Below are 72,089 nucleotides of genomic sequence, written 5' to 3'. Positions count from 1 at the left end.
TCTTTATGTGGCAAATCAAAAACAATGTTTACTAGTCAAGTTATATAATCATACATTTCTATGTCAGGAAACATACAAGTTGACCAACAGAGTGTACCGTAGGCTGCTCAAAAAAAGCTTTCATGCAAAGGGTCTCAATACCCAACGCGTTTTGCGCTCTTGCTTCCTTGGGGGATATTGAGACTTAAATTGGTGATGTAAAGTGTTGATGTATCTCAGTGGTAAAATAAAATGTTGTGCTGAAACCAGATGAAATTTCCAACAGTTGAAATGTTTGAACAGTTACCAAATATGGAATGGGTAAGAAAATAAACTTTGATTATAACCTTTGATTGCTCACAAAAATAATTTTCATTCTGATTTCTGGATACTCTCAGTTACCAAGCTGAAGTTTTCCTCAGCATAGGTTAATAATTGTTTAACCCATTACTGCTACTGAGAAAGTTGCATTGGGGGGCGTTAAAAGGCAAATGCTAAAAAAAAAAAAAAAAAAAAAAAAAAAAAAAAAAAAAAAAAAAGGAGTGGTGACACTCCCCCAGTAGAATCCTTGGCATCTTCCTCCTCCTGCATTACCTAAGGCAGTACATTATAGTGTAGAATAAGTAAATCACTAGAAATCCACTTGTAGGAGGGAACAGCAAAAAAAAAAAAAAAAACACCTGGCATAGCCGTCATCACTGAAGTCGTAAAATGACATAAGAAGCTTCCACATGATTCATCAGTGTTGTCCAAACAAAACAAAAATATTGTTTTTAGTGATATTAAACTTTAAATATTGACCAGTATAATATATAAATAAACCTATGAGATCTCAAATAGTTGTTTAAAACTTATGGTTTGTATAATACCTTTTGATCAAAGTAAATTTTTTTATTTTTACCAATTTAGTACACAAAATGTATTGTACACTTTCATTAAATTACTCATTATACCAAACAACTGCAATGTGTATAAACAGCATAGAGCAGCCACTGACATGAAAGATGAAATAAGAAATACCACAAATTTGTAGGAGCCAATTATCAAGAAACTTACAGATATTGATTTGGATATAAAGCTTCAGTCTACTTTCTTATAAAGCTACTCCCAAGAATAATAGTCAGGTGGAAGCAAACTATTTCTTTTTACCTTTTAGCAGCACAATTGTTTGCTAAACTAATGCCATCATTGGCCCACTACCACTAAGTGTTGGGGAAATTAAGGGGTGTGCTAACTAAAGTGCATTCTTCACACATACAAAAAAACTGCTAGGTCATATAAATACTATCTAATCTTTATGGAATCTCTAATGTTAACATTAACCCAACTTTACATATTTTTCACACTGGATTCAATTAAAAAACATGTGAATCAACTTTTACTATGTTTTTTTACACTTTTCTAATTGAATTCGATATGAAAACAGTAAACAACTAAGTATAAATATATTCTTAAAGTGTACCTAAACCTCAATGAAACTCTCCTAGGTTTTCCTTTTTGGTCTTTTTAATATAGTAAATGTTTTGGTATGTGTGTTGGATAATTGCAGAATCCCAGCAATCTTAACTTAGAAATCACAGAAGTATTTAGTCCTGCCCAATTCTATGTGACCCCACAAGTTATGAAGATGAGGAGAGGAATGTGAGTTCAGTATTGTTAGCACAGTATGCAAGCTTGATAATGCTGCTCCTCTCAAAATACTGTATAGTGAGTACATGTTGCCCCCCTATTAGTGTTACTGACATAATGAGGTGGAAAATAAAAGGAAACAAAAAGCAAATAAGAAGCATGTTGAAAAATATAAACTTTTATTTGTATGAATAATATTTACATTACTATATTAGATTTCTTCCCTTTGACTAACTAAAGACACTTCTTCATCTCTTCTTACCAGACCTAAACCCCCATAAAGTTTTTTTTGTCACCCCTAGGAAGATTCCCCTTCATTCCTTGTCCTGTGGATTTCTATATAATCATCGGTGTAAATTAAAATATATGCTGTGTAACATTTATTGTTGGTAAAATCGTCTATTCCAATTCCTGTATCACAAGAACTAGAGCCAATTCAAAGGAACTGATGGTATTTCTGGATTCAGCAGACCTGAAATACACTAAAACTATTAAAAAATCCTTGGCAAGTAAAAACATTTTTTTTGTTGAGCTGTGTTATACATAGGAGAAAACATATTCAGGAAGCAAATGTTAGATAAATATATAATTGTGTACCAGTCATGTTTGCTGTGCAGAGACATCTATATCATCAGTTTGCATTTCTCATGTGTTTAGTAAAAGATAAAAAGCATATCCCACTGCTGTCCAGCTGTTTCTTGTAAAATGCAAGGAAAACACAAAATATAAAATTTTTCAGCATGCAATTTTTATATGTATCATCAGGACATGATCAAATTGTGTCTTTTAGGTGCATTCAAGATCTCAGCCAAAGAAGGACATGGAATGTAAAGAATTGTATTACATAGAAGGAAGAAGTAGTGATGCTGAATGCTTTACCATTAATGTGTAGGTGCTAAAACTGGCTGGCACTTGCAAGACTGAATCATACTTATGTTTTGTAATCCCAAACATTAGCCAGGGGAAAGGCTCTGCACTGTTAAAAGGCACACATCTTAAGCCAGGTCACCTCCCGTTATTACAAAGGTTGATCAGTTGAATATAAATAAGGAGAAGAAATAGCTTTTACTAAAACATGGTAGGCTATTGGGAGGTTTGGCCTATATTTAACTTACTGTCACGTGTCGAAATGATTCTCGGCCCATATGAGCTGTCTGGCTCCTCTCGGATGAAAATCTGACATGAGGTCCCCCGATGTCGTTCATGGATCTGTCCTGGAAGATGGACGATCACAATGGAAGAAAAGAGAGGAGAGTGCAGTGTTCTCCCCTCTCCTTTTTCATACAACAGAACAGCGCTGTATGTACAGCATCAAGTGTTTAAATATAGGTATATTTTAGGCTGTCATAACCTATTGAAAAAAAGAACTCACAACAACTATACTTTATGTCCTATAGCAGCTTGTGCAACAGACAGATTTTATTTTGTTTGGACTGTTTCTAATATTAAAGACATACATACTTCATAAGGATTGAATATGGTGGGTTTCAATACCAAAATTCCCTTTCAATATTTATTTCAAAGTAAAAAAATACAGTCATGAAAAAATCCACCTTCTTTCATGTTAAAGTTTTACTTTTACTATCAGGACAATAAAAAAATCTTCTGTTCCTTAGTGGGTTCTAAAATTAGGTAGATACAATCTCAGATGAACAACACATATATTACATTGTGTCATTATTTATCATAGACTAAGTCCAAATTAAGTACATGAACCACTTCCATACGAACCGAGAGGGTATCAAACTCCCACGATTAACTAATAATCAGCAAGCATGACCAACTCTAAATAAGAAGTTGACATATTGCTGGTTTGGAGCATTCGGGTGTGATAACAAAATGCAAAAAAAAAATAACAACACTAGCAATGGTTTTAGCAATTGATCAAATATTTGTTGCTGCTCATCAATGTAGGAAAGGTTTATTTCTAAACAATTAAAGTTCATCGTTCTACAAGAATGATTTGAATGGAAGGGTTATCAAGAAAAAAAAAAAGTGTCTTCTGTCTAGAAAGACAATGACAGTATGACTTAAGCTACATACACACTTCTAATGGTTCTCGCCCGATAATCAGCTCAGGGCCGATATCGGACGAGAATCTGAAGTGTGTACAGCGTGCGTCATTCATCATCTGAACGACCGTCCTGGCGGATCCACGGACGATGAACGATGAACAATCGTAATGCAAGTGAAGGGGGGGAGCGCATAGCAGGGTGCCACTCTGTCGCTCCCCCCTCCCCTCTGCATAGAGCAGAACGGTGCTGTATGTAGAGCATCGTTCATGCATTATGGAGTCCTTACTTGTTGGAAAGGATCGTGAAAGATCTTGTCCAATGCTTATATTTGCAAGTGTGTATGCGGCTTATGGTTTGTAGAATTGAAACTGAACAAGCCTCAAGGCTTCTCCAAAAATGTAAACCAAGAAATCAAAGTGGCGATGTCTGGCTAAAATGCACTTTGGTGAAAACCAAACACAGAATGTCAGCACAAACACTCAGAGCAATTGTCAAGCTGTGAGGAAGGGGTGAAGATTTGGGTTTGTTTTGCAGCACAGGACCCGGTCTCCTTGCAGTCATCGGGTAAACCATAAACTCCTCTGTATACCAAAAGTATGCTAGAATAAAAAAAAGGCTATTTGTGCAACAGATGAAGCTAGGCAGAGTCATGAAACAGCACAATGATCCCAACGACACCAGCAAATCTACAAGGGAATAGCTGAAAAAGAATCAAGGGACTGCAATAGTGAAATGCTGTGGCTGGACCTTGAGAAAGCTGTAAATAAATGAATGCCTGTTTTGAACTGTGATGATGTAAAGAAAAGTGAACCAAAATTTAACCGCAACAATGTGAGAGACTGATACCTCATGCACAAACAATCTCTATAGGTTATTGCTGCCAAAATTTGTTCTGTAAGCCACTGAATCATGGGGTGTACTTATTTTTTCACATGTGGCATCTTCATTTTGGCTTTGTTTTTTAAATAAACAAAGATACTGTATAGTCTGTTGTGTGTTATTTTACAATTTGCTAATCACCAGATTATTTTTTTTATTAAGATTTATTTAATATTATTATGAGATATGTCCCATTATGTAAAACCTTAGAATTGAAAGTGGGTATGTTTTGTTTTTCTTGTAACTGTATTTCTTATAGGGGCTTATCTTTTATGATTGTTTTCAATTTTGTTATCAAAACAATTTTCAGTGTGAAAAAATGGCATTTTAATTATTTTACAAGGTCTTTTGTGTGACAGCGCTTCCCTATATTTCTGAATGAAGTAAACAGTACTTCCAGGACAAGAGCGGATTGGCTAGTTTTACTTATGTGCACAATGACAGGTTGTTGAAAATTTTGACCATATACATTCTTTATGTATCGTAAGAATAATTGTTTAATATCAATCACTTCAGATTGCCATTTTAAGTAGAAAGATCAGAGTATAGCAGAGTTTAAACAACACCCTACGTGGTGTGGTGGGTCTTACTACATTGAGAAGAGGATGAGAAAAGAAGGGAAGGATGGTTGTTGTTATTAGTATATTGGGCTCATACATTTAAAATTCCACCTTCTTTATTTGATTTATTAAACTAATTTTACAATTACAAAATCACTTTTCCTATATTTATGCCTAGAAAGTGCAAAGTAAGATATCAAATGAAACTGATCATCAACATTTTTCTAATATAGCATGTGGATATGGTATGTGAGATATAGGTCAAACAAAAAGTTTCTTTGCCAGTATGACTGACATGATCAAGATGTTTTGACTCCATGTTTAGGTACCCTAAGCACTCAAATCAGTGTGCAACGTCAAGTTTATACATAGTAGTTAGTATTGATTCTGTGCCAATCTATACCTCAACCTGATAAAAAGGTAAAATAGACAGCCACAGTTTGAACCATATTCCCTGTAACAGAAAATTGCTAATGTTAGAAAGGTAATCAATAACTTGCAGAAAAAAAGTGAAAAGTTTTTATGTCAATCAAAGATAATTGACATCAAGATAAACAACCACATCCTCCACCCATGCTGGTCATAGTACTCTTTAAGGGTTTAAATGATCTTGAAACACTCCTAAACTAACAAGTATATATCAGTTTACATGGCAGTGGAAGAGGATAGGTTAGCTTTGCAGTAATGACAACCTTCAAGAAAGTCCAAAATTTGCATAACCAGCTACTCTCCTTTGGGGAAGGGGAGGTCATCATGAGGGGATGGAGACTTGCAAACAGATGAAAGGAATGTTAGCTAAGGTGTAAGGTTGCAGAACAAACTGACTGTAGTGTGGCTCTTCTCTACCTTGACATTGAAGGATATTCCTTGACCATGAAGGGATTTCATATAAAACTTCTAGGTACCTTGGTAAGAAAACTTTTTTAATTTATTTACCTATTTGGCCATCTTACTTCTTCATAGAGCCTTGAATTACACTGTTCAGCAAATATATTTTTCAGATTTACCAGTTATCAGCATATATTTGCAGTTAGTTGTCAAGAAGCCAGGTCAAATGGCATTCAGGAGTAACTTAAAAAATCCTTGTAGATGGCAATACATATTGTTAGCTTTAGCAACAATTTTTTTTGTGTGTTTTGATTTAAAAGGTGTTTTTTTGTATTGATCAGACTAAAAAAGCTCAACTATAGCTGCAAAAAACACTCCTATTTATGTAGTGCACTATTTGTTTTCTTGGACAGCAGGGAACACAGGTGACCAAACATTTCAAGTGTAGCATAAGACATCTTTTCTTCTTAAGGAAAGGGGTCTCTCTGACCCAAATCGTAAACCCTTTCAAGCGTACCTTATTAAAAAAAGAAGAATCTTTTCTCAGACCAACAACATTCTTAACTACAGTGGTATTCTTTCTACAGGGTTGTACTTTTATCATGACTAAGATAAAGTCAAAAGCACAAGTATTTTTAGTTTTACTAGACGATTACAGTTTTAGTCTTGTAAAATGCAAAGTATTTTTTACTACACTGACAGGATTGCTAAATTTTAATTGCCCATTTGCAAAAAACAGGTCAGTGATTCAAACTTTTACTTTTTTCTGGAAGCTAAAGTGAACAAAAGACTCTTACACTTGACAAAGAGAGGATTTTTTTTTAGACAATAAGATTGGATCTAGTTGCATTTCTAGAATATTTATTGAAGGTGTTCCTAAAAATTAAGGTTGATAAAAGTTCCACATTTATAGTTGGGTTTGTAAATCTTCCATCTTGCTGTAACTGTTGCTTTTGCAGCTCTGTTATGTGTATGTTCATTAATTAACAGCAATACTATTCTTCTAAGTAGAAGGATAAAAAACTTTGATTCACAAATGTAAGATCAGTGGCTTCTGGTTGGAACATTGTTCATTACCTTGCTGTAAAGATATACAGATAAGTCATATTGGTAAATTTGAAGTATTTTTTCTCGGATTGTGACATCCAAAAATGAATGCCTATGAATAAACCCTATCATAAACCTGATTTAACCGTTTTACAAATTGAACAGAAAGTGAACTGACACTGATTTAACATGTAAATATTTCTGGATTTTCAAATACTGCTTGTGGATACGCACCGTTCATTTATATAGCACTGTGTCTTCCAGAATACTGTAAACAGCAGACATGTATTGAAAACCAGTGTATTAGAACATTTATTGTTACCTTTTAAGCGGTTTTACAAAAGGAATTTGTTTATTTAAGCAAGATAAATTTTTATTGGCAATGGGTTTATGTTCATTGTGCATTTGTGCCACTGATCTCTTTGTACTTTTAAAAGGGATGAATCATCACATTTTGTAAACTCATTAGTGACAAGTAATGCAGCAAGTATGTATCGCACAAGTTCAAAAGCAAAATGCTATGGAATGTTTCTCTGTCAAACAACTGATTCACTGTAATTTAGAATGTATTCCTGGAGTTCTGAATTCAGTAGGGAAGATTAGAACCTTTGTCAGGTATGTACTGGTCTCTTGGCTTCCTTTGAGGAGATAAAACACCTTTAATGCAGCCGATAAACTGTGAATAGTGACATACTGCCGCAACATACAGCCATAATTTTAATCTACACAATAATGTGGAAGCTAGCTGCATATTAAAATCAATTATATAGATAAACATGAAAGTTTCACAGCATCTACTGGCCCAAAAGTTTATGTAATTAAAGTGAACGTGAACTCTATGTTTTGTAGTAAAGTAAAGCAAATCATAATATCAGATACCACATAATACCTTGTTACCAAGAAAAAACTTTCTGTGACCCTAATTTAGTTGGACTTTGCTACGGGGTCTGGCTTTCTGTGACTTTAGGGTTAAGTTCTGCTAAGTTTCCATTTCAGTCTTCAATGTGACACCCTCATAAGAGCCATTAAGCCCCAATAACAAAAAGAAACGAATTAGGAGAGGCAAATACTTTACTTTTCTGACTAAAAGGCATATTAGGGCATCTGCCCTTCAGCAGGTTCCCCTTACAAAATTATAAATTGAACATGGATCACTTTAACCAAACATACAAAGTGTTTACACTCCATTTGGCTGAAGTTACCTAGAAAGCAGTATTGGCCCATACTGACTCTGCAACCCTCATTGCAATCAATAGGAACCTGCCATCACAATTATGATCTATAGCAGGGCTGTCCAACTCCAGGTCTTAAGTGCCAGGATCTGCACACACTTCTAGTGTGTATTAATTCCTTTACAAATCTGTATCAGACAGCTTGCTTGTATCTGTACCAGTCACAAAAGCAGGACATACTGACAACTATATAATTTAGTTTTATTTGTACAAGCTAAATACCTGTTTCATAATATTTTAAAATGAGTTTGTTGACTATATAAAACACAGTATAATGCAATTATCAATGGGAATGCACATTTAAAACATCTCACACTACAGGTAGTGAGGGGGATTACTACAAAACCTTGCCATTTATATCAATAATACATAAACAATGAGATCATTAGATAAATGTTTCTCATCTTTATTCTTTATGGTTATGATGTGGTACACATTCCCCACTTTTATCCCAGGTAAGAGAATCAGTATTTATTGCAGCATATTCTCACGAACTAAAGCAGGCCAAGCACAGTAATATACCGATGATGGGTGGGAAGAATAATTCCTGAAACATTTACTATCTTTGCACAGAGAAATAGTGTCAGAGACCAATAGTGAGTTGACATGCTCAGACAAATGCTTATGCATCTAATTATCTGTTCTTTTCTAAACTGAAGGCGACCATAGAGCCAAGGTATTTCAGAGCATTTGCTACCGATGCAAAGGCATTCACTTGTCACTTGGTATTCACTTGTAATAATTCAAGTATTGAACAAATAAAAACATTTTCCCAGATTTGATGCAAAACTTGCAATATTCCTAAAAAAAAGGGGAAGGTTGCTCCCTATTTTAAAAGTAAAAATTTCTTCTTCATTAATCTAGGAAAGCTGTAAAAAGAACATATGTGTTTCTTAGATTTGCTCTGAAAACAGAAATTCAACCTCTACTCAGCTGGCCAATTAACATGCGAAAACAATGAAATATTTATAGTAACTGTGCAGTACACAGGCTTTGCAATGGTCTTCTCTTGTATGCATAGTCAGGTTTGACATGGTGCTAGCGTTTGCAGGCAAAAGAAAATACACTTCTGGAGAATGTAGGAGTTGGTATAAATGTTTTATTATGAAAACTAACTTTCCCGCATATGCAATATAGCAGTGAAATCACATTACTCTAATGTTCATAAGACTTCAGTAACCAATTAATGTCTGAGGGGTACGCTGGGAAATTTCTCATAGAGTACCAATCTCATAGAGTCATAGCATAATTCAATGAATAAAGCTATTTACAGACATAGGATGGCAGTCACCTAACTCATTTTTTTGTAGTCCATTTGGGCAACTTTTAACATATAGAAAAGACTGTTACAGCCAACCACCTGCTGTCCACATGAATTATGGCTGTGGCAGGATGTAAAAAGCTATCATGGTGCAATTTAGCCTCCTTTAAATAGGTAGTGCTAATAAAACCTACATATTTTACCTACATTTTATTATGGCTGGGTGATCAGCAACTTTCTAATCGGTAGGAACTAAGGTGATGTTTACATGGCATTACTCAGCTTGGGTTTCCTTATGGAAACAAGTTTGAAAGGAATAGACAGTTCCCTTGTAATGTATGATAAAATGCTACTTCATTTCAAACCCGTGTGTCAGGGTGACAACACAGGAGCAAAACTGTAAGACAGGGACCAAAAGTTTTCCCATCATACTGATACTGGATCACCAGGTATTTTATTAAAGGTATGCAGGTAATGGAGAATAATGAAAATTAAATTTGAAATGTTATTTTCTTTTGAATCTTTCATCTGATGTCTGATGCCAATAACCCATAAGACATATGAGTAAATGATTAGCACCAACAGTCAATATAAACTGTGATCTACTTTGCCTCACAGAACATTTGAGGAATTTCCTCCTTATAATGAAAATTGTGTTTTAATATGCACATCTTGTTTGTGATTATTTCCTTCGGCATCACTGAGGGAATGAGCGAGAGTACACATGTGATTGAAAAGTTCACAAGTACTAGAAAATATGATCTAATAACCCAAACGTGCCCTCAAGACTAAAACATGCAACACCATCAAGAAATTGGATCTACTCAAAGCATACAACCCGACCCCTTCATTACTACTGACTGAATTACATAATACAGAAACTGGACAGAAAACTGGGCAATAGGGTCGAAGCTGAACCCTGCTTGATAAAACCATGCCCTTGTTTCTATATTTTGCGGGAAATGCTTGATACCAACGTCTCAAAGAGGCATGAAATGAACCCCTGGAGACGGACATTGGGCATTTCATAAGGTGTTTTCTTGCTCAGACGTGCTCAGAGATGACGAGAACAGCTAAGTTTTCACCCCCGGCTTTTTTCGCTGAGTTGTTTGTTCATGTTATGCTGGGCCCAGAACACAGCCCAAGGCTTATTTAAAGATCTATTCAAGGTCATTTTCAGACTACAGTTTCCAAACGAACTGTGCTTTTTTGGAGAGTTTTAACTCTTTTCACAATTTATTTATTAGTCAGTCCACCTGAAACATACATTTGTGTTTGTTCTGCTTAAGTTTAAGGTTCTGTCTGCCACAGTCATTATCCACACAAGCCAATTTTTATAAATACAAAAGCAACAGAAAAATATATTTTAATACCTGTTGGTGAAATGGTGTGGAGCTCACAAATTAGAAAGTGGCAAACTGTGATGGTAGATACCAATGCTTCAGTATAACTGCATTCTAGAATGTCCCTTAAGTCTCATAAAAAAAAGAATATATAATATGCTAACACTAGCTCCAATCCAGCCACCCAGAAAGTGCTGGAAAGCGCTGGAGTATACTTGCTGTATGCTAGAAAACAGGCAGGTCTACGATAAGGTTAATATACACTTTACCCTCACAGTAGGAATATTTTTTAAGGTATTAGCCAACAGAAGTGGGGATTGATCTCTCCCAGCAAGAACTGACAATACAATATATATAGAAGGGTAATCAGATACGAAGGTGCATTTTTAAAAAAATAATTTGTATTATGGGATTTTAAATAGGGGAAGGAAAATACAATAATATTACATAAATGAAATTATCAAACATATTGAACATTTCTATTCTGTAAGGTTAACATATAAAGAATGACAACAGGTCTGAAGGTTTAGAAAAAAAATAGAGTCCATTGTCGTCTGCAGGTCCATTTGTTATTTTATTTATTTTTCCAAAATTGAGGGGAGGGGGGTAGTTTTTGGTATGAAAACATCAAAATACAAAAACGAAAAATGAGTAAACTCCAAGGTGCATTTTAAGTGAATGGAGAAGGTGACCCCAAGCTGCTGGTGAGCACAATCAAGATAAGGTCAACATTTCGTCCTGTTTAATCTTCTCCCATGTACCCAAGGCCAGTGACATCAGGGACATGGGAAAAATTAAGAAGTGTAAGGTCAGTAGGACTGTAGCCAAACTCTCTGGAGAATGTGCAAAAAGTATAGTGTGAATGGCAGACAAAAATCCAAGGAAACACAAGCTCAATGTCCTTATATGCCTGAGCACAACAACACTCAACTAGAAAAAGAGCCAGAGGAATTTCACTGCTGAAAGAAAAATAAACGGAATTTGAAAAATGCATATGACCAGCCACAATTCTCCAGAGGTAATGTCCTTTGGACTGATAAAACAAACCAGAAGCTTCCTGGTATCATTAGCTCTACATACAAAAATATAAAAAAATTAAGCTTTCAAAAAAATAACTCTATACCTCTATATGGAGAAACATGGAGGACATGTGGTTGTGTTTTGCAAATGTGGGGCTGATTTGCAAACAGAATAAAGACTTTTAGACACACAACTGGTTTGTGATGTAGATACCATGTGCCCTATTCCAACCACTACGTGTCTGGCAACATTTTGAGGGCTAATAAAAAAAATAAATAAAAAAGGTGGTTACAGGCATTTCGTGCACTGCAATTGTCTTGAGTCTAAGACTTGTCTAAGAATAGAAGCAGTGACATTTCTTTGTACTTCTTCCTCACAAAATCTGAAAACACAGTAATCATTAGCTTAAAAATTGTAGGTGTTTGAAAATAATTTCCATTCAACTCTATTGAAGCAGCTGACAAACAGACCAACCAAAAGATGCTACACAGAGTCTTTGCAATTAAATAACCACAGTTATTTCCCTTTCTACAATTCTACAAAATATGAATAAACAAAAAAAAAATTCAAGCACTTTAAATGCAAAAATGAAAGAAATTTATAGACAAATAGAGATCAGTGGTATAGTCACAGAATTTTTGAATTTCTTGTCTTGTCCCCATTTCTTCCTACGTTTGCCCGTTAAGTCTTTAAACGCCTTTTGATAATGCCTATGAAGCTCCACTTCTAAACTTTCCAGTAACATGGAATTCCCTTTCCTTTATTATTCATTTATCCAAAGTGAAGAGGAAAAATGAAACTTCTAGGAGCTCCAAATGAAATTTATGGAGCTTACACCAAGATTTAATCCTCTTCCTGCGTCCAATGTGACAGCACTTGGCCAATGAAGGTGTACTTAGTGATTTCAAGTTAATTTCACCCTTACCCAGAAATATTAGATATCTCATTATACTCCTGTGGGCAAAATAGCAAAGAAAGACAAGTATATGGCATTTTACATTGCTCTGCATTGGCAAAACACACCAAGGAAAAGCCAGGCTTAATGGTTTCAGCAAACTATATGTCTAAATCAAAGGTTCCCAAAGGTGCGCTACCCCACTGCCAGGTGGGCGCTGAAGACGTGTAAGGGGGGGGGCTTTTTAAGTCCAAGGAAAATTGGGATATACGCACGGGGATCCCTCTCCTCGCGTGCTGCCTAGCTCTTCCTCCTCGGTTTGATCCATAGCCCTGGCCGCCCAGCATTTGCATATAGGGGGCTCAATAGTGCTCTGTCAGTCAGTTCAGTATAAGCTTCCCGACAGTGGCCATGTTCTATAGACCTAGGATCAGCTATACTTCTCTCCGCCTACATTGTACTGTGCCTACCCTTTGTATACCAGCAGCATCAGAGTTGTGTCCATGCTGCTGTCATTACCCCCAATGTAGAAAAATTCAAATTTCCCACAATGATGGTTGTACAAACGTGAATTATTGCCTGGTCTTGGAGCCCAAACCTCCTTGAATTCATGACATGCGTATCCCAGGAGGCGTTACACTTCCATTCAGTCTTTACCACCACGGCGGTAATGACAGAATAGGAGGGGCTTTGCTTTTTTTTTTTTAATGAAAAAAACAAAGGGTTAACTATCCTTCTATATAAAGTAAAAATTGTGGTGATTGGCTGTTTGAGGACCAGGGTCCCCAAAGTGTGTTTGCATATTAGGGACTCCCGGGGGCCACTTCCATGGCATTGAGCATTAGGGTACTGCCAACTGTCTGTGTGCTGTGGTGCCTTAAATAAAATTTTGCCTTTAAACCAAAGTTTAAGGTTGCGTCCAGATTGGCGGTGACCTAATTTATTACATTTTTTTAAATTATATTTTGAGTATTACACCAATATTGGTAATATCTTCTAGTAAAATAATTTTAAAAATCTGTGCTTATTTTTCAATATAGTATAGTTCACCAAGGGGGGCGCTACTGAATCACTCCTTGAAAAAGTGGGTCCTGACCAAAAAAAGGTTGAGAACCTATGGTCTAAATATTTGGAGCAACTGATCGTTCCTACAGGAAATGTACAAGGTTTACATTTTAAATTGTCTCCTGCTTATGCTTTTTCCATCATACTCATGCTTGATCTTCATAGCTTTTTGACAAGATTTTATTTTAAAGAGAACCTGTCTTGGTAGAAATACATTGTGAGTTAGTTTCTAGAAGTGTATTTTGAGGGCTCTAAACATCATCCTGGCTTCACTTGTAAAACAACCCATTGACTCAAGGAAAGGATTAGAGAAAGTTTGGGAGAAGAGACATGTACATACTCCTGGCCAGTGACACAGGCGGTGAAGAAAAGGTAAAACAGAAAAATTATGGCATCCCCCCTATGTCTATTAAATTTAATTTAAGCACCTATGTGTGTTAAGTTGTATTACTAGGTTATAAGTGTATTTGTGCAGTCATCTTAAAGAGACATGGTAACTTTGCCTATTCAGGCCAAAATACTAGTGGCTTTGCCATGGGGACTAACCTGATCCCCCTCCAATTTCCATGATATGACCTTTACCCTAAGTCAGAGAACATTCATCTTTGAGTTCTAGGTAAGTGACTTTGCAGAGAGGATCCCACAAGTCTGCTGCAGCCAGGAAAAATGGATTCCTCCATGGTCTCCCCTTCCCCAGTGATAATACTGCAACATTGTAACTGAAACAAATCACAAAGTGAGACATTGCAGCAAGGGATGATATGCGTCAGACATTAGTCAACACATTTGCAAGAACCGCAGAGACACCAGGTTTTACATTTCTGTTTTATCTGGGAGTCAGCATTTCTTACAAGATACAGATGCTGAACCTGGATGGTTGTTAAACAATAATAAAGGTATCCTGGGGAGAAAAGCATATTGAGGCGTTGTCAGGGGAAGTACTGTATTTTCCAATATAGGTACTATATGACTAAGTAATATACATACCCTTTGTTAAAATGAATGTACTGAATATGAAAAATATATCTTATCCTAAACTAACTTTGGTTAACATTTGACTGAAAGTCTTGTTTCAAACAATATATTACTTTTCCACAAGCTTTCTCATTACTTGATATAAGGTAGGGAAGCATTTCACATCAATGTGAGCCCAGCTTATTTCCTACAGTAGATGTGAAAAGTAATATAAATTGGGTTCTATAGAAGGTGCATTGAAAAACTCAACTCTTTCTTCCAAATGAAATGGTATACTAGGTAGTGAACTCAAAAGGAAAAGCTGACGAGTATTGTTTGCTATAATTTCTAGGAACCATATCCAATGCCAAGTATTCATTTTCTAGTTTCTTTAGGTAACTGATCTTCAAAGTGTAGTTTTAGGTTCATGTTCAGAAATTTTACATTAATAATATCTCATTCAAACGATAGCCTAATCGTTATAAGCAGAATCGAGCTAAACCTGTATAAATGTCAATTAAATAACTTCATGAACTTTTAGAATAATGAAGTGCTTTACAAGAAACCTGACTACTGTATTGTTAGTCCGTACATGTCTGCTGTTATTTTATAACCATGGCAGAATATAGCAGCGATCATTAAGTACAGAATGCCAGCAGAGCTTTTTCCTCTCAATACACAGAACTGATCATCACATGCATTTTTTTTACCTTATAGAAAACAGAATGTGGCCAATTTATATTTCTGGAAGGCAGGTCAAACATGGAAGTCTTAAAGAGGCCAAGATGGTATGCCTGATACAAGTGACATGTGGCTACTCATCACCTAATACTTGTTGCATGGCCCGGGGCAGTAATTATTCCCTAGCACAGAAATAGGGGCTTGGCTTCAGTCAAAATGTGATTTTAATTAGAGTTTAGAAGATTACAAACTCTGTCAATATTTTCATCTTTGCCTGTATCCCTAATTTCCCTTTACCGTCTATAATGAGACAAAGAAAAAAAAATCAAAGTGGCAGTATACAAAAAGAAAATCTCTCCAGCAGGGACAGAGAAAGAAAGAAAACCCTTTAATTTGAAATAAATTACAGATTTGTTAGAACCTCAATTTTTAATGCCTTATTATTCCAGTAACCCAAGTTCCACAGTGATGAAAAGGTAACAGAAAATATTTAATACATTTTTTTTTTTTGAAAATTCATAAAATACATAATAAAAGTAGTGTATAATAATTATAAATCATATACAAATAATATATTATACAAAACACATTTTATATAAAAAAACATAAAAATAAAAAAACTATAAAGCCAGCCCAAGATTGAAGTAAAATGTGTAGAACTGACACCAAAGCAGTCATTGTGCTGTTTTACATAAAGTATTTCCAAGTAACTTTTGCATACTGTGGATTTGACAAAGTCTCATTTTCATTTCAGGTTCTGCTGGCTGCACTACTAGACCACCACCAGAGCCAAGCTTTATCACGTATTGCAAGAGATGGTACGGACAAATATCAGGTAGGCATGTGAACATGTTACACCATGGGTAAAAATGGATAATTACAGAACAATTGCATATGTGTTCATTTCTGACTCTCCTTAAATATGTTAGTTAGCAGTCATGGTAAATCACTGCCATTAGACTTTGGGCCAGATAGAGTGGCAGGAAAGTGGAGGCTGGAGAGGATACACTTTTATCAGTGAAACTGGGTGATCCAGCGAACTTGGAATGGATTTCTTTGAAGCCCTTTGCTATTTGTTAGCAGATGTTTTGATTCCTGGACCAGATCCATTCCATGATTGCTGGATAACCCAGGTCCTCTCCAGCCTTGGATGGCTTTAATAAAATCTGGCCTTTTGTAAGTAGCAGACCTGATATACTAAAAATGATGCAGGCCAGGAGTTCAAATCTAGCAGCGTCAGTGAGTGACCAAATAGCAAAGCCAAAGCATTCAAAGAGTATCAATCAGGCATTTTCAAAGGGAGGAATGGTGAGGAGTGCCACTCTTTCATAATAGGTTACCAAATTGTCTTAACCTCCTGAGAGGTATTCCCGAGTGTGACTCGGGGTGGATTTATAGTGAAAAAATATCGGTAGCTTTAAGCTAAAATATCGGTAGCTTTAAGCTAAAAAAGCCTACTTACGTTACTCCCTTGCTGTCCCCTGCTGTCCTGCTGGTCCCTGCAAGTCCTGGGGACACGTCTGCCACCTCCGATCTCCAGCTGCAGAGACGTCCTACAGGGTTTCCCGGTGACGTCGGTACATGCTTCCGTGCAGCCGGGACATAGCGGCGGGAAACTCAAATAATTGGATTCAATACAAAATAGCTGTATTGAGTCCAATACAAAGAAATATTCATATAATATATATAAAATTATATTATATATATTATATATGCTGCTGTACAGTTACATATTCATTTTTTTTATTTTTTTAACAGATTTTTGTGTTTTTTTTTTAAGTTTATTAATGAATTTATTAACTATTGGACATATTTTGGTGAGTTATGCCTAGGAAATATAGGTCTACAATGTAAAATAAAATTTCCATGCTAAAAATTGTACCGCTTTTTGCGTGGAAATTTGGACAGAATCAGACCGCTAAGGGGGTTAAAGGCTTGTTTTTGAACCATTTTGTGTAACAAATTATACATATCTACCACATTCAAATAAGGAAGTGTAAATGCCAAGAAACCTGCCTAGCACCTGTTTATTCATTAGTCACCAAGGGTTTAATTGGAGACAGAAGCATTTTAGCACATATTGTCAATTATGTATTTAAAAAATGTCAAGTGTTTTATGTTGTTATATCTGTCATTAGTGATGACTTTTAAAGGTATAGTTGGAAATATATCTTCTGTGAGGTTAAAGGGTCAAAAGTCAAATTAAATAATAATTGCTTGTTAACTCATTGGTGGACTACAATAATCACATAGGTGATTTAGTTGTCCATCTGCTAATATGCTACAACACAGTAGCCAATTCTGTCTTTCACTTGATATTTTTTATCTGTTGTAAAAGTTTATGATTTGCTTTATTTGAGAATGTTAAAAAGGTAGATCCCTGCAGGGCCAGTAACTAATCTCCTAGGAGATATCTCATACTGTCAAAGTACTGACAATGCTTATGTGCCATTATTGTATCAGGTGACTGCAAATAGCAAAGACAACCAATTACTCCTAAGTAGTACAAATGTTCTATGTAAGTGGAAAAAAATCATCCAGGTTTTAAAGACTAACAAATGACCTATTTTTCACCTTTCAGAAGTAAAATTCATGTACGAAAAAAGATTTAGATACTTTCTTCACTTTTTGGTAAATTATTTTGGAATATTGCAGGACACTCTAAAAAAATTAAAACTTAACTTGAAGTAGCGGTTACCTATGGAAAAGGTAAAAATTTGGTTTAAAGATTAGAGGGGTGTTCTCTTGCATGAGCAAACCATGCTGTAACTCTAACAGTGGAAGAACATAACACCAAGCCACCCTGACATAAATTCTCTTTTAAAGTCTTTTTTAGACTTCTCCTTATTAGTTAGGATGCAATGTCATATATTGCAAAGCTGTTGTCCTATTTATTGTCCTAACCTAATCTTTTAGGTTATTAGATTATTGCGAGTTGTTAGGTATAAAAATAAATGTGCTGTCCATTTTACTACTTTAACAGCTCCTGTACTGGAAAAAAATGCAGACACTGTGCAAGTGTAACTTCTAGTGTTTTAGTGCTTCTGTGTGCAACACAAAACCATGGCTGGTGACAGACATAGTTTTATGAAAGGAACATTTAAAAAATATTTTATACTTTCTATTAAATTAGAGTTTGTATCATCCCAATAAGAGTAGAACGAACAGTGGTAGAAGGTGGTGGGATTACTAAAGGAATAAAAAAGGAAGAAAAGAGTTTGTACATTTTTGTGCACTGCATTTTTCCATTCCTTTTTTAACATTATATTTTTATATTATAATTTTATACGGAGATGGTGTTGGCTAATATTAGACTTCAAACTTTTTAAACAAAGGGGCTGCTCAGTGTCTGGGACACAGACTTCAGCCAGTTGGAGTAAAAAATGTAATTAATGTTAAAGGGAATACAAAATACCCTGGCGTTGGTGGGCAGAGGTTATAAAAACATTCCTGCATTAGTGGAACAGAGCAAAACGAAAGTAGTAAAACATGTCTCTGTACCAGTAAAAAAAATAGCCCCTGCATCAGTGATTAGTGGAGGTAATAAATACACTGGCATCAGGATTTGCCATTGAGGAGCTTACAATATATGTAATGTTACTACCACAGTCATAATTGTGCAATTTCTATAGCCAGTTTGATCAAAATTCAGTAAAGCTACCAAGACGTTTTTGCACTGTTAGAGAAAGCAAAACTACAGGAAAATACTATACAATCTCTATGGTGTGTCCTTGATGGGAATAAAACATTGATCATATCCTTAAGCTGCATACACACATGCAATTATTGACGTTGGAAAGGATCTTTCAGGATCCTTTCCAACGACAGAGGACTGCACGATGCATAAACGAGAGCTGTACATACAGCACCGTTCTGTTCTATAGAGAGGGGAGGAAGAGAACGACGGAATGGCACCCTGCTGTGCACTCTCCCCCTTCCCTTCCATTAGGATCATTCGTCGTCCATGGTCTGTGGATCCGCCAGGACGGTGGTTCGGACGATGGACGGCGGGGGCTGTACACACGCTAGATTCTCGTCCAATGTCAGCCCTGAGCCGATTATCGGGCGAGAACTATTGGACGTGTGTATGTAGCTTAAGTGTTTTCCTATTTCTTTTTTTTTCATTGTTCTGTGATATTTTATTGTTTGCAAATTAACGAGAAGCTGTGTAAATTCAAAGCTGAGTAAAAGACCATATGCTGATTGGAATGAATGAACCTGTAGTAGTGTCAAGGAGATATATTCAAAGCACTCCAATTCAATTAACAGTAAAAGAAGACTGCATCTGATGGCTATTTACTGCACCGCTGAGTGCTCCCAGGAGCTTGCATCAATTCCATTCCACTAAAATAATATCATAATTAATCTTTATTAGCCAACAGAACATCACATGCCGCTTTGTGATACCTCAGCTTCCTAGTGCTAATCTATATTCAATATTTATCAGCACACAGCCTCATGATGGCTATTGAATCAATTCTAATTAGAGGATCTTCCTCAGAATGGAGACTATCCACTACATTCCACTCTGGCCAGCCACTCACCAGCGTAATCTTTAATCTTTTTTTTCAGCCTTCAAGCTTCCCAATCACAACCCTTCCCTCTTACCATTATAAGCATGTGTGGCACACGCTCAGGAGAGCATAATTTACAGAAACACAGTGTAGATGACATGAGCCATATAAAACTCACTTTCTCTATTAGTTTCTGTAAAATGCAGCACGGCAAAGCCTTAGGATGTTTGTGTTAAGAAATTACAGCTGCAGTACAGCAACAGAAAAGCAAAGGATTATTATCTAGATTTTGATTCATTGTGAACTAAAAACTGTAAATCAGTATACAGAAATCAGATAATTGTTGCTGGAAATTATCTTTTGTGATCGCTTCCAGTGACAGATGAACAAGTGAGAACTCGTACACACAGGGCCATTCTGGTCCATAGAGGAGGGGAGGAGGGAGGACAATAAATGGCACCCTGCCATGCTCTTACAGAAAAAAGCACAGCAATCATTCCTGATCAGTTGTTCATCAATCTGTTACAAAAGGTTGATGAACATTGTCAAGGGACTGCTTTACACATGTTAGATTTTCACCTGATAAAAGCTCAACCGTTCATTTTGGGTGACAATCATCTGAAATGTGTATGAAGCTTAGGAATGCCTCTCCATGAGGTTCATATCAGTTATCACTTTTATTATTAAATTACACACTTTTTAACTGTTGGTCTGTGATGTATTAAAGCAATACTGCCAATTAAAACAATATGCTATGTTTCCGGTTGTTTAAAATCAGCTAACACACAGATAGATTTGGTTCAGCAGCAAACCCTATACTAATCCATAAAACACTGCGTTAATAACCTTACCCCCAGCTACAGGAAACTGACCAACTTTCATTACCATTCCTACTACATCTTGCAGGCAAAAGAAAAATCAACTGCACATAACCATTTATATGTGCTTCTTGGTCTTTTTCCTATATGAGTTCTTGAAATTGTTTCTCTATAGCTGTTGATGAAATACCCAAACGAGTTGTAAGTTGATTTGTGAAAAAAATACTCTGCCAGCTTGGTCCTACCTATTCCATATGTTGAGTTTAATATTTGGCAAGATTAATGCATCTTTTTTAAGTTGATTTGTGAAAAAAATACTGTGCCAGCTTGGTCATACATATTCCATATGTTTAGTATAATGATTGGCAAGATTTATGCTTTTTTTTAATTTAAAATTTCATGACTCGTAACAAGTTATTAAATTCCAAATAGGATTCTAATAAACACTTAGGGTATCTTATGTGTTGTATCTTGGTTTAATTTGGTTTCCTTAACAGATTGAGAAGTGCATTGTTTATACTCTGCAATTAAGTGCAGCATTGCTCTGCTAAGGTGCAGCAAACATAATTGATTTACAAGCCATTTTGGAAATTACTGTTCCTAAAAATACCTTTTAAGTCTTCTGCAGCTCATGTATTTTATGTCAGATAAACAAAACCAGAGCTCTGGTCGAATTTTGCTACCTACCAGGAAAGTTTGCTCAGACGTATAAAAGATGAAAGTGTTGTAGCATCTCAGATGGAAGGAAGAACACACAGCCAGAACAACTTAAAAAACAGGTGGATAGAGTAAAGTAAACTTACTATGAGCATGGGATTCTAGACTAAATTACTGCCGTGATGCACAGTCTGAGCCAGCAGGTTTAGGAAGTACTTTTAGGCTTGCTAAGTTTGATGTTCACAGCCCAGCTCCAGTTTCCTATAAGCTAAAACGTTTCTCAGTATCACTGAGCAGTATACAAGGCCACTGTTACATGCAAATATTTACAAAACTGCTTTTAATTATTTTTCAGGAACCTAATGAAAGGGTAGCACTGTATCGCCAAAAAAGAGACTGGATTATTGATACCTTCACACTTCAAGAAGAGCTGCCTGGTCCTTATCCAAAGCTAGTTGGCACGGTGAGATTTCATGACTGACATCAATGAAGTATGAACTGCCTAAAAAAGTTAAATAAATCATGAGACTCTCGAGTAAGATATGAAAAAGTAGCTAGAGCAATGTGCTACTGGTCAACACAAAGCAAATTAGAACCCATGACACTGTACTGTATATTCTTCTGCTTAGAATGACATTGATGTATTATAAGTGTGATATTAAGAGTTATATGAACATGAAAACACCTGTCACTATTACATCAATTAAGAACTATGCATGAGAAATTGCTAGCAAGGGGTAAATAGAAATACAAAGAAAAACAATAACAGGTTATAACTTCACAATAGGCTTGCTTTTAATCTAAACACAAGGTGCATCTTCTCTAACCAACCCCCATAAGTGGGAGAGGTTGGTGAGATTCACTTTGTAGCAATGAACTGTCTGACAAGAAACAAATACCTAACCTCATTAGTAATATTGAAGTCCACAAAACTCAGAATACATGTAATAATACGTCAAAGTATAGGAATTGTGTAGGAATTGTGAGATTTGTGCAGTTTTTGTGTTATATCTGACTGGTTTAGGACATTTTTTATAGAGATGGATCAGATCTCCTTGATTTTTATTATTATTATTATTATTAATATTATTAATAAACAGGATATATAGAGTGCCAACATTAAATAGGGGTTGCAAATGACAGACGGATACAGACAGTGATAGGAGGAGGGGATCTTGCCCCAAAAAGCTTACAATCTAGGACGTCGGGGAAGTAACACACAAAACGAATGAAGTAAGGGTTTTAAATAAAAGAAGAAGACAAGTAGGTAAGTGTGAAAAAATGGGTTTGAGTGCTATTAAATAAGCAGAATGTAGGAGCAAGTCGAATAGGACGAGAAAGACCATTACACAGAGTCAGGGCAGCTCTAGAAAAGTTTTGGAGCCTGAAGACTGAGGCTTGCTAAGGAGAGAGTTGGTGTTGAGGAAATCAGTGAGTCTTTAATAAACAAGGCACTCAAGAAGTTTGGAAACATATAGGAGAATGGAAATAGGATGTTAGCTAGACAGTAGCTAGGAAGGGAGAGTATTGGCATGTTTAAAGCAGAGGGGTAGATACTAGTAGAAAGAGAGAGGTTGAATAATTTAGTCAGGGTGGGGGCCAGGATGAAGGAATGGGCACGGAGTAGATCAGAGGGAATTGGGCAAGCGGACAGGTAGTAGATGAAGATGATGAGAGAAGAGAGGAGACTTTGTCCAGAGTAACAGGGCTGAAGGAAGTTAGTGATGATATACAGGTGGAAGGATTGGAGTGGCACGGTGAGCAGAGATATCATGTCAGATTTTGTCAATTTTATCTCTAAAGTATGTGGCCAGATAAGTTGTGGGGGGCAGGTCTGGGGTTTAGGAAGGAGTCAATTGTTGAGAAGAGGATGCGTAGGATGGAAGCTTGAGAGGAAATGATAGCAGAGAAATAATTTTGCTTGCCAACAAAGAGTTTAGTGTCTAAGTGTTGTAGTCTGGCTTTGTAGTCTGTGAAGTCAGCACTGAGGCCAGATTGTCTCCACTTGCGCGAACAGACTTTTGTCGATGTTTGGTGTGATTGCTGTGCTAGGATCGGGGATTAGCAGGACGGGGGTAGCGGAAGGTGGCCGGGCAACTTTATTCAGGGCCAAAGAGTGTGGTTGAACTGAGAGGCAGCTTTATCTGGAGATGTGGTTTAGGGGAAAATGGGAGTTAGATACATAAGGCAGTTTGAGAATAGGTAGTAGTCAAGGTTACAGATATCTCTCTACCATTGACCAGCTGTGGGATGTGGCAAAAGGGGCAATAATTAGATAAGTTGAGGATTATTAGGTTGTGATCAAAAAGGGGAAATGGCGAGTTGTCAAGGTGGGTGAAGTTGCAGAGTTTGGAAAAAACAGGTCTATGGGTGGGGCCATTTATGTTCTGTGTGAGTCCAAAGGAGGAGGTAATGGAGAGCAGTTTGGCTGAAGGAAGGATGGTTGGGGTCATTCACTGGACCATGAAAGTCACTGAGGATGAGGGTGGGCAGGTCATGGGAAAGAATGTATGGGAGCCAAGAGGCAAAGTTATCTAGAAATTGTGAAAGTGTGTGTGTGTGTGTGTGGGGGGGGGAGGGGTGGTTGGGAGACAACAGCAACACTGAGGGGTAGGGGGTGGAAAAGATGAATGAAGTGGACTTCAAAAGAGGTGAAAATGAGAACGGGTGGGGCAGGAAGGACGCTGTATGTACAGTTAGAGGAAAGAATAAGACCCACACCTCCACCTAATCTGTTGCCAGGTCTAGGGTTAAGTGTGAAGTGCAGGCCTCTATAGGAGAGTGCAGCAGAATAGGCAAAGTCTGGAGGAGGGGGAAGGAAAGCCATGTTTCAGTGAGAGCCTGGAAGTTGTAAGATTAAAGGTCATTTATTGCCAACAGAACTGACATTCTATAGACTTCCAGAGAAAGGGGGGAGGAACTTATGGGTAGGGTGAATGGGAATGAGGTTAAAAGGAGGGAGTATCTTGCTGAATGGATATGAAAGAGAGGCTGAGGGGGTGATACCAGGGTTGGTGAGATGTGATCAGCAAGTAGCAGTACAGAAAAAAGAGGTAACAAATTGTGAACTATATGAGTATATGATACACTGTGGCAAACTGAAGTCCATGCGAGCAGGTCCTGTAACATGGGTTGTAGTGAGGCTTGTCAGCTTGTTGAGCTTGTTGAGGTATGGGATAGGATGGATCTGTCAGAGATGGCTTGGTGAAGGTTGTATTGGAGTCCAGGTGTATTGGAGGTTGTATTGGAGTGCAGGTGAATAGTTAATGATGATTTAGTACAAAGGCATGAGATGGGAGTTGCAGAGAGTAATGTGTCCATTTTTTTTCCAACTCCTGCTTCAATTCCCTGGATTAATTCCCATTGCACTTATAATTTGGCACTTGAAATTTGGGCATGTGACTGTGCCTGATGTTTAAATAGATGTGCTTTGGGTTCTGAATATGGCTGCACTGATGGAGATCTGTGCCGCATTTTGTAGAACAAGACAAACATTTTTTAGGCCAGTACCACAAAGAATTAGCGGTATGGTATGTTCCATGTTTATTAAAATAATTGGTCACAATATTAGCCATGTGCTTGACAGTAGATTTGTCAGCCTAAACAGTTTATATTGCAAAAATAAGTCTGTAAATAGTGGAGGGATTTACTATTCAACCTGAATTCCTCCTGTAGCTGGGGAAAATATTTAGGAACTACTACTAGCGTATAATGCAAACTCAGTATCTACATGGCCTTTTTCTAATAGGGGGAGTTTAAATTGCTCTGGCATAGATTATTTCAAACATTGAGGGCCAAATTTCCATTATAGGTACAGTCCTGTAGGCTGCTGTCTCTGGAATCTCTTGGGGACTACCGAGAAAAGATGACAGTGGCTTTGTTGCATTCACTTTTTAGTCTCTTTCTCTTATGTCAGGGGTGTTCACCATTCTCCCGCTGCATTTTTTACTACTTAAAATACATGAAAAATTCATTTAAAAAAAGCAGGGTTTCTTTGTTATTGCAGAGACAGGTGGGCGTATGTGAGAAATTCAGTATGTAGTTCTCACTACTGGGACACATTAGAGGTGTAAGAAACGGTTAGGTGATTCAAGTCTGAAGCATCAACCAAAACCTGTAAGTTCTGGGTTATCTTGCTCTTTAGAAGGTATTGTGTGCATTTAATGTATTTTAGATATATTTACCTGTAACAGTACCCTTGGTGTAGACATCCAAAAGCCTTGAGATTAATTGTTGCCACCATCTGATGTTAGCAGCTCCAGCAAACTATTTTTGACTCTCCAAAGGTAGGTTCCTTACGTTTTTTTGACAGCATGAATAGGTAACTCCTGCACTTACTGAGGAGATATAGTAACCTAATTTTAATTACATATTTACCGGAATAAACGGTGGCAGATTAAAAAGAGAAGTTTGTTGTGAGGGTTTGCATATATTTTAAACTTTAATCCCATGTGATATGTTATCTATTGTCATCCCCTATAATCTGGGGAAAAAAATTCTTGACAAGCGTTAAGAACTAAAAAAAAACACATAGAAACTTAACTAATTTGGAATTAATGGGGACTTTTCCCCCCACAGTAAAACTTGTTCTATGCCAGAAGTCAGCAAACTTTTTGGGCTACTAGGCCATTTTAGGAGGTCAAGAAGGCACACTTGGCTGGACTCTCTCTCGAGTCCCACGCTGATGGCCCGGCCCCCCCACCAGGAATGCCCCTTAAGAGAAATCCCTCTCCTCCATATGCAACGTCCCTCAATGGAAATCCCTTTCCTCCAAAATGCATACAGAGGAGAGGGAACGCCCCTGAAGGGAATACCCTCTCCTCCACAATGCATACGGATGAGAGGGAATGTCCCCTTATCCCAGCGGTGGAAGTGTTAAATAGGGAAGGAAGGCATAACAAGAAGGCTCAAAAGCCGCATGCGGCTCTGGAGCAGCACGTTGCCGACCCCTGCCGGCTTGGATTAGGCCAGATTGATCAGGGCGGCGTTAGGCCAGAACAGACTACTGGCTAGTTTGCTGACCCCTGTTCTAAGCATGCAAGCATGGCTGGACATTCTCTTTCAATAGCACAAATGCACCTAATTATTAGGTATGGGACTTCAAAAATTTACAAAATCATATATTTATGCTTATGGTAAAATATACATATATATATATGCAGAACAGTGCCATGAAAAATGAACTGAAAATACTGTCATGTGCACACTTAACACCTGAATGAACCCAAGGATCATGACACATGATGGATACTAAATGTAGTGGAGCTGAAGAAAAAAATATACTTACAATTAACAGATGGTATGATAGCTATCCAAGCATATTAGCTGACACACCTTAAAACATCCTGCAGGCCTGCAGAGAACACCTGCTGCTTATTGTAAATCAAATTTCATGCGGTTTCACTTGATCTTATACGTAAAAGGAAAAAAACTCTAAGTATGCAGACTTTTACTACCTTGTTTCTAATATCTCAGGTCTGAAGGGCTAATGCCATTCTCCTTCCTTCCAATGTCTGCTCCTCATTTACTTTTAAATTCTTTATAACTGGTTTTGTGTTTGTGCAATCGTAACTCACCAATTAATTCCAGCTATGCTAGCAATGTAAAAAAATGTGCATTAGCAAAAAAAAATACTTTGGTAAACAACTGTTTGTAGTAAATACAAAGAAGAAAAATCCTATCACAAATGCTTTGCTTCTAAGAATTTAGGGGGAAATAAATCACAGATGAATTAACTGTTTATAGACATGAAACTGGAAGCTCAATAACAATCATAATTAAAGAAGTTGCTTTATACTATGAGCTGGTGGTAACGTTATAAGGGATAGGAAACTATACTTTAATGTATAAACACTTATAGACATATTTTGCCACCAAACAGGAAGGGCAGCAAGTTTATGTAATGAGCTACTATAGCTGATCTATCTTCACATTGACCTGGAAGATTATCCACCAAAGAATGCTTCAATGAATGTCAGATTTACTGCTTCATAAAAAGACCCCTAAGAGCCTACCTAAACTTCATTGTCCCCTTTGCTGTACATTAATGTGTTTTGGCATGCTTTAACATGTGTTGAGTTAAAGCAGTTCATTCATTATGAAGGGGCTGCCTAAAAAGGAAAATATGAACATCACCTTTGTGAATTGGCCCTAAAGCAGCTGACAAAATATTATTAAATGTTTAACAAAGGTAATATTTTTAACCACGAGTATACTTTTTGCACTTTTATACTTTTTTCTTTCAACTATGTTTAGATTAAAAAAAAGTAAACTAAGTATTAACATGAATACAATCTTGCTTGACTTTCATTTTATCCCTGCTGTCCCAGGCTGTACTAGAGAGTCACATATGCCTTTGCTGGCTAAATTGGTGAATGCAGATTACTAGAGTACTTTCTCTCTACCTGGCAGGTGAAGTTGGAGGAAAGTTTTCAGCTGCAGTACAAGCTTCAGGGAAGAGGAGTAGACGAGGATCCCAAAGGACTTTTCCACATTAACGAAGACACTGGATCAATTTATGTTCACCAAAAAATTGACTATGAAACCACACCTCAGTTTCAAGTAAGTGAAAAAAACAAACAAACTTTCAACTGAAGCCTTCCTTTACTTCATGTTCTAAGAGTTCTTTATTCGTTCCCATCAGAAAGATTTTTCTGTTCTGATGGCTAAACAGGTATGATGGGAAAATCCTCCAAAATACGTATAAAAGCAGCATTAAAAAAACAACAAAGAAAATAACCCTTTTTAACTCCAAAATAACAAAGTTTTACTCTGGAACTAACTTAGAGAAACTAAAAGTAAAGAAGCTTAGATCCTTTATTAGGTATCTATTGCTGTCTATGCCCATAAAATGTATGTTCACAGAGGTACTTGAGACAAAGGGTAATGTGAAATCCAAAAGGTATATTATTAGTTTATATATTTTTAAAGTGCTAAAATTTTAAGCAGTGCTGTGCAATAAATAGGGACTGTAGATGGCAAACCTGCACACTTGACAAGTGCAAGATTTAAGGTTTGTTTGTAAAGTTTAGCTACTTTAAAACAGATATGCTTTAGTCCTGGCATGGTTGAAATGAACACTTTACAGTTGTCATCGAGGACACCCAATTGCTTTGAGAACTGTCTAAGAGAAGAACATTTGCATAGTTTGCTTGGATTACCTTCTACTTTCTTTAGAACAATAAGTAAAGGTAAATCTCTCCAATGAGACAAATATAGCAGATAAAACCTAAAACCTTTAATATTTCATCCAAATTTAAAAAAAAATAGATAAAATTTCACTTTACAAGACTGACTGTCCATGTCCAAGTCACAGTTTGAATAATGGTAAGAGATCATTCACAAAATAATAATTTACAACAACCAGATTCCTTCAATTCTCACATGTTGTGAAAAAGAATCTTTTACTATTGTGGCACAGTGCAGACTATAAGGAAGATGTATTTTCAGGCACACATCAACAGCCTCCTAGATCAGTTCAACTAGTGGGTCAATACACAAACCTCAATTGGCCAAGCATGCTTGTTAAAGAACGGCAGCATTAAAAAACAAAATTAAAAAACATGTCTCTTTGTTTGGGTTCTTAAAAGGCTTTAGTGGTAATTAGATAAAACAGTTGGTGAAGACTACATTTTTTTGGAACACACGCACTTGAGCTTCTACCAGCTCTTTTGGTTTCTGCCACTCCTAGCACTGACTGTTGTTTTTTGCTTACGATGAAAATATTTTGCAGACTTAAGTTTTAGCACCCTAATTAAAAACAATCACCTTCCTAACAGATAATTACTCACAACTTTCCATCTGGTCTGGTCTCTGTTCTCGACAGCTGTCATGTTATACATCGCCACTGCTACTGCCTTTGACTAGCTTGCTTAAAATGTACCATTTACCAAAGTTCTCTGCAACTTTTTCTTTTACTTGCAGTGGAAGTTCAACGCCATCAACAAAACTTCCAGGAAAGTAGGTACAAGACTCGGCATTCTTCTGAAGATTCTGGACATCAATGATAATGCCCCAGAGTTCAAAAACAAGACTTTTTACGTCTCAGTTAATGAAAGCGCTGTGCAAGGTACAGTATGGAGAAAAGACTCAATGTACCATCTGCTTGCTGCTGTCAGGTCAGCTCATTTGCTCTCCTCGGCTTGCTGCTAATTGCACAGCTAGGCACAAATTGCTATCTGATGTAATGGTAATAAACTGTGCCTGTCAGAACTATATATCAGCTTATTTGCTCTTAGATGTAAAAAAACAAAAGTGCTTTAATTTTTCCTAATAGCAGTGGGTAAATAAACATCTAGTTTTCATCGACTAGATATTCAGGGGGAAAAAAAGGGAATATTTATTATTTTTATTTTGTTCCCAAGTTTTGCACTATAAAAATCCTTGGAGTTTATAAAAAAAAGACAAAGATAAACTACAAAGGCACCATTAAATCTTTGTCAAAAACTTGATTTGTTCAAGATCTGTTCTGCTTAATTTGTATAAAAGATTCTAGGATGAGAGCTGTCTGCTATGTGTAAGGATTCCACCTCCAGCTTTTAGATTAAAACCTGGTGATAGCCAAAGTAACTGAATCGCTAGCAACACTGCAGAAAAAAGGTAACCCAGTTCAGGGCTGAGATTTAGGCTTTGTGGACACAGATTTTTAACTTGTATAAAGGCAGCGTGTACAACCGGTTGTGTTGATGTATTGAAAGTACTAGTTAGCTCTATCATAGGAATTTTAAACACATCTTAAAGGAAGTTCTGACTGTCACTTTAAATAAGCAACAAGGAGCCTTTTGTAAGCTTCTTGAAACCCTGCTAGCAGCTTAATTAAATTGATAGACTGCACTCAAATATGCGTTTATTATTATATTGACAATTGTTATTGTCTTCAACAAAGCTTTTAAAATATATATATTTATAAAAAAAAATCTACCTAAAAATAAAGGTTTGTAATGTCTGTTGGCGAGTCCTCTGGAGGGGCTCCCAAACCAACACAGATGCTATCATTATTATAAAGAGGCGTGTTGATCTTTATATTATGGAAAATAATGTAAAAATGACCCAAAACTCCAAGGTAGATGGAAACATTGGAGAACAAATGTAACAGAAACACCGATTACACATCATTATGATAGTTACACGCACATAAATCAACTAGAATGCAATACAACAACATTCATTGTATGTGTTTTGCATTACCACTACATTACCAGGGATTTTTAAAACAATGCTCATACATGGCTAAAACATAAGTACTCTTATATAAGTACTGTTACATGACCTAACACAGGGGTATTGGGGAAGTTACTACGCACAAGTTCAGTAACTTCCTGGTATAGCGCTGCCTGACGCCCTTCCTTTAAATCTAAGTGTGGAAGCTGCCATTGGATGGGTAGGCTCGATGCACCGTTGATGGGATGTGATCTGGCTGATAAGTTAACAGGAAAAACCTAAAGATTTCCCAGGACTTTAAACATATCTGTAAGTAACTAGGAATGCAAGCACTCAATATGGCTTTTACATTCAAGACAGAAGTGTGATCAATGGTTACTGAATAAGCATTGTTCAGGTTACGTTTACAGACTTTTTTTTTTCCTGCTTGTGGAACCTTGTAGGGGATGCTAGCCAAACATAACAGTAATCATAGGCTGTCAAAAATTTACAATGAACAGTCCAAGCAAACAAGGAAAGCCAAATGATAAAATATCTTTTACATGCACAGACAACTTGTCTCCCGTGATCTGTACATCCTTGTAATAGCAATACTAGGGATCATAATTTTAAGCTGAATAACTATCCAAAAAGACAGCATGTACTAACTGTAATGTTGAGATAAATGACTTCAATGTAAAAACTGAATTGCCCTACCCTAATATACAGCATGTATTAAACAACTTTTTATCAAACAAATCATTTTCAGACTCTTTGAATTCAATAAGTCTTGAGGGAAATCTGGTGTTTTAAAAAAAATGAACGGGGAGCAAAATCTAGCCTCTTTCATCTGCATATAGAATATATTTATGCTCAAAAGATTTCCAGTGGACATTTTTATATTAATCCCTTTTCTCATACTGAGCATGGCTGTGGAATTTCACAGTTAGGCATAAAAATAAAGCAGTGGAATGAATAGTTATTAGTGACATCAATGGTTTTGTGTGTCTGCTGATTTGGGGGTATAAGGACTGGTTTGCTTCTCTCCATAACAAAGAGGTGTATCTTTTTTAGGTTTTACAGTCTTCACAATGCTGGCTTACGATAAGGACGAAGAAAGCAGTCCGAATTCACTCGTCAGCTATTTTATCCTGTCTCAGACACCCACTGACCCGAATGTTGAGTTCACCATTGATAAGGAGAAGGGGTTTATCTCATTCAAAGGATGTTTAAATTATGAGGTATGGCACTGCCTATTGTCAATTCAAAGTATTACTTAACAGTTTATTACAGTACTTTCATCAAGTATTACTAGAAATAAATTGGAAAAGTGTATCAAAAACTGGGTACTCTGATTGCATGGAACCCCTTTTTCTAAGCAAGGTTACAATGTCTGGAAAATATATAGCTATAAATCTGTGATCTTTTAGTGAAAGGGTAAAAAAAGACTTCCACACAGCTTGACTTTTACGCAAAAGTTTATTGCCTGCCATTATTAGGCAATGTTTGGATAGAAATAAAAAGAAAAGGTGCCAGAGGATGACAAAATTGCCAAAATATAAGATATGTATTCCCCCAGGAAATTGTAACAATGTTTTTTTGGGGCACCCATACCTACATCAAATCTGTTATTTTTTTTTTACTTTATTAACATCTATCAAAAAAACATTTTTTACATACAACTTTTTGGTTATATCAATGTTTTTATTTATCAAACATTGAGGACAGTAAAACACCATATGTCTACATGTGCTATTCATATCATAACCTTCATATGATGCATTCAATAAATCTTTGTTGCAGAAGAAATTTTAAAGCAATAACGCATTCCACAGATCAAGGTCTGGTTTATCAGAGCATAGTGCTCAAGCTAGTGATTTGCAAAGAACAAGGTGAGATTAATTTATATCAGTGGTCGCCAACCTTTTTGGTCTCACGGAGAACTAAAATTTAAAATTTTAAAATTTTAAACAAGCGCGGGAAGCCGGGTGTCACTCAAAGGGGGAGAAACCTCCCCCATAGTGATGTCATGATGACATAACCCCGCCTACTCCCCCATCTCAGATCTGAGCCTGCGATGGAAGAGTGGGCGGGTTGTGTCCAGGGACACAGCCTGCCCACTTCCCTGAGCCTGGAATTTGTACAGGGGACCGCGGCTCTGGCCTGTTCGGGGGTGCACCGGCCAGAGCCATGAAACAACAAAATTTTCTCGCAGGCCATCGGTTGGCGACCGCTGATTTAGATAGATCCACAAGATCCAAGTATGAGTGGTACTAAACTTAAAATAATTGTAGAGGAGATTCACACAAAAGAAAAAAATGGGAAAAAAGTTGCAGTGAAGTGATCTCCCAAGCAAATAAAAAAAGAACAAAATGTGGATACACCCACACAAAGGTATACACCAACAATATATATCTATATCCACTTCGCTCCTTGGGTGCCCAAGATCCACTTCCACCCAATGTTTCTGCTTTCCATACAGATACAAGTAAATCCTGCTCTCAATACGGCATGCAATGTTTGGAGAGAACGGATGGCCAATTTTTGGAGTTGTTGTATAACCTTCAAGATGTAGTAAAAGCAGGCACCAAAAGTTGCCGCAGATTACCTTTAAAAGCCAAAATGCCTCTTCAACCTGTGCTTGACTTTTTTTTCACAAAGGGTATTTGATTTTAGGGCTAGGTCCCATCCAGGGAGTTACCCATTTCATGGGTCACCAAAAACAGTACTCTCATTGGATAGAGGGTGGTGGTTGTGGCTAGATTAAGGAAGGGGAAGGTACATATGTTTGTTAAAAAAAATAAAAGTAGCCTTGCAAATTTGAGGCTGACTAGAAAATTTAAAAAAGTGTTACAATGTATTAATGTATTGTTTTCATAAAATCTTTTTTCCAGACTAACAAAAAGTACAAGCTTGTGATTGAAGCAAAAGACAACGGTGTATCTGAACAACAAAGCAGCACATGTGAGGTCCATGTGACTGTGCTAGACAGAAACACCAATGCTCCGACATTTTCCTCGCCATCTGTATGTACTTAAACACAAAGATGTGGATTACTATGCTGAAACCTGTCTGTGTCTACTGATTAATCAATGTTGATTGCATTTACAGCATGTTCCTCAGCGTGAATGTAGACTAACACAGTAATTTTATTAATGAACAACAGAACAGTCATTTTGTTTCCTCCAGCATTACATTGATTTTTAATTTGCTCCCCGCTTTGGCTGGAAAATGGTTAAACAAGAGGCCATTATACCTTGGCTCTGGTTTAATTCTCCCTCTTATACTGACTAATGTGAGCCATGCTTTATACCTTTTTGTGATAAAAACCTGAGAATCCTAAAACAAATACTTCTTGGCTAATTGAAAGCTAATCTATTTTAAAAATTGGCCAGGTATATAAGAAATGTAAACAAAAAGTGACCATAATGAATGATGAAAGGTAATGTTTTTACTTTTTTTTTCATAGAATGACAGATAATGTTTGATAAGTTGATGAGGGCATTAACCAAAAAATTTTCCCCGCTTTCTCCACATTGTAGAAAAAGCAAGGTTTGTTTTTTGATACAAATTTCCATGGACTGTGATCTGAGCACAGACCATGGAATCCTAATTTGTACAAATTAGGAAATATGCAGTCATACTGTGTCAGTTGAGCATTAACATATTCAACATATTTCTCCAGTTAAAATAGATTGGGCACCATCAGGTTTTCAACAGACGACACTTGCCAAAGACCTTTAATAGGTGACACAATCCTACTAGTCATCTAAAGTCAGACTCTTCATGGAACCATAATAAAAAAACAAAGGTTCTCTGAATTATGAAGTCCTTTTGTAAATTCTTAGCATTCCTTGCATTCATGTTACAGGTCAGTTGTGGTTTAAAGAGGAAGCCAAGCAACTGGCACTTTCAAAAGGAGATCATCAGCGACAGTTCTTCATAGGTTTCCCAGCACAGGTTTCCTTTAAACCAAAGTGTTTCTAACACAGCATTAATATACAGTTAACAGTGACCTATTCATACAATGTAAACCACAACAGCCCCATGGTAACTAGGTTTAACAAATAATGCTTTAATACATCTAAGGGAAATCAAGTAAACCTGCAACTATATGTTTTACAGATTTTCATATTTCCCCAATGTTCTTGGGCCAGTGCAGGGAACATTGCACTCGATTCTCACTTCTTCCAAATTAGGATCAGTGCATACATTATTATCCTAAACCAGACCAGGATTCATTTAGATGAGCACACTCACTTATCTAAATTGTCTTGGGACTGCAGAAATAAGGAGGAAGCATGTGCATCTAAAAAGGATGAAGACCTTTTTTTCACAGAAAACTGCTAAATATTCCTCTTTCTCCTAACCCACTATGGCAAGCACATTTTGCACATACATCCAGGCATTTTACCTAATATGTATGTAAAGGCAAAAGCTTTACAAGGAATTAAGCTGTTTAAATACTTTCCTGCTTTAACCCAAGGAAAGTGTCAGGATATACAATTTATGGATAGAGCTTACAGTTCTAGAGATGCAAAGCTTCACAGTTTGCAAATATGGTATTTTTTGGTTTTGTCAAGTTACAACTGATGTCACTGGTTTCTGAGTAAATGAAAGATTTGGCAGTATTTTGTTTGGATATGACAAAAACCCAAGTGTCTGTGCCGTTTAGTTTAGTGTACACATGACTCTTCTAGCTAGTGTAGCGAGTGTACTAATTCACCTCCTATTAACATCTGATGTGCTGTGTACCCTTACAAATACGTAGTTACAAATGAAAAGACTGAGAAAGAGTAGGGTATTTTTGATGCAGCAGTGTACTAAACAACATAAATTTAGACAAGGGTATACACAGCAAGTGTATAAATTACAGGCTCTCATTAAATCCCTAGGCTAACTGCCATAGGAGGGTGCAAAAGGCTAGAAATTGACTCCTACGTTTGGATGCAGAATTAGGTGTATAGGAGTTTGAGAAAAGAAATATGTCCTGTACTGACGCGTTTCGCCTATAGAGGCTTCCTCAGAGGACTTTAGGACATCCAACAATGACTGTATACAGAATAAAAAAAAGATATACATATTACAAAAATACCCTACTCTTTTTCAGTATTTTTATTTGTAATCTTAGAATTTCTAGCTAATGAAATAAAAATGTTTTCCTCTCAACAGCCAAGGGCCTCAGTACCAGAGCATGAAGTCAATGTGACCATTTTGAGATTTGGAGTAAAAGACAATGATACACCATATACTTCAGGGTGGAGAGCAGTATATTCTATTAAAGAAGGAAATGATAATGAAAACTATAGGATTATAACCGACCCCAAAACAAATGAAGGCATTCTTACAGTGGTGAAGGTAACGTAAAATAGAAAACGTATATTTACAGTAAACATCAACAGGACGCAAAAAAACTCACATTATTGTATTACTAATTCACATTGTTCTGTATCTTACCTGCAAAGTCAAATGGTTAACATAAGTTACCAAGCTAAGTTATCCCTTGCCAAGTGAAAGGATCTATGAAAGCAAACAGAGATAAAGAGATAATTACATCAGTCCGAGACTGTAATGGCAGCACTTTGAGAAAGGAAAACGATCTGGAAAGGCCAACCATTTTTAAAATAGATATGTTTTAAAAATATAAATACAGTTGTTCATAGACACCTGTCAAAAAGTTGCTTACTGTACTAACTTGACTGAAGTTTGACTTAGGTTACTGTACTTTGCCACAAAACTTTACAACTATCAACATAGAATATATAAACTTTCTAAAGTCTCTTTTTTCTTAACAGCCCCTGGATTATGAAAAAACAACCCAGAACATCCTTTCCATATCAGTGGCAAATGAGGAGCCTTTTTATAGTTGCAAAGTCAAGCAGAAGTCCAGCACGGGAATGTGGGTCATAGAAACTGAAAAAGTCCGAGCTGGAATGGCTGCATCACCGGCCACTTCAATAACTGTAGACATCCTCGACGTAAATGATGCTCCAATATTTAAACCAGAGACAATCCTAGTCAGTCTGGTAGAGCATTCCATCACACCAGGAACTACGCTAACAAAAGTGCAAGCCACTGATCCGGATATAGTGGCGCCAAATAAAATCAAGTAAGCGAAAAGATAATAAGTTGGAATTCTAAATGACACACTTTTAATTACTATTATTTCTATATTTTCCCACTATAAACAACAAACCTTAACATTGAGATCAGGTTTATTTTAGGAAATGTTTCCTTAGTTTAACACCCCTATTCGCCATTCCTACTGCGCCCCTGGTGGATCTGTGGATCTTAACTTTAAGTTACATAGTTACATAGTAGATTAGGGTTGAAAAAGACGTAAGTCCATCAAATTCAACCACTAGGGAAATAAACATATCCCAGATATAAAACGCTATGGACATAGTTGGTCCAGAGGAAGGGAAAAAAACCTGGTACAACAGGTACTGCACTCTCTCCAATTCCACAAAGTTCTTTTGGTTAACTGGTGCTCAAAACTGGACTGCATAATCCAGATGTGGTCTGACCAATGCTTTGTACAGGGGCAGAATTATTAGCTTGTCATTGCATGGTATTATTAAGTTGAAAATGATGAAAATGTAGCCTATTAGTTTGAACTATTTGTCGGTTTGAAAGTCTTGTGTCATGAAAGTATAGGCTGAATGTACCCAATGGGCTTTATATGTACATCTAATGTAATAATATTTCAATGCTGTCAATGAAAGCAAATATTCCCTTGTTCTTTAAAACTGTTCACTAACTCACAGAATAGAGTGACGGGGTTCTGAATTCAATACATATTTGTCAAACCTTTAGATGTAGCTAAGGAGAAATTCACTTAACAGTATACAGGAAAGAAATTTTGTGAATGCAACCTCATCTTCAGTAATGACCTGAACTTGTTAAGCATACCCTGTTGCTGCACAGCAAAAGCAGCGCTGTGACCTGGCAGGTTTGTGCAACCTGCCTGAAACAACTCATATAATGTTCTACTCATTTCTAAGGTACCATTTAGAAAATGACACCGGGGACTGGCTGTCTATTAACGAAGACACTGGCGTTATTACAACTAAAAAAGAACTGGACCGGGAGTCAGTCTATGTAATCAAAAGCAAATATATTGTGAAAGTTCTGGCTGTGGACGACGGTGAGTTTGCATAAAAAGGTCAATTTCATCTCCAGGCACTGCAATTTCATTTAGTGACAAACTATAAAAGACCTATTTTCCTCAGATGATTAAAGCTGATTGGTGGATCAATCAGCACTTATTACTAAGTAATGGAGTCAGTGACGTTCTGGATAAATCTGGATTTATAAGCCCATTTTAAGGAACACAACACACCTGTAACACAACACAAATGTAACACTTGGTAACACACATGGAAGAGTTTTTTTTTTTTTTTTAACAACCGCTGATCTGAATTACGATATAAAGCTTTCAATTATTCCTTAGAAAAGTGCAGTAACCTATAGCAACTAATCATTATGAACATTTAAATGATACAGTAGGTGTTATGTGACTGGTTATCATGGTTAATACACTTTATGGTTACTACAATTTTTCCATGAAGGGCATTTATTACTGCCATGTGCTCTTATAAACTTGTTTTGTAATTGTTAAGACACTATAGAATCACTGAATATGATTTAAAGTTCATTTATTACTTTCTGTGTCTAGGGGTCCCTCCAATGACAGGTACATCCACTCTGCTTATAAACCTGAAGGACATTAATGACAATATCCCTACTCTGGAAAGTGCTTATTTACCAACATGTGAGAATGATGAGGAGGCCCTACTTGTAACACCAATAACTGACAAAGACTTGGATCCCTATTCTGGCCCATTCTATGTTAACGTGTTGGACAAAGATCAAGACAAGAAGCCGGTCAAATTGCTAAATTATGATGGTAAGAAACAGAATGTATTGTTATATATGTAAAAATCAGCTGGTTTCATATTGTCACAAAACAGTCTACTTAAAGAGGGTCTGGGTATTAAAAATGAAAGTATATTTTCAATATATACATGTTTGAAGTTAATGTTTTAATGTGGTCCTTAATTGTAACTTAAGTCAAAACACACACAACAGGGATTTTATTCCTTCTATATGGTATCCAAAAAAAAATTTAGTTGTTTTGGCTTTAGATTGCTATAAAGTTTATTTTGAGTGTAAGTTCACCAAAAGAGTTTAGACCTGGAGGGGGTAAAACCCCTATTAGGCTGCCTGTACCTTTCTTTACTTTACACAATGAAACATGAAAATTAGGGGACATCTCTCCAAAGCGATCAACATTTTCATCCCAAAAAGTTGTCCCCAGAACTTTTCCCAGCTCTTGCTCCAATGACAGGGGAAATTTTGTATTTTCCCCTCACCTTATCCCAGATGGGACAGTGGCTGCAGTATATATAAGTATAGGGTTTAATCTTTCCCTAATTCATACAAAACCCCAAAAATGTTTTGTCTTTACCTATAATTTAAAATCTTAAAACTTTCTATTTTTATTGAAGGTTTCACAGTAAAAAATTTTGCAATACAACAAAGATGAACGAAGACATTAATATGATTAATACCAGGCTAGGTCTATACAAGATAGGAAAACCAATCAAGATTAATATACATATTTAGGCTACAAATAAAGCATTCACCTCAGTTAATTTACGATTTATGGGTAACCAAAATACAAAAATAGAGTTAGTAATGTTTATACATCCATTTATCCCGAAGCTGATAATTTTTTTGCATTTTCATATAGCCATCACAGTCCAACATCTTGATATGACAGTATACACATTTTTCCCCATTCAACCTGTTTGACAAAAAGAAAAAGGGAAAGAGAAAGGAAGAGAAACAGTACACAAAAAAACAAAAACAAACAAACCGCCATATAGAAACAGGGGTAGGCTGCATTGTTCTGGTACTATGTGAAAGGTCACTGTAAAAGCATTACTATCACTTATGTGAGAAATAATATTGATCCCAGTCTGACCATATCACATGGTGCTTGTCTTACTGATCAGTTATTTTGGCTGTCAGCAATTACATTAGATTAAGATCCTGTATATGTTTATGAAGATAAAGTTCTTTTGGGGGGGATGTTCCAGTACAAGGTAATAAGGCACCTAGCCGCAGTTAGCACGTGTGCCAATAACTTAGTTTGTATTTTGCCTTTTATTAGGGAGTCCCAAGAGATGTGAAAGTGGGTACCTACATATAGGAAGATGACTTCTGATGTTATTATTATTATTATGTATTATTTTGTTACACAAACAATCTTTGTTTTACAAATGAGCATGTATTAAAAAAACAAAGGATTCCCATAGCAAACAAGTTCACCTAAAAAGATAGTCAAACATCACCTACCTTTCAGGCCCTAATAAAACCTTAAACAGAACCATACAGGAAGCAGAGGGGTTAAGTCACTGAACTAATGCAGTGTGAAATTTTACCTTGAGCTAATAAACGCTGCAAACAATACAAAATTCTTTAAATGTTATACATTAACTAATACACATTCATTTAAATTTTTTTTTAAATTAGCAGTTGCCCTAGAAAGTGCTTTGTTTGCCATCTTTAAACATGTGTTGTGAATGTGTGGGAAATACTCACAACCTCTATAAAACTCGTCACAAGGCCAAGACAAAAAACTTAAAATGTAATAACTATTAGCGGAAAGATAGAATTGTTGTTATTTTTTTTTGCTTCACTTTTTGTCCTGTTCACAGTATTGTCACTGGGACAGGAAGCTAGAACACACTTCCCTACATTTAATACTTTGCCCATCTCAAAACTTGTAGCAGTGGAAAGAAAACTCAGAAAATTGATAATTAAGTTTACTAGTTTTTGTTACATATTTATGAATAAAATAAAAAATATTTAAGTAAAACTGATACAATGAAATGGAATTGCAGTAGTTTCTTCTGACAGTTCTGGGACACAGCACCTCTTCAGAAGTGACCGGCCATATAAATGGAAAAATAGGTAGCAGGACACTGACTAACAAACCCGAAGATCAGGTTGTTGTAAGAATGAGACGCGCCTACAAACTCTATGTTATACCCCACAGGCAGGTTACATTCTGAGGCCCAGACTGGGGAAATCTTAAGGGGAATCTTTTTACAGGTTTTTCTTCCTTCTGCTATATTAGTTTTTTTCACCTACACAAACATACAAAAATGAACAAAGCAATCTGCACTTCCCCAAAAATTTCAGTCAGCTGCTAGGCAACCAGCCCAGAAAGATGAGCACTGACTATCCTTTTAAATGGGCAGCACTGAAACTCTTGCCAGGCTTTTGCAGCAAGCAAAAAAAGTACACATTGAGGGCGCAAAACCCAAAAAATAATTACCATGACTTCTAAAGCCTTCCTAAACAAAAAATGAACGGTTTAAGTTTCAGCTTCCAACATGTGCTAGAAACAAGTGAGCCGGTGTTGAGCTGCCCATTGCTTATGCTGCTGTGGTTTTCTGTATCTAAAAAATGAAAAATGCTGCTGATTACTTTTGGGTTATTAAGTGTTATTGTTGTGCATGTTCCTAATATAACAGTTTCTAGCCTAATGAAAACCAGCTAGCCCACACAAATCAGTATCCAGCTTGCTTGTACACAATTTCAGTAAAAAGTACATCTTCTAGGCTCATTTCTTTGTGTCATTGCTCCCAGGGCTAGATTTGAGAAAAACACTTACGCCGTGGTCTAGCAATATATGTGCCAAATAAAAAGGAGTGTACATTTTAAATATATACCACATACCTTCTACCTGCACAGCCTACAGGAAAACATCCTTTAACTTCAGCTGCAGCCTGGCAATGTCTGGAGATTCTGATATAAAGTGTTATCATGGTCGCAGGAAGCAGGACCACTGTGAAGCAGAAAGTAAAAAATATATAAGCAATCCTCTTCTACAGATATAAACATTATTAGTGGAAAGTATTGTTGCATGCAGTGAGTTGATGACATTTGTACAGCCAAATTATACTTCCAACACATACCACCAAATACATGTTAAAGCAGTGGAGATGGCACATACACAAGGTGGCAAGGCAGCCCTAGAACAACTCTATTGTTCATCCTGTTTGTCATGGGGGCTACAATCTTCCTTTTTCAAATGAAAATTAAAGATTTCATTTCAAATTTACTACTTCCTCCATACACTATCTCACACTATCTGAATTGACAATCCTCATTATCTGGCCCCTTAGTGACAGACCCTTAAGTTACTGACTCCAGGATCTGATGACAGATTCCAGACAGAACCAATTTCTTCTGTTCCCACTGAACTACTTTAACTAAAAGGCCACAACCTGTGAGACAAGCAAAACAACTTTCTAGGTACTTAGGCCAAATGTGGGACAAGTCTGCTTTAGACCTTTCTGCAAATAACTGCAAATTATAGTTTTTAAAATGTAACCTGCAAAGCATGGGTCACAGAAAGGTATAGAGATGAATGAAGCTGAACAAAGCACAGGTGTGCATTTGATAGTAAAGATCAGTATACTTGGCCTACATTCAGCACACTTAACGGTGTTCTGTGCTGCACTAAAACACATGTACATATTGAGTGTTAGGTAGGTGGATTGAGGAACATCTTAAAAGGAAAAGCACCACAAAGCAACACATTGGGGTCTAAAGCTGTAAATCTGACATTATCCGAAACATTCCCATGTGTTTCAATGACAGTAATTGATCCTACACCAGGATATGTCAAATCTAATGTTTTATCACATTACAACGTGGGGATATAAACAGCCTGGCTAACAAAAACTCTTACATGCTTAGTAAATCAAAGTAACATTATTGACATTTTATAGCTGTCAATGTTTGTGTTTCAGATGATATAATTAAAGTTAAGAAAGAAAAAGATGCATATCAAGGAAATTACACTTTGCACCTTGAGATCTATGACCGGCAAGGAAAGGTTTCCTATCAGAACCTCACAGTGTACGTCTGTGACTGCTTGGGTGGCGAGGCCTGCGTTGAAAAAATGACTGGCCCTCCGACACTTGGCGGGGGAGCTATCGCACTACTGATATTGGCTCCTCTACTGTTTCTATGTAAGTATTTTTCTTTTTTTCATCGACAGGTAATTTGGAAACATGTTTGAAATAGAGGTAAAGAAAAGCAGGTTTTGTAGAGATCCTGCAAACTTCTAGTAAACGGATAACTTTTTGTGCTCTCTGCTTTTGCCAACTGCAATTCATTATTGTTGCTTCAAGTTCATTCTGTGGAACGCAACACTGTAATAACCTTTGTTTCAGAAATTAGAACAGAGGAATATATTCTAACACTCCCCAACTACATATAGTACAGTGAATGAGCGCTATCACCCTAGAACATAAAACATAATACTGACAGTCTCCAAGTCAAATTTAAGAGAAAAAAGCCTGGGAAGTTGTGTGCAGTTAATTCTTTATGTCTCTATGTAGCCGTTTCCTAGACTCTGGGAATAAATGAGAACCTTGGCTGTTTATTAGCTTATAAAATCCACTCTTTTCTTTATTTTGCAGATAAACACAAGAAAATAATTTAGGACACCGATCACTTTGTTGAAGTTATTAAAATGTTGATTGAAACTATTCCAATTAGCATTTTTTGAAAGTGGGTATAGAACTTTGCAGGAATTGGGGGTGTCCTGGGTGATTTTATACTGCTGATTACTTGACAGAGACAAGATAAATTAAAAAAATGTAGACATTTAGTTTACATCTGTTCTTTAAAAAAAAAAAAAAAACATTCCGTGTTATTCCTGATGCCTTGCCTTACTTATACGGCAGAGGGCATTATTTTACCTTTGGGAATATGAAGAGAAAAGACTACCAAGTAGATTGTTTTCCATTTTTGCAGTAACTATTTGGTCTCTTTCTGTCTCTCTCAAAAAGATTTTTTTGTAACCTTAACCCTACTAATCTATATCCAGCAAATACTCATGGTAATTTTAATTTCATTGCTGTAGTGCTTTGTTTCCTGGTGTGCAAAATACAGAATAGAAAAGTAATGGTCCCAGTTGAAAATGAGCCTCTAAATTCAATCATGATGTACAATGAAGAAGGAGGAAACAAGGACTGTGAGGTATGAAGTGACATTTGTCTGTGTCCTTTATGATAGACATTAAACCATCATCTCTTGTTTATCCATAGAGCCAAACAAACAGTATTTCACTTTTTTTCACAATTTTCTGTTGTGCAGTTGCTAAGCATATGTATATGTGCAATGAGCAGGTACACCTAGCAAACACTTTAGGTCAAACCCAGCTTCCTCTCAAATTTGGTTTATAAGTAGCATTTGAAAAATACTCACAAAAACTTTTTTTTCCCTGCAATCTGATAATTGGCTAAACCAGGGGATTCACTTTATATCTTTAGAAATCTATAAAGTAAAAATTCCACAATATATACATAGATATACAGTCCTGCTGCCACTAAGGAAACATCACCAGCCCCATTGCTCTACACAATGCCACTTCAGTTCATGTTATAAAAAAAGAGAAGTTCTGTGAAGTTGAATTATTGTCACAACACTAAATAATAAAATACTGCATTGTGACCCTAAACCAGAGGCATTATGTTGTATGATGAATTTACCAATATCACATGTAGAGGAAATGCTAGCATGTGAATATCTCAATTATTAAACACGCAGTATTGTATAGTTTTTGGGGTTTTTTTTTTAGAACTTTTAGGCTGTTTCTTGCCCAGCTTAACCCAATTCATACAAAAAAGAAAAAGTGTCTCTATTTGCAATGGCATCCAGATTTCATTATCCGGGTGGCTGTTGATTCCAGCATGTGGGCAAGAACAATACTGACATAAGTTTTGGGAAGGTTTTAGGAATGTTTTTGCATGCAGTAATTTTCAATAAAAAGAAAATCAAGAGTTTATATTCTGTACAATTTTTCATCTGACGGAGAGAAATGTGATCTGTCTAAATTGAGCTTATGCATCACAGGTTTACATAAAAACAAAGTGGCCTGCTTCTACCAAGCTATACACAGCTAGAGTCTAGATAACTTTTATTCATCAAAGCAGAACCTGCCTCTGCTGGCCTGGCTTGGAACTGCAATTTCTGCATAGAACATAGAGTAATATCTTTAATGATTAGTGGACTAGCAATCCAAGGCAATAGAATAGCACAATAAAACTGACAACTACTTGTTGCCACATAAAAATAAACAAATTAAATCTCTGCATTTTACTACAGATACTTCAATGAACATCTACAGTTAGTGATCGATCACACTACTTATGTTGGGACACCCAATTCATTTTAAATGAGCTTACCTTTACATATAAAAAACAAAAGGCACCATCTTTTTCAATGCAACACAGCACAATGGTTCACATAAATAACAATACATAGAGCAGATGTATTTTGTTCACATTACCAGACATTTCAAAACAATGTGATATCTTAATGCTTGTGAATGTGCCACAGTAGTGGTACTCCAATGTGTATGTCTGCAGAAATCTGTGCCTGAGTTAATACCCCCCATAGCAAATTTACCCTTGTAGTACCATGGGGATAAAATCTCTATTATGGTAGATTTTAAATATTTCCCATTTTATAAATGAGTATGTACCCAGAAGTACTGTTTACCATATAAAAGTGTGTCTATTTCTGTTTTCATTTTACCAGTGTCAGGCTTAACCTAGACAATGTATACAACAATCCTTTTATACTTTTGAGAGCGCTAGTACATTGATCCTTCTCATAACACTCACACCCACGCAGGTTATGAAAACACAGTAACACAGGTTACATTTCCATTACAATTCTGTATACATATAAAGCTCAAAATAATGCAGTGCAAATTCATCAAACATTACTTTTACCTACAGCTAAGTGTAAGGGTCATGGAAAATCTATTACCATATTGTAGTACTTCATCTGGGATGCAATACACAGCTATTTGTTCACATGAAGGCTGAATGTATGACAAAAGTCTGCACACAGCAATGATGTGATCTATCTGCAGTACTGCCTGGCCACCATGTGTAGCTAATTGTCTGGATCATTGACTGCTATTGAAGCAAACTGCAAGCAGCACAAGACTGGGGGAAAGTTTAAATTCACAGATAGCTTGCTCTGTAATTTATATTTTGATGAATAAGCTTCTATTGTAATTTGTATCAAATAGTATTTCTAAAGGCAATTGTTAGAAGATTTTGCACCTAATATGGTGGTCAACCAAAGATAGTTGGAGCGGTATATCACTTTCTTTGCTTCACTTCATAGCATAAGAAAATACTAGGTGTGCATCTTTAAAAGGTAGGAAAATGTTATACCAATAGATTAGAATGTATTATTGTAATATTTGCAAAAAAAGATCCAATTTGAGCTATAATATATTACCAGCACAGCTACACAATACTTGTTCGTTTTTCAGTGTCACTATCCCATATGTAGTAAATGTTAATGTACACTTGCAACAGATTTAAAAAGTCTGCTCTATTTATTTGTTTAGGCAGCTGCTATAACGGATATAGGAAACATGGCTAACTTCACAAACAAAGAAAAGGTAATAAATCATGTATTTGTGTAAATAATGTTTTACATTTTGTGTAGGTAGTGTCTTATTGTTTGTTAAAAAAAGGCAGACACCAATTAACATTATTGTTTTCACAATGTAATCAAGCACAAAAATAAAATGCCAGAAGTTGTATTTATTTACAGATGAAGCTTTTTGGGATAGGTCTTCCCTGGCTATGTGGGATTTTTGGGTGTTTCCACCAAACTTTCCAGATTCTTTTATCATATTCTTTATAATATAAAAATTGAGGTTTGCTGCCATTGCTGAAAATGCGAGTTGCATGGCTGTTTTTAGTTTTACTACTTTCATACATATTATTGGGGATCATTTATGTGACACAACACAAGAGTGTTATACACAGCTATTCAATCTGTAGAAACATGGCTTACAACATTTTTGGTGGTAACTCACTCACCATTTTTCTTGGAAGGCAAATACAGATGTAGCAATCCTTTAATAAGGGTAACTCTGATATGGAATTGCCTGTGAAGCTAATATTTAATAAAAAATGTTATCAGTAATCAGTCCCACAAAAAGATCCTTTATTCAAGCAGTGTTATTATCAAGCATTGAGCCAATGTGAGTTGATTCCCCATTGCCATCAATGCAAAGACAGACTAACTGTTCATCGCTGAATTGTCATGGGGATACAACACTATAGGGCTGGGTGAGTATCTTTGGGAAGATCAGACATTTTGTTTTTTGTCTTCATGTTACAATCTAAATGACAAAAAGTAACACTTCTAATTTTGCAAATGACAGGACTTCAGTTACAAACATCATGTTTAACAAGACTCATTAACATTCATTTTCAAGCAAACAGCTACAGTTATATAGTTCAAAGAAGCTCACAACCTAATGCCCTATCCTATTCATACATTACTAGCAAAGTCTAGGGCTTAACTTGGGTGTGTTTTTGGAATGTGGGAGGAAACCAGACTGCCAAATGGAAACCCATGCAAACATGGGGAGAACATACAAGCTCCATGCAGACAATGACCTGGGACCATAGTGCTACAAAGGCAAGAGTGCTAGTGGCTGATCCAGCGCTGTTTTACCTGCAAATGATGCATAAGAGCATGCAACAAATTGTGTTTGGCTTGTGTTGATGCCATCAGCTTAAGATATTTCTAAGATCATTCATTAAAAATACGACCTGCTTTAAAGAATATTCATTGACAGGTCCACATGACTTTGCTCTGACCCATCTTAAGCATGCCTAGCATTCATTTAGACTTGTATATCATTCCAAAATTCATTTGATGGGAACAAAAACCTATCAACAAAGACCCTATTTCCTATTTATTACATTTTGATTTACTGCCATGTAGAAAATCCCAATCACTGAACTCCCTTGCTGTTAAGCAGTACAGCTCAGTCAAGGACCAAGTCCCAATTTACTCACTGTGCTCAGTATAGAAACCGCTAACTGTCAGAGAGGTGTCCCCTCCTAAATACATGTTCACATTGTTAGACTAAAAGCACAGTACACATCTTTGGTTTGGGTCCTGATTTGCAGTGAATGTCCAGAAAGGCAAATGCTTTCACAAATACTTGCTCTTTTTTTTAACAAACACATACCTGGATTTATTTATTTTATTTAGATTTTCTGTTCTAATGTTTTGGGGACACAAAAGACCCATTTCTGGTATTTATAGAAGGATGGTGAATTTTATTTTGATAGAAAATTCTACTGAAGAATTTCCTTTTTTATAGGTTAGAGAAGGGCAACTAAATTAATAAAAGGAATGAAGGAGCTCAGCTATGAGGAGAGATTAGCTGAACTGAATCTATTCTCCCTTGAGAAGAGATGTATAAGGGGGGATATGATTACCATGTATAAATGGTCCATATAGAGAACTCTCTTCCCCATTATTCACTTTGAGATCATTACAAAGTACAAGAGGTCACTCCTTGCGTCTGGAGGAAAAGAAGTTTAAGCTCCGGATAAGGAAGGGATTCTTCACTCTAAGGTCTGTGAAAATGTAGAATCGGCTCCCTCAGGAAGTAGTTTCAGCAACTACTATAGATTGCTATAAGAAAAAGCTGGGTATTTCTAGAAGCGCAGAATATAACTGGGTATTAAGGCTTTAAAGTAAAAATAACAGAGACTGTTGATCCAGGGAACATCCGATTGCCTCATGGAATCAGGAAGGAAATTTTTTTCCCCTGTTGAAGCAAATTGTACCAGGGTTTTTTTTTGCCTTCCTCTAGACCAACTATGTCTTATAGGGTTTTATATACAAAGGTAAATATATCCCCTTCTTTATTACCCTCTAGGCAAAACAAGTATTTACCTTGACATGGGAAGGGTAACCCAATGCAAGGGTAGGCTTTTTTCCCTGGAGTTCAGCTTTAAATATGTAATTTGGAAGATAAAAATTATGTTTATTGCAGAACATTCCTACTTATGGCTTATTTCACACTAACCAAGGTTTTTTTATTTATTGTTAGGAGGAAATAGATGCTAATTTTCACAAATCCAATACCAGAAGGTTTTCGGTAAGGTGGTTTCCAGGCTGGTTCTGCATATTGGAGGGAGGAGGTGATGCTTGTCTGAGCTTAGGATGTGAGCAGTTTCACAAATTTCAATGAAAACCACAAATCAGCAAACCTGTGAAATATTTGCAGGATTGTAGAAAAGGCAGTAAGAATAAATTTACATACTTATAAGTAAAAGGTAGAAATAGACACTGGTAACAGCTGACTAATTAGAAAGAAGAACAGTTTGCATTTTTTTTTAATTCTAAGCAGATCAGCAAGCTAAACTTTTTAGCTGGATACCCCAGGGACAGGGAAAAGAGAGAGGTTTTTGTTTAGACGTGTCGAAAGGCAAAGGAAGGGAATATAAAATGTGATTATAGCAGTGACAAGATAAAAATAAACAATTGTCAGTCCTGCAAACCTTCATGCATCAGAGCATGAATTATGACAAAAGCTGCCAAAGTAAAATAACTAGCAAAAATATCTGGTACTTTTAAATCTTATTCATAGATCAATCATATATCATAACATATTATATACATTTATTTGTAAAATAATGCAAAACAAGCAACCTGATTACCCCCAGAACTAGGTCAATAAAGTACTAATATAAAACAAAACATTTTTTAGAACTCCTCTACCTAGCAAAAAGGACCTTTGAAACGTATTTCTAGTTTACAAGAGAAAAAAGTCTTATGTACGTGTGTTTGTAAATAAATGCGGATAGTGCAAACTGATTTATTGTGCCACACCAACATTGTTGCTAGTTACTCAATACACCGCAAATTTTACAAAAAGCCAACATTGACAAGCATGTTTCTAGATTTTGTAATTGAACTATAGTAAGCATACAGATCAAAATTGAGTCCCATGAAAATTTTGCTCCATGCTGGAAATCAAATCTAGGACTCCTAATGTTTTAAAGCAATACTAATTTTTTATAGTCTGTTAGCAAATTACAGTATTCATATCTATTTGATAATGTATTAACCAATTAGGTTCAGAAACACACTGTAAGCACATTATAAATTACATATATAAAAAATAATGTTCATTGTTTTCCAGGCACCAACTGTAGCAGTGCATAATAAAGCTAGAGTGTCACGGTCACACAGTCTGCAGGTAAGTATATGTGGTAATGATATATGTAGTGTCATTTTCTGTTCTGTATACAACTGAAACAAAACTTCTTTTATTCTAGGTGAACAGCTTTAATGGTCATGCCGGAAACAGAATAACATCAGGGGCAGCAGGGACATCCTTTGATCGAGCTAAGAGACAACGACATTCGGTAAACTACATTTAGCAAGAAGTATTCGATGCATCTGTCTAGATGATATTTTATTGAACAATACAATTCTGTCTACCTAGGCATTTACTAATTTTATGAAGAATAGTAACACATTTCCTTATTTTTCCTACATATTGATGCAACAGGGAAAAATAGTTTTTACATGACAGAGAACTGTCAGGGAACCCTATGTATTTGCAAGTACAAAAATACACTATGAGTTAGGATCCATTCACACCTTTGTGTCCATTATTGCAAATGTAAATGAACATTCTTTCTGCTTTGAAAAGTGTTGTTATAAGGGGTTACAATAACTTTGGATGAATATTTAAAAAGTCCATTGGGGCTCATTGGTTTAACTTCATAAGCGCTTTATCATTGCAGAAATCGCTTCCATGTCAATGTTTGCAGAATGACAATCCATATACCAGTGTTATTTTCATTAGTTGTGCTGCCCTCCCCCTCCAATCATATTTTGCTATTTAGGCTTTGTTGGTAGCACTGGGTGGTCAAGCGGACAAAGAGGGAGTTGCCCTCACTTGGAAAAGAACGCTTCAAAAGAAAATAGTTCCAAAAGAAATACCACTCTATTGGTAACTAGTGCATGACAACAGTTCTACAATGGCAATAATAGACACAAAAAGAAAGAATGGAAAACAAGTCATTCAGTTAATGTTAAAAATTGGTCAGTATAAGACTGGTATGAGTTTCGTGTATCTCATACTTGTAACTTGGAATAATATAGATGCATTATTTTATCATTCCAAGTAGAACATTTTACAGTTTAAACCAAGTATCTCTCTGGCACTGTTCTGATGGTTTAGAAAAGCTAGTATAGGTTAGCAAAAAGATGCTGGTTCTCTTTTTACTACAGCAGTCTATTTATTGAAGTGTTTTCTTTTTTAGAGCTATCATACAGGAAGAAGATATAACAACTTCAGCCGAACCAACTCCTCAAGGCATTCTGTAAGTTTTGAACAAAAGAGGACATACTTCTTCCTCATACAATAAAATGTTATTCACATAACATTGTTAATCTGAAGCCCCCAATCATTTGCTATTCTACATAGGGGGAAAACCAGAAATTGGCATGTTCCCCAGCTTAGCTTAAGATGAGGAACTCTACACCTCAAAAAACAAGCGGAAACTCTAAACAAAAGTCAAATACCTGTAATGTTGACATTAGGAGCCACTTTGCAACCCCTTAGTAAGTTACTAACCTGCAAACACGAGTACACATAAAATAATCATGAAATAGCGGCAGCAGGGGACACAGACTATTGTAAGAGACTTTAAATAAGCAACAACTCATGTTCCCCTCTCTGGGCTGTAATACCTACATCCCTGCATGTACTATAATTCTTTTGAAATATACAGGTGACTGTCACAGGGACAGACTTACACCTATGGAGAACTATGTGCCAAAGTCAATTGAGTAAAACAAACCACACTTACCACATAAAGCCTTATAAATCGCCTAATATTAATTACACTCTTTTTTCCATAGATTAGTACCTAGTTCAGCAATCCACATTACTTTTCCTGGATACTGTTGTTTACATGTACAGTTACAATTATTTCCTTTCTTTTTCTGTAGTCAAGTAGGCATTACCGCTCGGCTGGGAATAGCCTTACCCTGCAGAGAAACCATTTGAAGACTCTGGAGACCACTTTACTGCAGGTACATAAATAAAAACCCCACACTCAAAAACCTTAAATTGGACAAACAGCTACATGTACCTTCTTGAACACTACAGGGCACCATAACAAGTTAATGTGAAGTTTGTAGTTTAAGGGAACCTGTCATGAAACACCTACCACTACTAAAAGTTTCATCTGAAAATACTGGCATACTGTCTATGGATGCCAAACAGCAAAAACACCACTAAATTAGTTAATAGTGAAATTTACTGATGGACTCAAAGAATTTCTCATTTGCAGGCATAAATATCACTACTCTTGGTTTGGATTCACAACTTTCTCGGCCACCCAACTTATTTTTCTATAAACAGGCAGGGATTAGACACTAAAAGCTGAACAATAGTGTCACCTACCTGGCTGTGCAGTCTGAAAATGGCTTCAGTATCAGTGGACGGGCAGAAATAGCATTTCTCTACAGCAGATATGAGTCCCAAAGTATTTATCTGTTTGCCCTCAGTTCTGACTTACTGAAGCATCTATAGAACTATAAGGTTATTAAGTTCTATTTACATTTCCTGCCGTTTTGAAATGCTAATATTTAGTTTCCTGGCATGTAAAAAACATTCAATTCAAAAACCCAATTCTCAGTCTTTCCTGGGGTATTGTTCATGGCATAATAATTATAGAATCTTTACGCTATAATAATTCTCCAAGATATGAGAGTTGATACCATAAGTTTCTCGCTAGAGGAAAAACGAAATTCTATTTTAGACATATAATGATTGTTTCCAGTTTTTCAACAACACAGTTCAGCAAACAGAAAATATAATGATTCTGCCCTAACAAATTACTATCTTTACTATCCATAAGTGTTATATCTCAAAGTCATTATACCACATTACAGAGACTAAGAATATAATTATCTAAAGATTATATTAAAAAAGTGTCAAAGATAAAAAGGAACAATACACTAAAAGTACAATATCAAGCCTGCCAATGAAACAGCATATCAGGTTTACAAATTAAACTTGGTTGGATGCTTAACTCATTTTTTATTATTCAAGATTTTTTTTAGATGGTGCTAGTACATGTCTGTTTTATAGGCTGCTATTACGTTCTAAAAATGCTTCAGGTTTCAGGTTTTTTTTTATTTTAATACTGACTTAATAACCAAATATGATAGCAAAGTCTAACTAAAGATGGTGGACTATCAAGGTGATGGTCGTTAATTCATTTTAGGTACAAAGTCATTTAAACACACTTATACCTGTTAGACATACCATACTTTTTAAAAGAAGATCCCTCTTGCCTGATAGAAGGGTGAGCTTTTAACATCAGGGTGCTACTAACAAAATACCCTTTCTAGATGAGGGCATAGCCAGACAATCCACAAGGCACCCTTTGTCCAAGATACAACCTTTGTCCTCTTATTTAGCTCAAGCAAGTGTAGGAGACTGTGTACCTGTCTGTTGTTACATGGGAGAATATACTTTCAGCAGTTTTGTATCGAATAGGGTGCCTTATAAATGCTGGTCTGCTATTCACTAATAATGCACCAGGAAGATTCACCTGCACGGAATATTTGCTGGATGTCAGATTCACTTCCTTACTAAAGGTCCCTAAATGTTTGGTGTCACCATGCCTGACCCTGAATTCTTTAGTTCAGCAGTTAATAACCCTGTAAAAGTTATCGAGTAGTTTTTTTTGGTGTAAAACAGCCCAAGTGCCATCACCTTAGTAAACAAAACCAAACAATGTCATGTTTCTTCAAAGATGACTAACAAAGTAATAGTAAATTGTCTATTACAACCCTGACATGTTGCACTGTTGTTTACAGAAGCTCAATGCTAATATGAATGAAACAGAACCATACAAGCCTCGAGTGTATGCAGAAGAAGGAGAACTATCCAGAGCATCCTCTCTGGACGCCATTAGCATCTCAGGAAGTAGCATTCGAATGGGAAATCTGCAAAGCTTTGGATCCAAGTTTAACATTCTTGAGAATATATGTGAAGGCCATATGAACCTGCCGAAGACTGACCTAACAGAAGACTTTGGTCTTCAGGGCCAGCAAGTATAGCTTGTGTGCCAGAAGATATTAAAGGCAGCAGATATATAAACTTTTTAATAAAAAGGTAATCTGGTAGAGGAAGACAAAAATTTTTAAGGCTGGTAAAAAGACCTCTGCCTCCCTGTAAATTTTTACTTTTCAATGCAGCCAGTCATTGATCCTGTTCATGTCCTTTACGGGAGCATTAAATTTGATGTCTGAACTCTGGTTGACATTCAGTATATCCTGCCTCACCTGACAATCGGCATATGGATTAAGACACTACTATACCTCCACTGGGAGGGCTGGAAAAGGGCTGTAGTTATATAGTGATTCTACATTCTGTTCTGCACAATCTACCTATTTTAGCATCCGCACCCTTATACAGACTTTACAGAAATTTAAAACCGTGAAACAGTATAACTGGAACAGGCAGCTAAGGCATTTCAGAGTTTTACATGTACCTTTTACAAGTAATTAGTTCTTTTCAACTCTACGTATGAGAGTGTGAATGTGCAGAAGCTAACTAACAAACTCCTAACTCCGTATCTTCAAGATTTACTTTACAAATTTGAAAAACGACTTACTCCTCATCTAGGGAAACTGGTACATGTCTGGATTATTTCAATGCTTTACATAGATGAAAACTCAGTTTGCACTAATACTACAGTATACTTCTATAGATTTTCCATAGCATGCATTATGTATTCTCAGGGAACAATGAATGGTGATGGGCTTATCCTGGACTTGGGATTGGGGGGAATTTTTTTTAATGTTTTACAAAACTTTACCATTTACCCAAATGTTTGCAATCTGTGTAAACACTCTACATACATTGTTTTCTCTTTAGATTGATATATCCTGATATTGAAAAGCCTATGTAAAAAAAAAAAAAATAACCCTTTAAAATGGATGTAAATATTTTTATAATCTGAAAATCTAAATGTACAACTTACATTAACTGACAGTAGCACATCACAGTACAGGTACTTATTTCAAACAGAACTAAATCTAGTTAAAAAATGTGACCAGGCAGGTCTTTTATTGCAGAAGGGACAGGTGATGTGCACTGGGCTACATCTGTACAGCTCCATGTATAATCCTGGCATAGTCAGCTGCTCGGACTAAATAGACAGAAGTGCCCGTGAGGTATGTTATTCTGGCCTGGCTGATCAGAATAGATGGAGATCCTGATCCAGGAAGAGGACTAGTAGAAGACACTGGCACTGGCAAATGAAAAGACATTAAAAATCACACCAGCACTAAAATAGCAACATTACCAGCTTACTGGGCTATTACCATCAGTACTAATATTTGGTAGGTTCACTTTAACTGTATCATAGGTAAAGTGAACAAATATACCGAACTGTATATGAAAAGTATGTCAAACACACCATGGCTGTTATTACCCCAGGCATCTCAATTGACAGGCATAAGCTAACCATTCTGGTGTATTGGTTATAGTTGGCGTCTGTAAATAGCCTTACTCCCTCTTTCTTTACCTGGAAAAATCAATGAACACTGTACACATAATGCCCATTCTGTCCTATGGAGTAGGCAGGATTAGCTCTCCCTCTTCCATTAAAAGGCACAACGCTTGTTAATGATTGGTCATTCATTGATTCACCAGGACAGCTCAATGAATGGCATCAGGGAACGCAACAGCAGGTTTAAGGCAGTGACCATGGTTAAGTTACCATAATTTATGTACTTCATGCTGCTGATTTGTCATCCTTGAATGTACTGGTCAGCTCAGTTTTTAGTTTTGCTATTGTGTTCTACCACATAGAACACTCTGGAGTTATATAAACCTAAAACTGTTAATTATATTAGCAATGACTGATTGATTTAGTTCCATATCTACTATACTGTATATTGCACCTCTTTCCATGCCACACTTACAGAGACAAGAAGACTTGGCATCCCCTGTGTCCAATATATGAATAGCCCTGCTTGGTAAATATTATCTAGGCTATATATGTTTATTTGATCACTATCAAGTGCTCTATACTATCTACTATGTTTGTATTTCATTAAGAGTTGATGAACCCATAACAGAATCACTTGCTAAGTGGTCTGTACAGCCTTTGTTTTGACATTTATCTGTGTGTGTGTGTATATATATATATATATATATATATATATATATATATATATACCAAAAAGTCCAGTGGAATCAATCTTTTGCAAGAATGTACATTTATTGCAGTTATGTATGTACAGAATGTACAATTTAATACAGTTAAACTATAGTTAGAGTGAGTTATGACTACTATTACTGATGGATATTTGATTGGAAGGGTAAGGCCGTTCACATATATGCTCACAGCACAAGTTGCAATGCAATGTTTTTCATTCTTAATAGCATTCCAATGCACCTTTGGAACCTATGGCGGTGCACCTAAGGACAACACATGATTGTCCATTGCATGTCCAAAAATAGTGCTGTGGAGCATTGGGCAACTCAATCAAAGAATGTGTTTTTTAACATACTGTTCTATGAGTATTAGAGAGAGGTTTGGCTTAAACTACTTAATGGTTTATGCTTTACATTTTTATGAGATATGTTTGTCATAAAAAATGTATTTATCTCTGAGGGGTCCTTGCTTATTTTATGTGTGGTAAGTGGATTATCTGTTACAGGTATTTTATTAAATATGTGTAGGAGAATATTCCACTGGTGGTGTGTGAAACTCATTTTTAGGTTAAAAAAAATCTAGGTTTATACTCAAATACATATGGTACAAAAAAATAGATTTGAAAAATAATTTTTAAAAGTATAAGAGAAGTTAAACCCCCTCTGTACTAAAAAAAAGGGAGCATGGCCATTAGGATTGTTTGGCCCAGGTACTTGTATGAGCTAGCATTTGCAGATGGTGGACCCATATGTGCTGAGGGGAATTAAAACAGGATCTACCTAGAATAGGAAATGTGGTTATGCAATATAGCCATCTTGTTATGTTTTCAGGGTGAAATATCAATGGAATAAAAAAGGCACAATGAATGGAATCTGTCAAATTCAGAATCTTGTAAAAGTAATAAAAAAAACTACCCAAGTTAGAAAATGTAGATTTTTATTTGTTAATATTTTTGAAGAACAAGTCCCTTTGAAAAGTAAAAATGTTATAGCTGTAATCTGTTCAACTAACTGAACTCAAGCCTTATCTCACACAGGAAATGCTAGGGAAAAAATGAGCCTTGGATGTAACATTTACAGGAATTTTTGTTGATTGTCTTTCTCATCTCCTGATTGAATACCCCAACAGAACAAATGACTATAATCTGAATGTCCAATAAATGTCCTTTTTGTTAAATAAGACCACCTTATCAGAGACATCTCCACACAAAGCCCAGTAATGAGCCATGTTAACCTCCAGGGTGGTTAATTTCTGTCCGGATTTAGGTCTAAAAGTGGTACATTGTTTTTAACATTGTCATGAAAATTTATTTTACAGTATAATATAATAGTATGAGTATAATAAAGTTTATTAAAGCAAGATAAAGTTAAAGTAAGATTCTAAGAGACAAATCCAGTATACAGAGCAAGGGGTCATACACAAGTAACCTTTCCATAAGGGCAAGACACAAGCAGAGTTTGGGTCACAGGCAAAAAAAAAAGTCCTGGCAACATAAATTCACAGGATCTGAAGCTGTCTAGGTCAGCAACTGTAAATCAGCCAAATACACACCAGCAGCAAGTCAGTCTAGCGTAACACTACAACAGGCACTGGTGACAGGAAGCAGGGAGACTTTAAAGTCCCAGCAGCCAATGGCAGACCAGGACTGAGCCAGGAACTAATGTCCTAACAGTGGATGCTGGGGATGCCATTCAAATACATCAGGCTGCACAGCTAAAGGCAAGCAGGGGCTGCTGATAAATCTTTTTTTCTTTTGCTGCTGCAAGTGACATTGCTGGACAAAATAGAATGTGTGGGATACTGTGGTGGTACACAGAATTTCTAGCCCAATAAGCCTTTCCTAACAGTAAGGTCTGTAAAAGAATTCAGCCATGAATAAAAAGCAAACCTTGTCCTCATTCACTAGTAAACTAGGGATGTCTCTAGAAATTGTAGACTCTGTAATCAAATAGTTGACTTATTCAGATGGAATAACTGTGAATAAAGTAGGTGCTGAGAACTGAAACTTAAGCTGATCTTTGGACGGCTCATTGCTGTCAGTCTGTCAGCCATTTTAGATATTTAAAAGTAAAAGTCCTAGCAAAGAACAAGCACCATAAGCTGAATTAAAATCTTTACTGAAGACTGCAATAAAAATTTTATTGAATAGAGAAAAACAAGTATATTCTTATTGGAAGGTTTTTGTATAAAAAAAAGTTCTGGGGATAGGGTCTCTTTAACTTTTTGTTAAACTCTCCAGGCAAACGTCACGTTTATATGTTACAAATGACTAATGAGGGACAAAATACAATAGAGCATTCTCCTGAAGTGATAAGCATGTGGCGAAAACCAGATTTGACAGTATACGTAATAGACTTGTGGTTGGAAAATCTCAGTTTTAAAGTGTATTGCCATTCAATACACTTTGTATATTCAAGTGTATTGCCACTCCTGAGTAAGTTTTCACAAGCATAGCACAGACCACTGTATAAACCTCACACGAGGATTAGGACAAAACACTGCATTACAGGTATTGACTAAATAGGACACGGGTGTACATGCATGTGCTCACTAAAAAGTAATAGACAGTTGAAAGCCATGATAGCAACCCTGTAATGAAATGACATATGAGGGGCACTGAGAGCAGCATTTGAGCTATGCCGCTTTTGGTATATGTGAAGTACATTTTATAATTAGATTGTAAATTAAGTCATAATTTTGAAATGTGAAATATACTACAAAGGAAGACTGTAAAAATTTCCCACCAATTATGCTGCCAAAAAACAATCCACTAAAGAACCCCTTTAGGAAACTGACATCTTCTTGCAGTGCCAGTGCCATAGGAGACTGGGCCGTGATGTCCTGCACTTACATACAGTCTTTTGTCAGTATTTTAGATTGCGTGACATTCAATCAACCCAAAAGGTTAAAAAAATATTGATGCATAAAAAAGGGACTTTCAGAATGAAAGATTGTAACCAAAGCTGTTTTTTATTTGTAAAACCATCAGTAGTAGTCTTGAGTTGCACTATATGTATTGAACAGGTAGGTGATGTTCTATGCATGCATTTGAAAGTTAAATTGTGACTGGAGTGTGTATTTAACACATGAATATGTGATGTATAGATAACTATATAAATGCAATTCTTATTGTGGCCAGCAGAGAGCAGCTGTGAGCTTCATTTAGCTACTGATGTACATTCATATAAAACTAGCCCAATTATCAGTATATGTAGGGTCAATTTAGAATACAGCTATATGTAATGCAAGTTTAATAGATAATTCTGATGAATAAATGCATTAGCATGACAACAGAGCTTAGAATGCAAGAATGTAGATCATAAGCACTCTAATAAATCCTCTTTGTCAATACATACAATTCTGCCTGTCACTATGACATCTCTGAAGACATCTGCAGAATAGGTTTATTCAAGCTAAATGGTGAATAAAAAAGATAACAAGTATGTTCTATTGTATTAAGTCATCACTTACAGTACATTAAATCATGCAATCAGTTTTTAAGCTAATGCTAATTAGGTTTTGTGATATTGTGTACTGCATTTTTGTGAATGGCACTGCAATGCACTACACTATAGATCATTTAGGGTTATGCCATTGTATAGTATTCTAACACATTTATCATAAGTGACTAATTTATAACAGAATAAAAAAAGCTTATTATCTACAAAAAATCAAAGAAAAATGTAATTTTTTTGGCATACCTACTAGTAGTGTCTCTGAAAACCTGCCATACAAACACAGCTAACACTACAATGGAACCGCCAATGCATTTACCCCCTACATACTATAGATGAAAGCTACAAACATCTACATGCATTCTATCCAGCAGGCACCTTAATCTGGCACAGTGCTGCAAGGGATTATGGGTAGTGATAGCACACCGCTTTCCGTTGTTTTAGACATGTTTAACAGCACAGTTTGTCAGATTATTTTACTGAGCCCAGAGATTGTTTTAGCTCAACTGCTGAAAGGATTCATTACTGTTTTCACATGAAATTTTCAAGTATGTCTAAGAGCTGGTATGCTTTTAAAATGCCAAGCTGCAAGGAGGGGCCGATGCATAACATCATTCAGCTTGTTCTTTGGGGTATTTTGATAAAGCTAGAGGACAGACTGTGGGGCATAACTCACATTTGTGATCAGAAATACACTTAACACATGCACAGGACATTATTCTCCTGAATTCTTTGACACCGTGTACGACAATGAGCTGCACATGTACAGCGTACTTAAACACCCCAAATAAAATGCTTATTGTAGATATTTTGTGTTATTTAAAGCTGATCCCCACCAAACCTAACCTCCCTAGCCGTTTATTTCTTTCCAGTTTTATATGTCTAAAAGCGGTACATTGTTTTCCATGAAAATTTATTTTACAGTATAATATAGAATAGTATGAGTATAATAAAGTTTGAAACACAAAACCAGGTAAAAATAATAAATTGAATAAATTAAAAAAATCTATATATTTAAAAAATACACATTATACTCATACTAATATATATACTGTAAAATAAATGTTCTTGAAAACAATGTACTACTTTTACACATATAAATCCAATGTATTGCATTCAATACAGTTATTTTGTATTGAATGCAATACAAATGGATTTTAAATTTCCCTGGTGACTCATCGGGTGCAGAAGCCGGCTTGAGGAAGAAGTAAGAAGACGGAGATCGCAGCGATGGACGGCGTGGGATGCCGGCGGATCAGGTAAGACTGTATTTACTATTACTTCCCATAGGTTTACCTACCCCGAGTGTGATTCAGGGTTACCGCTTTAGCAACTTTTTTCTACCCCGGGTCACACTTGGGGTTGCCGCTAGGGAAGTCAACAACTCCACACTTGTTTTTTTAAAAAGTTCAGTTTCTACCTCCAGCAAAAAAGAACATCGCTGACATATTGACATGAGTAGTGTTGGTGACAAAGGAAATGAGTTGAGAATCAATTGCCAAATTTCTGACCCTGTAGTTATGTAGTAGTGGCTGATGGGTGGAGCAGCAGAATGCAGTTCGGGACCAGGTATCCGACATTGCCAAAAATTGGACACCAGTGGAGGCTATAGCTTTGCAAAGGAGCACACGTATAGGAAAGTATAGATTCTCAGGTTGGAGCCCATTCTAGTCAACACTGAACTCTTGACTTTTTCAGCACGGTGGTTCAGAGGTTAGTGCTCTGGCTTTTGCAGCGCTGGGTCCCAGGTTTGAATATCGGTCAGGACATATCTGCATAGAGTTTGCAGGTTCCCCCCGTGTTTGCTTGGGTTTCCTCCCACATTCCAAAAACATACAAATGGCTTCCCCCCAAAAAACCTTAGACTGAATTAAATACATATGACTGAGGTAGGGACTTTAGATTGTGAGCCCCTCTGAAGTATAGCTATTGACATGACTATGGACTTTGTAAAGCTCTGCGTAATATGTTGGCTCTATAAAAATACTGTGTAATAATAATTCACTTAGCTTTACCCAGAGTTTTAGAAATTCTAGTTTAGCCAGGTTTACCAGTCTTGCAACCACTCTGGATGGATTATAACACTATATTTGTACTTAGTCCCCACCATCTTCTGCTACTAAATGTGTGCATAGGGGTTGCAGGAGATATAGAGAGGGTACTGCCTAAACTAGTGAATACACTGTCCCACATTAATTGTGTGGTTTGTATTCAACACAAGTTAGCAACTGTGCATGACGTAAGTCAGAGGTAATAAGCTTGCATGATAGCTAATTCGGATCAATGTCAGGATAACAGCATCTCTTAGACTGTGACAGTTGAGACAAATTTTGGAGTGTGCCTTTAATTTAATTTTACTCCATTACCTGGTAGAGTAACTAGATGTTCTTCTTTAACTTTACTTTATTGTGGCAAGTATACAGTATTTTGTCTTACTGTTGCATTATTTAAGAATGCAGATGATATAAAATCTTTCCTTTGACTAAATGAAAAGTTTGACTCTCAATATTTCCATATCTCTGCTCATCAGATAGTTGCACCTCTCTGCCAGCAATTTAATCTTCAATGCACACATTTATTGGCAGTGCACTCAGGGTTAAATAGATAAAAGTCCTTCTGTGCAAAGGATTCTGTGCAAAGGACCAGATGTAAATTGCCTGTAATGTGTAAAGCAGGTGTAATTGGAATTATGCCTATTAACGGTGCTATGTGGAAATTATGTTTTTTTAGCTTACAGTCTATCGAGGAACACAAGAAGCCTTTCACTTTCACAGACTTTCTCAACTTTTCTAACACAGGGGAACCACTAAAATTACTTTCAGGTCATCAAGGAACCTCTGTTACAATTACTATATTCCCAGCTCACAGTACATTAGTGTGGTGGATACTGGCCTCTTATGTTGCTGACCAGTGTAATGAATGTCATCCCTACACACAGCCAAAAACATCATGGGAGTCGCTTATACTGACCTGAACGGCACAAATTGCTTATTGCTCAGGGAAATCCTAGCAACTTCTGTAGGAACCCTAAGGGTCCCTGGCTGTAAAACACTGGGTTATACTATTGCTTATTGAAAGATTGGTCACTGGCAAAAAAAAAAGTAAGCCAGCTCAGAGTAGTCTTTCCTACTACCGGTATGCCTTTTCTAGCAAACTGAGCACATGAGCATATACTTACAAGATAAAAGAAAATTCTTTCCTATCCACTGAGCCCAAAGGTAGTCTCTCACATTTTGGACATCCAAAAGTGGTCTAAACAGGGGTTTCCAGAGTGCAGAGACAACCAGATTCAGATCCCACAGAGTTAAATACAGAGGAATGGACATTGGAGATCCCCTATACAAAGGTCGTAATCTGAGTGAGTGGCCAACACTTTCTAAAACGGACCCAGATGTAGGAAGGAGAAAATTCGTCACATGAATTAACTCCAGCTAAGACTCAGACCATGCTAAGTATGCCTCCACGTCCAATAATTGATCTTGCAAGAAGTAGACTTCCTAAATTTAGGCACTGTAAAAATTAGAGATTTAAAAATGACCTTTTCTTTCAGAATCTGGAATTTAAAAGCCAATTAAAGCCAAAGACTATGAAAAAGGCAGGTTTTCAGTTTGACAAAATCTGTCTATGCCTGTCCAGAACAATGGATCACTGCAATGACCTCCAATTTGGTCCTGCAATGCAGACAAGAAAGAAATAGCATAGATTAAGGTGTACTGGTCCCATGGAGAAAATAGAGCATTCACTACTTCTGCTAGAGGATGCTTGTAACTGGTGACAAACCCATCCAATCTGAAGTAGTTACTGGAAGCCAGAAGGTCCACAACCTGCAAAACAACTCCAGATTAACAGATTACACTTATTGGTATTCTGTGCAGATACAGGGAGGTTGAAGGTGAGAAAAACAAAGAGGGCCAAGGAGTGAAATTCAAGTTTGTAGCCTTGGAATACCATCTTCTGAACCCAAGTTTCCTTTAGAAAGAAGAAGAGTTGGAACATTTAACAAATGTCTATATTGCTGTCCAAGACTTCCTGTACTGATGACAACAGCTCCAAACAATTCTTGTGCAGTGTCAAAAGGACAAAAGTTAGAAGTAGATTTACCCAATAGGGTTGAATCATAAAACCTCAGTTTCCCAAACTTAAAAATAATACATTGTCTGTAACATAATGTTTAATTTCATCTGCCTTGAACATCTGCAAAAACCATGTAAAATATGTTTAGATTCACTGCATCACATACTAAATAAATGAGATCATTAACTGAAAGGGCAAACAAAGTTGCATGCTGATTGGCAGGAACTTCTCTGGATCAATGAACAATTAAGTAAATGGAAAAATTCAGCGTCTGTCTGAATCTGAACCCTTTTTAATTCAAGCAGAAAGTAAATTTTTCATTTCCAAGTAGGAGAAAATGCTGAAATATATATATGTTCCTGACTACATGAAGATTTTTACTGGTAAGTGGGTCAGACAGGAATTATACCACCAGCAGAAAGTAATCCAAGTTACGCGTGAGAAATTTTCAATTGGAAAACTCCAGGATAACATTTCAAATGTCTTTTTGTTTGCTTTGTGAAGTTTAAAGAAGAAAAAAGAACTCTAAAGTCAGGTATACTTTCACCTAATTCTCTCTACACATCCTAAAAAAACAGGTTGGCACAGCTAATGTTGCAGAGAACCCAATTTGGAAATGTAAACGCTGATATTATATCTGTGCAGCTTGTGCTAATGCCCAGAGTTCCTAAAGAACAAGAGTGCCTATAGGGAGTATAGGGGAGCCAACAAATCAAGCATGTAAAGAAGCCAAATGTCAGACCAAACTGCACACAATTATCAGATCACTGGAGTAAAAATAAATGTGAAAAAAACAGCATTGGCCAAAACTTTCTTTTTAATTTTTTGTTTTTTATGTTGGAAAAGTTTTAGCACATGTTTCTGTTTTTTTATTTCTGTTCCTATTTCTTACTTTCTAACCTGGAGATGGCATACAAATGAATGCAAATCTCTCCAACAGAGATAGAGACAGAAATGAAATTAGAACAGTGAATCTAACACTCCATGTGTTTTAAGGAGATTAACAAGATAACAAATGACTCCGGGTAAGTTGTCAACTAGCCACTAGTGGTTGTCATGAGTGGTACCATCTTTGACAACCGTCAGCTACAGACAGTAGCTAATGTACAAAGCAAGCCGCACTCCTCTCAGCTGGTGGTTGTTTAGGGCAGTATCTCTCATATAATCACTAGCCAATTTAGATGCTACCCACGTTTTACCATAACCAGGGGTATCAAACTCTGGCCCCCAGCGTCCTTTTTTTTTTGGCCCGCAAAGGAATCCTAAATATAAACTGCAGCTGGCCCGCTGCTGCATTGAAATAGCGCTGCTACTACAATTCCTGGCATCCCTCGCATCTATAGACCAGCGGGATCTCTGCCTTGGCGTGGCCTTGCATTGGATGCAAAAAATGCCAGGAATTTTAGTAGAGGTGCTATTTCAATGAAGAGGGAGATTCAGCGGCGGGCCACTCATAAGATTTAGCTCCACATTGGCCACATCTGGCATTTCCAGCACTCCCCCTCAGCTGTACTTTACCTTGCTACTCCAAGGCATGGACATGAATGGTTGGATTTTCATAGAAGAATATTATTATTATTGTTAGCCTGTGCAAAAAGGTTACCATTGAAATTTAACTACAAACTACAAACAGAGAAAGAGAAGTTTTTTCTATTATAAGCTTGTTCCAGATTGAATATGAAGGAAAACCTCTTTGTTTCCATATAAAAAAGGGTTATATCAAACGAGAAGGAAAAATTTCCTCAATTTTTTCAATAAATTTCAAGTTTGGCCAGCGACTTTGTAAGTTTTTAATTTTGGCCACCATCATCTAAGTTTATTTTAAGGCTTCCTGAAAGAAACTTTAGTGACCATTGCTAATGAACAAAACATAGGGGCATTCACTCATCATTACACACATATTTTTTATATATATGTTTATATATATATATATATATATATATATATATATATATATATATATCAAGATTCCTCCTTAATGTGAGGTATATTTGCCTAAGATTCCTATCTGAAGTAGCAGGTGGAAAACTCCCACCTGTGAGATAATTAATGAAGAAGCACTGAGGGTGGGGATATACCATAGAGCCAGGAGCTCAGTGAGTAGCTTGGCTTGAAGAGACACAGACAGGGGTTTGTGTCAGTGCAGCTCCATTTGGAGAGCCACAGACAGTGCACTGTGTGAGAGAGCTCTTTTTGGAGACACAGACAGGTGGACTGTGTGAGTGAGCTCTGCTGGAGACACAGACAGGTGGGCTGTGTCAGGAGCTCGGCTGAGAGACTCAGAATGTCAGTTTGGGTGAGTGAGCTCAAAAGTGAGTAGAAAGTTGCTGAAAGCTTGGTTTTGAGCTGACAGGGAGAAGCCCTCCAGCTGATAGACAGGGATGTCTGATGTATAGTAAGTGCTGGACAGGCAAGGTTTTCTTTTGCTGTTTTGTTATTTTATCTGCAACCTTCAATAAACCTGGCTGCAAGCCAGCTTAAGGCTGATACTTTGGTGTGTGATCTGAGTTGGATGAACCAGACAAGTGTCCTTTGACCCCAGCAAAGGCGATCCTGAGCGAAACCCCTCACAATATATATATATATATATATATATACATATACACACATACATACACACACATCTCCAATATCCAATCTAATTTTTTCTAACATAAAGAACTTTCTTAGTGCACTTAAATCTGGATATGCCTAGGCCAACCTACAAGACATCTCATTGGTTTTAAAATGCCCATACCAAGGGAAATAAGTCACCAGGTGAATAAATTGCAAATCTGCAATAGTCAATAGTGGTCACACCCTACTGGCTAGGCCACCTGTTACAGGTGTGAGTTTTGCAGGCAGGCTTGAACACATACAGTACATGGCTTGTGATTGTGTTTACGGAGAGCTAGTATGCTCTATAATGCTTTTTGAACGGTCTTTTATGGATTTTTAGCTAGACAACTTTTCAGAATAAAATGTAACCAGATAAGCACATAGGTAAATCCTACTGTAACTAAGAAATACTAGAACGTAACAGGGCTAATACAAGGATACCCAGATTAGAAAATGAGAGTGTATCGTCTGTTGATGCTGCACAGAACCGATAGTGTAGAACGGATGCATGTAATTCTTTTATATTACGTAGCACAGCATGTCTAGCTACAAGACAAATTATACATGGTTAACCCTAGACAAAGTATTGTGTACAGCTGCTAGCACAGCGCCTCCCAGCTAAAAAATAGGTACTTTACTTTTTAAAAAACTTCACAGGATGTAACAGGATTAAATATACTGAGCATTGCCAAGAAACGGAATAAACGGTGGCTTTCTGGAACTTCTAACGCTCTGATAAGAAGAGGCATAGCCAGCAAAGTGGAATGGATTTTGTGGAATCAGTGTACAAGACATTAACATCACTATGTAAGTTTAAATAATAACCATTTCTGGGAAGAAAAAAAAAGGGAACAAAATCTGCTTGACAAAATAACTGTTCTCATTTAAACTCTTCCCCACATCACAAATGCTTGCATGTACAAATATCATTGCAGAACACGTTCTGCTGCTTTATTTATGTATAGGTGCAGTAATCCCCATTACAATTTCAGGACTAGTCAAATATCTGTTTGGGTTTAGCCCTTTTGGCTAGCCTAGAAAATAAGGATTGTTACAGGTGCTGGAAAAACATCGACTTGTAGCCTATTTAATAGGGTGATGCAAAAAGCATTAATTGTAAGTAACTATAAGTAATATAAAGAATAGTGCAGTACACTTTATTTATTCAATATTGTGCAGGTGAATTAAATAAACTGGTATTTTCTTTTCCATTGATTGGATACGTTAAGTGAATCTCCATGCATTTTTTTTATATATACATTTTATTGTGTAAATATTCTAAACTGTTTTAGTATATACGCTCCATTGAATATAACTGTGGATATAGATTGGGGCATTGTGTGTTTAGTTTTATGGGATTCAGTTACTGTAAGAATCGGGATGCAGATATGAGGGGTACATACCTGAGAACTACCAGGTATTATTTGTATTGCCATTTTATTACATTGCTTAAGTATATTAGATACTAGGGTATACGTATTTTTCATGATATGACCAGCTGAATGGGTAAAACAATTTTTGCATAATGTACTTCTAAATGAAGTGGTTACTTTGGAAGCATCAACTGCGAACTACAAAAGAACATTCAGCTTTGTGAAAAAAAGTGCTGATCTTTGTCTTTAGCTAGCATTTTCCCAAATAAAATAAGCTGTTCTGATAACTAGGGATGGCATCATCAGCCTCAGTTCCTATTGATTTTAACATAAAGAAGAAAGCTGACTCTTTCATGAGTACTTGTAGGTTCTGAGCCAACAACTTTAATATACATCTCCTGCTAAGAGTAGATAGCAACTAGCACAGGTCAGAAACCAAAGGTAAGTTACTCCTTATTAAAAAAACAGATATTAAATATCAAGATGGTAAAAAAGACAACCCATACTACAAATACTAAAATCTCATAGAATCTTAAACATAATAATTTACTGTTTACATTTTATCATCTTGTGTTTTTTCTAAGATAAAAACTAGTGATCCTGCCATGAATGTCCTTGTTGACACACTTCATGTTAGAAAGTCTACCGACCATTCTCCTACATTGTCATTCTGTCACGTGTTTCCAGTACAGACTATAAGTGGTCATACTGACACTGTTGCCTTCCTTGAGTTGACCCCAAGAAATGACAAGAGAGATGCTGCTGGATTACATGTCAGCTGGACATGGATGTACAAAGACTGCAAATGATCAGCACAACTATTATGCAAAAATGATGTTACAAAATTGAAAAGTTTATATGAAAATATAAATTTCTGATACAGGGTGTTTTAGCAAACTAAACATTTAATTTAAATTGTTTATTTGACATCATAGTTTTACTTTTAAAGATGTGCAATCACCATAGACTATAACTTTAGCTAGATTTACAAATTATGATGAGACAGGTCAGTAACAAGGGCATGATTGCATTTTAAACACACCATCGGAAAGAGAATGTCCTTTGAATAGCCAATTAAAAGAAGTAGCCAGAGCATACGAGTAAAGCAATTGTCAGAGGCTAATTAACACTGCTGAATTCCGAGGGTAATAAACAAATTCGGAGTTATAACACAAGCAAGATCATATATAGCAATAAGAAAAAAAGAACATAAAAAACAGCTCAGACTTATCAGTAGAGAAGCAGCACATACATGAGGTGACAAATATGGAAATAAATTAACCTGATGAGCATGATACAATGCATCAGAGCCAGGGCTATTTATTGTTTGATTTGCTCGAAGCTACAGCATATAGGAAAATAAAGCACATAAAGAAACCAGGAAGAACTATATCTGGAGATGCACAATCAGTGATATTTCCACAGCCTGAGGATAAAACAGAAAGCTATTTACATCAGAACTCTTATGTGTATATGCAGACTTTATCCAGGTACAATGCACTATGGTCTTGCGATTTAATGGGCCTGACTGTGTCAGAATAATAACAGATAATGAGATAAGCTCCATAATCTCTCTTTTGTAACATAAATTGTGGCAGAATCAGGTTACAGCAAGTTTCCAAACCTAGTTATTATTTTTTAAAATTCAAATAAAAATATAATGACAGCAAACATTTCAGTCATGGTTTACACAAACATTTCCTTCAATATTTGTTTAATGCAAGTAGTGTAACTACATAAATCTGACCTTGTATTAGGTCGGCTTACAAAAGTTAGAAGTAGAAAAAGTACTCAGTCCGCTAAACTGCAGTGCAAAAAGCATGCTGATAGTGAAAGAAAAATCATAGAAGGACAGAAGACCCATGTCTTTGCTTTTTGTGGTAATGGAAGCACAACCGCCTTGCAACCACTTATTGGAAATACCAATAATAATCTCCTCTACACTACGCTATCCTCAAACTTTCATATGTCCAATAGTTACTCCTCAGCCTGTAAGCAAGTTTTAGGAATAACAATAAGTAAAAAAAAAAAAATTGCTTTTTTGGAAGAGAAGTAATTTTTGTGTGAGCAAAATAGGAACTGATTGAATAACCACTGTTTGTTACTGCTCTATACATAAGGGAAAAAATGAAAAATGTAAGATGTTTTTGAAAGTGTTAAGAGATTTTTGATGGGCAAGCACCTAATATTTATATTATGTCTGGCACATACAAAAATGTATCTATTGTCAAAATAAACATAAATATTTATAAGTGAAGATAAGCTCAAGCAGTACAACTGTCAACACAACACCACTTAGACATGACCTACAAATCTGCAATATCACTTTTGCCATAGAGGTTAAATTTGGTTGCAAACCACTCGTCTGCATTTTACCTTACTGTTAAAGCCAGCTGGTATTTTAATCTGCCAATATTTATTTAATATTGAGTGGGGGAATGTTATATCATTACGTGTTTTGACTTCCCTCTGTGCTCCTGTTCAAGACTTGGGACTAGATGTGGAGGTAAATTCTTCCACTGAGGACACAAAGTAATAAATTATCCTGACTGAGTATATACCATTGCACATTTGTTTTTTGTCCATCACTGGACTGCACTTAACCTCTATAGAGTACAGAACTGTGGGAGGAAAGCAACAGGAAAATGACAGGAGGGGAAAGATACAAGATAAAAGAAATACAGAAAGTTCCTGCACAATGACAAAGTTTTACCCCAATTTGTTTTTTGGGAGGTTACCACTTCCTCGTTCCCCTGAACTGCTTGTTTGGGGGAGACACTACATGTAGCAATATACCCATGGCAATTCATAACAAATAAATAGGGGTAGTATGGACCATTTCATGGCCTCCATCATAATAACAAGTGTGTAGCGCAGCCACCAGGAGCCACAAGGGAATGCCTCTTCCTGCAGTCAGTCTAATTATTTCCTTAATTTCTTCCTATACAAAAGCCTCCTAAATAGGGTCAAAATACAATAAAAACCTGATAGAGCTTCTATCGCTATCCTACTCTTTTCAAAACAAATAGAAAGAAATGCTAGTCTAAATTAAAGCAAGATTGTGAACCAACACAATGTATTACAAATATGGATGATAGTATTTATGTCAGCTTTTAAGGTGAATTCACTTGTTATTGAGTTTTAAGTAAATTGTACATTAAATTGAAAGACCTGTGTTATTCTGAAAAATAGTTGCAAGCTTTTTATTGGAGAACACATCATATTTAGAGTAATGAAGGTTTTCTAGGCGCACTTTTATAGCAATCCAAATTTCCTTGTGGTCCCTTGGGCCTTACCGACCAGCAAATGTTGCAATCAATAGCTACATTAAAGTACATCATCACTAGAGCTTAATATGGTGGTTCAAAATGGAGACCACATAATACTAAATCTATATTTGAAAAAAAAAACGCTGCTTTGTAGCTTCTAGAGAATTAAAAAAAGGACTGTCAAATCTCATTAGTAAAACAAGCAGAGCTGGTTTAGGATATATATTTATTTTTTTATATATTCAAAAGCTAGCTCTTTTTTAAGACTAAATCTAAAGAAAAGATACTACACACTTGGAGACGTGTTATTAAAGCTTCTCTTCGGCACCATGACCTAAATTTATCAAAAGACACATTTAAAAATGTATCAGCCCCTGTGCTGCTTTTGTGCACATTTGGCCTGCCACTCAGCTTCAAGTGGCTTCGAGATCTGACACGGCAAGCTCAAGTCTGTGTCGCAGAGCCATGCGGATACTGACAGGAAGGTATGGGGCGTTCTGTCTTTTTTGGTTTATATCATACTAAGTTTAATGTTACTTATAATCCTGGGTTAGAGTAAGTCCATTTGAACAAAATCTAGGGCCCAAAGCAATTATAGAATGTGTGGACCTACAGCATTGTGCATTAGTCTTTGGTGTCAGAATGTCAGCAAAGTTTAAATGCCTATTTCTATAATCACATCCTAACAATGCCCTCTGCTGCCAAAAAAAGTATTTGCCTAAAGTTGTTTTCTTGAATGTGACGCTAGTACACACATATGTGGACATTCCAATATGACCTGAAGACCTAATGATCTTTCACCCAGCATCATGTTCTAGGCAAAAGAAAAAGTAAGAAATCTGCTGTCTAAGTGTCAATTACAGCATTTTAAAGATGGCTACAGAAATCCAGGGTTACACAACATTCATACATTACTGGTTATACTAATCCCAGTGTACCAATGGCCAGTGGATTGCAGAAGTGGATGACTTGGTTACAATAATGAATGGTCTTGGCTTACCAGTCCACATAGCTGTAACTTTAGGATCTGTTTCCTTTTATCTAACAGAAAACTGATAATTGTTGAAGTTTTGTACAGTTTTACTAAACCTGCCAATAGCTTATCACTCATATACACATAGCTTAAAACAATGTATGCCTGGGCTGTAAGTGTAATCTGCCAACTTTGAATCTATGCTCACTTCTGTGGCCATATATACCTTTTAGGTGTGTTTGTAGTCCAGTACTTGGATGCCCTCAGGACTTCTGCACTGGGTAGATGAGGAGGGGGTCTTAATAAAATGATATTAGATAATGCAGAAATCATTTGTTTACTATATTTAAAGTACTATAATTTGCCATGTACTCATAAAAGTCTCTAGATGTTGAACGAGCTAAGAAGGTCATTGGCTTTCAGGGTTAAGCTGGGAATAGTGGAAAGCAGTGCAGTCCCATATTTTATTAGTACACAAAGTAGCAAAAGCAGTCAGTCGCTAAGCCAGTGTAAAGGAAATATAAGTCTTAAAAAACAGATTTGCTGCCACAAAAATATCAGTAGCTAAGTCAATCTAGGCCAGTTAACAAAATCACACTTCCAAGTAAACTTAATGCTACAATGTGCAAACACAATATAGACTCTGAGGTTCTTTAAATGATTCAGGGCAACACAAAGCAGAGGCAGAAAAGGCATAAGGTT

At 36.4% G+C, this 72,089-nt stretch overlaps 1 protein-coding gene across 1 annotated transcript; it reads left to right on the top strand.

Annotated features, from left to right (window-relative positions):
- Positions 1-15,432: 15,432 nt before the first annotated feature.
- On the top strand, positions 15,433-54,713 carry LOC140332394 (cadherin-like protein 26). Its single transcript, XM_072413665.1, has 20 exons — positions 15,433-15,495; positions 16,143-16,223; positions 21,733-21,840; positions 27,789-27,938; positions 29,301-29,445; positions 31,590-31,756; positions 33,410-33,541; positions 35,688-35,873; positions 36,311-36,624; positions 37,520-37,662; positions 38,194-38,424; positions 42,347-42,568; positions 43,468-43,583; positions 45,976-46,029; positions 48,496-48,543; positions 49,591-49,647; positions 49,727-49,816; positions 50,723-50,782; positions 51,414-51,497; positions 53,295-54,713. The coding sequence occupies exons 1-20, from the start codon at positions 15,433-15,435 to the stop codon at positions 53,535-53,537; spliced, it is 2,694 nt and encodes an 897-aa protein (XP_072269766.1). The 3' UTR covers positions 53,538-54,713.
- The last annotated feature ends 17,376 nt before the right edge of the window (positions 54,714-72,089 follow it).

This window comes from Pyxicephalus adspersus, chromosome 6 (assembly GCF_032062135.1).
Source record: "Pyxicephalus adspersus chromosome 6, UCB_Pads_2.0, whole genome shotgun sequence".
NCBI lineage: Eukaryota > Metazoa > Chordata > Amphibia > Anura > Pyxicephalidae > Pyxicephalus > Pyxicephalus adspersus.
Note: the sequence above shows the minus strand (reverse complement) of the source record. Positions and strands in the feature narration are given on the sequence as shown.

Coding starts and splice junctions, on each gene's coding strand:
- LOC140332394 (XM_072413665.1), top strand. CDS start 15,433: ATGTGGCCAATTTATATTTCTGGAAGGCAGGTCAAACATGGAAGTCTT. Junction 36,625..37,519: donor GTGGCGCCAAATAAAATCAA/GTAAGCGAAAAG, acceptor CTCATTTCTAAG/GTACCATTTAGAAAATGACA. Junction 43,584..45,975: donor GAGGAAACAAGGACTGTGAG/GTATGAAGTGAC, acceptor TTATTTGTTTAG/GCAGCTGCTATAACGGATAT.